At 48.3% G+C, this 72089-nt stretch overlaps 2 protein-coding genes across 4 annotated transcripts in view; one reads left to right on the forward strand and one right to left on the reverse strand.

The window, feature by feature from the left end:
- Window positions 1-342: 342 nt before the first annotated feature.
- LOC144151485 (FMN-dependent NADPH-azoreductase-like) lies at window positions 343-49132 on the reverse strand. 3 transcript variants are annotated; one of them, XM_077682546.1, is made up of 4 exons: window positions 49112-49132; window positions 16783-17006; window positions 1757-1996; window positions 343-998 (listed from the first exon to the last, which is right to left on the reverse strand). In XM_077682546.1, exons 2-4 carry the CDS (start codon window positions 16904-16906, stop codon window positions 769-771), a joined length of 594 nt encoding a protein of 197 aa, XP_077538672.1. In that variant the 5' UTR covers window positions 16907-17006; window positions 49112-49132; the 3' UTR covers window positions 343-768. The 3 variants fall into 3 exon arrangements, with proteins under 3 accessions (XP_077538672.1, XP_077538671.1, XP_077538673.1); XM_077682545.1 differs by lacking the exon at window positions 49112-49132 and adding an exon at window positions 48845-49086; XM_077682547.1 differs by lacking the exon at window positions 49112-49132 and adding an exon at window positions 25999-26202.
- Window positions 49133-71797: 22665 nt separating this feature from the next.
- The window catches only part of Fwd (phosphatidylinositol 4-kinase beta fwd), a 29033-nt gene continuing 28741 nt past the window's right edge, over window positions 71798-72089 (forward strand). Inside the window, exon 1 of the mRNA XM_077683399.1 lies at window positions 71798-71978. The gene's annotated coding sequence lies outside the window, so the exon portion shown is untranslated. The remainder of the gene's footprint in view (window positions 71979-72089) is intronic.

Here is a 72089-nt window from a genome sequence, read left to right on the forward strand (position 1 = left end):
GATGATGAAGAACGAGTACAATAGTATACCTGGATCTCATAAACCACGTATCCGTATACTTTTAGATCGTAGATGCGTTTACTTGGTGCGCGAAAAATCGTCGCTTGGGTTCGTTCTTCGTTTGCGATTTGGATCATTTAAGGTTTGACGATCGATTGGACGCACTTTTAGCGAAGGTTTTGACGCACTTTGGACGTCAGAAAGCTTCCACACTTCATTCAACTTTCTGTAGGGAAGAGATGGTAAAGTTTTTTTTTAATTAACCTACAAGTATACTTGCTGCTTTGCTGTGACAAAAGGAGTGAAGTACTTAATTAAAGAGATCGAGTGGGCGAGGAGACGTTTTGTGGTAAAACAATTTATTTCTGCAATTTCGGAAGCAGTGAAGCGCTACATCGCTCCTTAATAACAACGCAACACTGACTGTTTAGTGGCAGGTGCAGATTCTCGTTGCTCGCACGAAGTCGTCGATCTTTACACTTTTTTTTTTTTTCTGAATCATCTTAAATGGTGCAAGGTGGGAATCAAAGGCGGTGGACGCGCCTTGGACGGACTTTCGTTCTCTGTCTACGAGAGCGACGAGTAAGTTTTGGAGAGGGGGGAGGGGAAACGGGTGCAAAAACGCGTCGCTCTCCGCACTTGTGTTGGCGACGATTCCACAGTGCATCCCTCTGTGCACCTTGCAAAGAATGATATCGGTGCTCTGAGGGGAAGCCGAACACAAGTGCCTCGATCCTTCCGGCCGGCGCGCGCCTAATTAAAGCGCGCCTAAGGCGTGCCGCAGGCTTCCTTGTGGTTTCTTATGGCCGCCCCGTACCACTCCAGCTCTCCGAAGAGCTTGGCCATGCGCTCGGAGAACTGGTCGTCGGTGGCGGTGCCGTCTTCCGACAGCAGCGTGTGCACCTTGGCGTTGAGGCTGATGAACGGCACTGTGACCATGCCGAGCTCGCCGAGGAAGCTTCGAAGTTGCATGGCCGCCGCCAAGCCTCCTCCGACCCCTGCAGAAGGATTTTGGCGCTGAAGCCTCAGGCTCTGTTGCATTTTTTGTTACACTTTTGTACTGGAAAAACAATTTAAACAGTCTGTTCGGAACAATATTGTGTTTGTTTGCAGCGGCAGACGACCTTTGAGCTAGTTCTTGAGCCAAGTCAAGTAAAAATGGAACGCTTCTCAGCCGACAAAACGGCACATTCGCTAAAGCGAGGTTTATATATATTTATAATCACAGTGGCGCTGGCTACTACCCTGGCCGACTCACGTTTGTTTTTTGATCGTTAGTCAACCATTTTCCGAAATATTTATATATATATATATATAAAAGACCGGCCCCCGGTCGAAACGTTAGAATAAATATTGTTATGTTTGTCAATGTGACTTCTCTATCATACAGTTAACCTTATAGCCAGGAAACCTTTTCTCTTAACTATATATATATATATATATGGGTGTGTGTGTGTGTGTGTGTGTGTGTGTGTGTGTGTGTGTGTACATACATACATACATACTTACATGATATATTTTACTACAGAACTGCATGCCCCAACACTGCCGAGCATGCCGGGAGCTTGCGTAATCACATGCCAGGGTGCCCAATCCATATCCGTACACCATCCCATCTACGCCCCCCCCCCCCCCCCCCCCCCCCCAGGGCAAAGGCCTCTCCCTTCAATCTCCAATTATCCCGTATCCTTATCCATACCAGCGTGGGTATATTTAACACGCTAGCGAGGGGAAATGCGAAGAGTGCCCGTAGTACCGATAGTGTAGGCGACGATGGCGCACGGCTTGTGGCGGTACGAGACCGGCGGGAAGTGGTCCATGGCGCTGCCGAGCGCGGGCGCGATGCAGCGGTTGTACTCGGGGCACAGCACCACGTACCCCTGGGCGGCCAGCACGTGCTCGTGCAGTCTGCTCAGCCACTCCGGCGGCGTCTCGCCCGGCCCGTGGAAGTGCAGCGGCTTGCGCACCGTCAGAAGCTCGGGCTGGTCCTCGGGGTCTGCGTTTAAAAGGCGGGAAATTTGGAAACGCAACTCCGTCAATGTTGGCGCGAAAGTATGCTGCATCGAGTTATACGAGTGCAGGAATTTGTATGGCTGGAACATGTAGCTGTTTAACGTAGTTGGTATTTTTTTCGGTGGCGGAAATTTGAGTACTCCCGCCTTGGAATGGGCAACTAAATACGATTGGCACGGGGATAAGATCGGGCACTGGCAAGAGAAACAGGTATGGCAACACGGGAGGCTATTCCCGTCGCAAATACATATATCATCCCCGTAGTAAAAACACGTCAGTGCAGATCCGGCAGGGTATCTCGATGTAATCGATGCACGGCACAAGTATTGCAGTACAGATACACAAACACATCATGGCAGGTGTATCTCGATGCGCAGCCCTGGGGAGCCGTAATCAGTAACGCGATACGCAGCGATAATTGCACCAGGACGTGTCGATATACCGATGGGGCGAACGCAGGTGCATGACCTGCATCCGTACACCGCGTCTATCAGTGCAACGGAAACGGTGCACAATGCGCACATCCACCGTTGTATAGATAACAGGTAAAACGTACACAGAATACGGTTGAAGCGCATTCCTAAATAACATACGCAAGCATCTTTATCTCTCAGGGCTATTTTCTTAGGTCACTTCAAGTTGCGTTCGAACACAAGTTCATTACCACTCAGGTGAGCTTTGTAATCGCCGTATGATTGTCGTTCATCAAGAGAAAACAAGTGCATATTGTTGCACTCTGGTGGGGCACTGCGCAAATGCAGCAGCGCAGAGCTGCCTCCATGCATGGTTGACTGTGCGCCGTATACAGTTGTGCGCCGATGCGGACTGCTTTTTTGTTTGGTTTTCGCTGCGTCTCGCGCGGCGACTGTGTTCGTTTATGCGCACCCGCGACTGCTGCGGTGCGGCCGAAACGTGCGAAAGATCCGGGCAGCCAGGATACCTTGAAGTACGCAAAGCGCATCTACGTGGGGGCGACCTATGGAAAATGCACCGACGGTAAGTACTTTTTTACTTCAAAATTCCTCGAAGCAAGCTAGAAAAAGGTGCAGGAAGGCTTTGCTTGTACAGGTCTATCAGTCCCAAGTCTCAAAGGTGTTATGAACATTATCGTACCCTCACTAACACTCTACGACAGTCCCGTGGTTCAAGTGACAAATCTGTGCCGCGAATGAATCAAATTATCCATATTAACAGCGCTACCGACCGTTTTAGAATCAAATTAACCGAATGGCAGCAACCTGTATACTACTATCGATAGATAGATAGATCGATAGAAACTTTATTGTTCATGGGATGGTGGGGCGAATCAGCCGCCTCGGTCCAGGCAGCCGCTGAGGGCCCTGATGATGTAAACCGCCAGTTCCCGTTGCTGTTGGAGACTCGCCGCAACAGCCAGCCACTCTCCGGTAGATGCAGGCCTTTCCTCCATGCAAGATGAATGCAAGCGAACATAGAGATGCAAGTGAGCAACGGCGGCCATTTTGGTGTTTATCAGTGTTGCCAGATTGCCGCTTCTGCGGCCTCACCGCTAACCATGGAGGAAAGAAAAAGTATTCTTTCCTCCATGCCGCTAACTTTGACGACGTCATTTGTAAACACTGCCGTCGAAGGCGCAGCAACACGGCATCTTCAGACCAACGCCGCCTCTATAAACATTGCCTAACGCGTCGCCCACTTTCCATTGGGGGCGGTAGGGACGCTTAGTTCAGGCACTCATCCGCTATGTGTCGCGCGCCGGCGGACGTCCCGCCTTACGTCACTGCTCGCGAGTCCCGAACACTGCACCCACTTCTACAGCGTGTGTCTGTCAGCTTGCCTCGAAGGCGTCGGAGCGCCGCCCGGGGAACGCTACAGAAACTGTCAACTATTTTGCATAGTTTCCGAGAAGCGGCACTGGCTGGCGGACATAAAAGCACGTACGAAAGCTACGGAGAGGAAAAGGGTAGGATAGAGCTACAGGAGAGTGGCTGTTTGGCCATTTTTTGCTCACGCGTTAGGCAAGGATTATACAGGCGGCGTTGTTCAGACACACTTGTGCGGTTGAGATGCTGCGAAGCGCGTTATTTCTGATTGGCCTTCGGAACGACGCCAGTCGTGCGCAGCCGCAGAGCAGGAGGACAGCCTAAGGCTACCTCAGTTGGCCGACAGAAAACGCATAAACAACAAAATGGCGGTGCCCGTGGACCGTCACAGTGTAAACAAATGTCACGTGAAGCGAACTGACCAATGATCACGGCGGCGGCAAGGAACAATAGGAGAAAATAATGCCGATACTCTGTAACCTTGTCTAGTGAAACCACTGCATACCATTCGAGTTAAAAATGTGATCTGCGCTGCGCCACTGCGCAGCCACAGTACGTCACTCTTGCATAGTGTGATGCCACAACGCAGACAAAGCTTTTCAGTCAATGCGAATTTGACATCGTTCCTCACCGAAATATAATTACTGGTTGCATGGATGGGTCAATAAAGTTCATTGTGGTGAACCTGAACCACAGGGTAGTCTTGTAATCCACGTGCATGACCGTTTTCACATGCTACCGCCATCAAATAAAACGCCACCGCGGACATCAAATGAGACGCGCGTAGCTTCTGAAAACCCGAAGGGGTCATTTATATTCCCTTGTAACAGCGGCAGCCTGTAATTAGTCGAGGCGCCGCGTACTCCGACAGTCAACAAGCCTCGCGACCTGTATACGACGAGCGACCTCCGCATCCGAGGATGCGCCGGCTGTCTGGCACGCGCGCGGTCGTGCAATGAGAGATGATTTGCGGCAATTGATTGCGCCAACCCCACGGCCTTTCGTCGGCCGGCGTATACTTGGGTAAGCCCCGCGGCGGGCGCCGAGAAGTAAAGATCCCGCCGAGCGGCCCGTTTCCTCCCTGTCAAAATCATCTGGGCTCCGAGGGCGTCCTTCATCACCGGAGTCACGTGGGGCGCTCGTCGCGCTGGCGCAGCCGGATGTCCGGGGTCTCGGATCACTCGGGGCGTTTAGACGCCGAAGATCCCGCGAGTAGATAGATCTCTGGAAGAAGCTGCTCGAAATCAGCGCTAGTCAAATCAGCATAAACTGTCTTGTGCTTTTCCACTTCCTGGTGCCGTAAAAGATCCCCAAGGGGTCGAAATTCATCCGGAGCCCTCCACTACGGCGTGTCTCATAGCGCAGTTGTTGTTGTTGAACACGTTTATTTCACATTTTGAAGCCAATCAGGTGCATACTTTCGGCACGTTAAACTCCAAGAAAGTTTGGTCAACTTCCTGGTGCATTCATCTGCACTGCTTAATATACTCTCTTCTGCATCGTTCTGTATAATATGTTCTGTACGACACAGAAAATCTCTCGCTTGCTGCGTACCGAACTATACAAAACCTTCCGTTGTAAAATAGATTAAAGTGAAAATCATTTACTGCCAGTCCCAGCGCGAGTGGCCGCCGAGCACTCCATGGAAACTCAGATATTGGCACTCGGTTTACCAGAGACGTACGTGCCGTATTGCGAAAATCGATATTCAATTCTGTTAAGTGCGCTCGAATAAGCGCGCCGTTCTTAAAGACTCCGAATTAATTTAAGGACGCGTGGAAATATTTTGAAGCTGCATTAGATGTAACAATTTTTATGCACCACCAAAATCGTATTGTCGCGCACTCTGTTGCAATTCAAACCGGTGGCGGTCGTCCTGAACAGCAGAAGTCGTCAGTTTGTGAGGCGCCATTGGCAAGTATATATATATATATATATATATATATATATATATATATATATATATATATATATATATATATATATATATATACGCAAGCAGCACGATCCACACTTTTGTCCCGACCTTCGCAGGGCGTCGAATCACTGACCTTCGGGATAAACTCTCGCTACGACGGGAAGTTCCGGTTCAAATCTCTAATGGTTTTTGTCCTTCGTGTAAGGACGCCGATCGTTTCTGGTTCATTATTTCGCGACCCGAATGAGAGACCCTTTGTGTCTCTGGAGTCCAAATGCGATAAGGGCATCCTGTCGAGTATATATGCTGCTGTATATACGGATATCAGCGCACGTGTGTTTGTTCTTTTAATGCGCATCACTATGACAATACCCCCGGGTATTTTGCAAGCGTGCGTGCAGTGTGAACGAAAACCTCGTACGCGTCTTATTGCGCAAAGGGTTTTAAATTATTCCAAAAATACACTGGATCTCCCATATGTTAGAGTCAAGTCTCCGAAATCCCTAGCGGAAGCGAGAGTAGAAACAAAAAAATTCCCTCGCACTTCCCCGAGGGGAGAGTGTGTAAGTGCGAATGCACGGTTGTTGATTGCGCGATTACGGTGGATATCGTGATCTTAATGAGTAGTCGAGAGATTACACACACGCACACAACTACAAAGAAAGATATTTCACTCGTTATTGCTGGTACCGTTGCCCGGTCCGCCATCATCGTTATCGAGATGCAGGACCAGCGACCGCTCTCGACGACGGCGCGCGCTCGACTAATACCCTCCCGCGCCACGCGGCCGCTACACGAGCGCCCTCACGCGTCGGAATGCGGAGCGCCCGCTACGCGAGCGAGAGCTCTCCCGCCCGAAGTGGAGAGGAGGCGCCCAACACCCGCAGTCACTGAGCGGAGAGAGGAGGAGGAGAGTAGCGCGCGCCCATCTCCCCCCGTTGCTAGGGAAGACGAGGAGCGCGCGCACCCGCAGCTGTTGCTATGCGGACGACGGCGGCGGACGATTCAGGCTCGCTTAAGAAGTGCATTCGCACTTAATAAACTCCCACCTCCCCTCGCGGGAACCCCTGTGTAGATGCGACGCATAGGGGGTTCACGTTGCAGCGTTGGACAGCGGAGGAACGGCGCTGGAACGATGGAGCGGAGCAACGCAGGCACCGCGTTTTATAGCGCGCATAACGGTGAGGGGACGCGCCGGCGCCAGTGCGTCTGCCGCGGCTATGACGCAACACAATCCAACACAATCCACTTTAATCCAATCGAATCCAAATCCAATCCAAGCCAATCCAATCGAATCCAATCCAATGCCCCTCGCGAGAGAGTGTTCGCTATCGGAGAGGAGAGGGGGTGAGCGGCGGAGAGCGCAGCTGGCGCGGCGAGGAGAATGGGGGAGGGGCGGACGCCGACGACGCCGGATGCAGGGACAAGGCGGGTGAATGAGATGCCTTCCCATCTAAAAAGCAAAATCAGTGTCTGAGCTGGCCAGGAATTTTTAATGAACGCTGTCGACTACTGTCAAAAGTTTTAACAGTGGAGCTGTCGTACAAGCCGTAAGTTCGGTGCTGCACGAAAAAACACCAAGAAAATGCGAACGCTCGTGAGCGCGTGCCCCGCAGCCTCGAAGAAAGACGTGCCCACGGCGACCGTCGAGCGCCCCCGCCACGCGCAGTGGCTTCAGCAAAAGGAATAACAAAACAAAACTCCAGCACTGTCGTCAAGCGCTACCGCGCATGTAAAAAAAAACAAAAAAACTTCAGCGCTAACGCTGAAGCCGAAAAGGCACCCTGCTTGGGAGAGGTCACCGCGGCCGCTGCATTCTCTAGGCGTCATAATGGATGATTGGAGACATGGCTACGAGTGTGTCAATCCTTCCCTAGAAGATTTGCAGATACCGCCACATCTGCCTCGAGTCGATGACGAAGAGCTGCTAGAAGTTTTCAATTCTGAGGATGACTTTGCATCCACCAGTTTCCGCGAAGAAGACGACGAACTCTTCGATGCATATGACGACGATTACTAGCACCGCAACTGTGCAAAATAAACAATGATACTGAAACTTCACTGTGCGTCCGCCGATACTCACCTACAACAGCTTCGCAATTGAAGTCTCTTTTTTTTGTGTGTTAGAACCCTTTCTTTGGGAACGGGGGAAGGGGGCGGGGAAATCTGCTTTAATTACGGGCCTAGCCTTTTTAAAATTATTTTAGTAAGCAGTCAGTCACTCGGTTAGTCGATCGCGAACTGCATGCAAGCGACTGTTGAAAATATATTCGCCAGTTTTTGTGGGCTACCTTTCACTTTTTTTTCGGAAGGGGGGGGGCTTTGGCTGCGCATTTAGCGCACTGCTATACGCCTCGAGCGCGGCCTGTAGGGGCGCCACTGAAATCCCCCTAGCGGCCCGTTTCGAAAGCAGGCGCGGGAGTCCCCGGCCCGCTCCCGTCTGTCGCCGTTGCTTTTGGGGCTCGTTCAAGACAGCGATTTACCGTTTGTCCGCGTTCGAAATACCGACTAACGTGGAGCAGACACTCTGTTTGCAAGCGTGGTATGTTCACGAGAGTATAAATGTTTATGACGCGATCTTAGTGAGATCTATATGTGCGCCGGGCGTGCATCCCAGGCCGGCGTCCTGAAGCCAGCATTTGCATGCAGCTGATTATAATTCCGCTGCCCTGTAATTTAGTGACAGTCTCCGTAAGCAGTGTTTCCTCCGATGGTAATGTTGCGGCCATACACACTATGATGTAAATCGACTTTGTGCACTTACAAAATCCAGCGGAGCACTCATGCCTGACAGCACGCAAGTTACGCCTGCCAATGTCGCATATCAGATATTGATCAGTACCATGACAAGCCAATGCGGCATAAATTTCACAAACATCGTGCCAAAGAAGTACGATGGATGATGCAAAATTGCACTCCGGAGTCAGCACGCGACGACAAATTTAATGCTGGGTCGTCTTGTCCCGAGATGAGCGCTCGCAAAGATTCACGTGTTACATTTATCCTCCACGAGAAGCGCCAAGATGGGCTTATAGAGTAATCCACGTCCGTGACCAAACTCTTCTTCGAAACATCGTCATATGAGTCATGACACAGGGAGACTGCAGAATCTAGCATAAACCGAAATCAGAGACCCTTATCAGATACGACACTCATCCAACGAGCCCGTGTGTACGAGATTTCGGCGCACGTTTAAGATCTCCAGGTGGTCAAAATTAATCCGGAGCCCTCCACTACGGCGTGCCTCATCGTCTCCGTTGCGTCGGCGCGTTAAACCCTGCAATCAATCAATCAACTCTTCCAACGACACCTCGTATCGCTTGTGAACTGCCTAGCCTGTATTCTTCAAAAAATGAGTCCGCCGAGTGATCAGCCGTTTTTCAAGGCGAAAAACAAAAGAAAAGTGAACACGCAGCTTGTGTGTGTGATTACTAAAACGTTCATTCGTTGATTTCGCTCCGCATTAGTAAACAACGATAGTTGAGCGTCCTCCTCCTCACCCCCCCCCCCCACCCATATCTTGCGAAATACCAGTGCCTTTCGCATCTAGTTGGTCTGGTGAATAGTGTACCTTGCTCAAACAAACGTCTTTAGCATTTCAGAAGCTGCACTCGGTTTTTTTTTTTTCATTCCCGTACGACTATTCTATTTATTCCTTACTTGCCGACCATTCATTTTCCCGTGGTTTCATTAACATATACCTTGGTTCTTATTATAAGGCATGAGTGGGCACATATCTGACAATGCACAGCCTTTGAGTGTACTTAACATTTTCGCGTGGCTTATATTCCCATAAAAGGCAAAATGTTTTGTCAGCTATTGGGTTATCACGTCCCCGAAACATATTTTTCTACGACGTACATATTCGAAGCAAAGCCGCATTTGTTGTCTGCGCTGCAAAACGAACAAACCCCTTACAGTGAGAATATCAGGTCTAAACGAGGCGACAATAAATAGAATTCACTTGTGCTGACGGGTTCGAAGGTGACAGCGGTGATATGCTGCTGCCATCGCCGACGCCCGCAAGAGCGACCAAGAAGCGCGCAGAAACGCCTCCCCGGGTAGCTCTTGTTGGCGCTGGAGCGCTCTTCCAAGACGCAGCTGTTTTTTTTTTTTTAAGTGCCCTAAACGTTCAGTTAGCTTACAGACGTCACAAAAACAAGTCGTTTAGAGCGCAGAAAGGCAAAGGGAATCGAAAGAAACCAAAACACTGCATGACCACCTATCAGCCACGCAGCGCTAATCCCGCAAACGCCGCGGAGAAGCGGCGGCAGGCGGCGCAGCGATCGCGAATCTCGAGGCGTTATCGTTTCACTCGGTTCCACCCGACACGGAACAAAAATGCGTGCGTTTACAGCGCAGCGTCGAGGCAGAATACCCCCCCCCCCCCCCCCAGGTTGCACTTCCGTGCACGTGTTGCGTTTTTCCTTCAACCTTAGTACTTCCGGAATTCTTCGGATGACACCGCTTATGTTGGAGACTTCCCCAACATTGCATATTCGTCAGATACCTTCCAAGTCCAGGCTTGAAGAAAACTGTCGGTTTGTTGTTGTCGCTTTTTTTTCTTTTCTAGCCACGTTGCACATAATTAATCAATGCAGATATGTTGCTTTCTACGCAGCTTGTTTACTCGCATTTCTGGAATTCCTCACACAGAAGCCTGCTCTCTTCCTTTTTTTACGTCTCCTTTCATATGCCGCGTGGTGAAATCACAAAGCAAAAAAAAAAATGACTGCTACAGCGAACGTGAAGCAAGACTGGGCTCTGGGAATATGTTTCGCACATCTCGAGGCTTCACGTACAAAGACAGGCTGAGGTATGTGCGTTTTGCTAGTAGAGATGACAGGCGCGAACACTCCAACATCTTGATGCGTGCAGTCCTTGCGACATATACCATACAGTCTTCCCTGCCAAACGTGCCAGGGCGTAAAATATCAAGTGAAGACTCGGGCGCACCTATTTATGCAGTCCACTGCATGCGCCACACTCCTTACCGGAAATCTCGTACACACGGGCGTTTTTGCTTTTCGCCTCCATCAGAAAAGCGGCCTCCGCGGCCGGGAATCGAACCCGCTACCTCGTGCTCAGCAGCGCAACGCCTTAGCCACTGAGCCACCGCGGCGGGTAAAAGAGCAGGTGAGCCTCAAGCCTGCTAGAATAACCTTTCTTGTACCTGTATATCAGGCTCGATCTGCGCAACAAGAAATACGAACGTTTCGATTTGAGTATCCAACTCGCAAAGGAGATCATGGTTCGTTTAGGGAAGAAACGCGGAAGCAGATTAGAAAGGAAGAACATCACAGCTTGTCCCATGTAGCCACATTCGAAGTTTTGCACCCTTTTATAGGTTCTTTTTTAATAAATTGGTGTCTGGATTTTCTTTAGTGGAGACACGAAATTTTTATGAAAACTGGAAACTGCCGAATATTATTTTCTCGTTGTGTTCCTTCTTTTTTTCTTTTTTCGCGGTGAATGCGATAATAACAGATAGCAAAAAAAAAAAAACATTTAGTATTATACGCATTTTCTGGTCGCATGGAAGTACGCCGCACGCATGCGCGAAAGCCCAACCTTCAAATCTCCCCGAGAAGGCTTTCTCAGGCGGCGCGGCCACGCCACCGTTTTCCTTCTTTTCGTTTTTCTTTTTTTTTTATCATGCCGATATCTTTTCGAGGCAGTTTCTTTCTCCATCTTTCTCACGCGTGTTCGCTTTATCACACATAGTATACGCTCCACATCTGCGTATTCCGCTGTAACTCCCGCATAGTACCGTAGCGTTACGTGCGATGTATTTCCATAAACTCTCGGCGCAGCTTAGTTTTCTTTTGCGCGCGGTGCTACTTTACGTGCCGGCCGTGTTGCAAGAAGGCAGACGCACGCAGCGTTGCGGAGAGGCCTCGAACGAGCGCACGAAGAGGAAAACGGGAGCAGCGAGATCTTGCGCAGCGCTGCCGCGATACGCGCTGTTTCTGCATCTAACAGCGGTCTGGCGGCGGCAGCAGGTACACACGCGTATCTCGGCAGGCCGGGTGCGTGTAGAGAAAGCGAGTGTTGGTTAGAAAAGGCTGCGGGAGTGCCCGGCCAACACCCTCCCGACACAACGAGGCCATACGGCGGTCGTGATCGCCGAATTAAGGCCGACAGTCGGGCTAGTTGGCACTCATTTTAATTCATAGCTCGTTGATTGGTTGTGAGATTTAACGCGCCGACGCTGCACAGCCGATGAGGCGCGCCGTAGTGGAGGGCTCCGGATTAATTTTGACCGCCTGGGGTTCTTTAACGTGCCCCGAAATATCGAACACACGGGCGTGTTCGCTTTTCGCCTCCATCAGAAAAGCTGCCACCGCGGCCGAGAATCCAACCCGCGTCCTTGGGTAATTCACAGCTTACACGCGGAGGCTGGAAAAAGCACACAGGACATCGGCTGGCCACTGTCTTTTGTCTCTCTCAGACTTTCATTGTACCTAAATTCGAGTGATAAGCTCCGGATTTGCCGTGAAGAAAATTGGAAGACGGCACAACGTACCATAAATGCAACTAGGGGCCCTAGTACTGGGTCATGCGTCGAATGTCGTCACAAGTCGTACTTTTGAGTCTGATGCCCTGATACGTCAGAGCATGCGGGAAGGCTAACATGGCTCTGGGCGGGACCAGTAAAGCAGGAAAGAAATTTAAGCACTCCCCAGGCCTTCTTTCGTGTATGAGGTGTTCACCCGGCTTTTCGTGTTTAAGCTGTTCACCAAGGCCTTCTCTTTTAGCGAGCGTGACTTCGGTTGGCACGCAACGGTAGCACGTCGTGTTTTTCATGCTTGGGATTTGTTCCTGGTCGCGTTGCTTATATTTGACTGTACGTGGGACAGCTTCGTATAAATCGGGAGCTTCACATAAGACGGGAGGTGGGACTGTTTTCTGTTAAGCTAATCGCACTTCAAATCACGCGGGGAAATTTTGGTCTATTTTTCTACTGGCCCTGCGTTCGCCCAAAAGAGAAAAGTTTATAACTTGGGTACAATTAAAAAAAAAAAAAAGAAGATGCACGGACGAGAAAACCAACGTTTTTGCGTAACCGCGCTCAAATTATGGATTACCAGCATGCCTAGAAGCTCCCCTTTAAAAAGACGTCTCAAGAGAAAATGCACAAATGAATGTTTGGAAACCAAACCAAACCAGCGTGTTGAGCGCGGTTTGCAGGTGCACCGGCACCTCCGTTACAGAAGGTACATATGTGCTTATAGGGCGTTCAGGGAATATTCAGGGACGCAACTTAACGGAATGAAGCGAGGAGAGGCTATGTGCAGATGACGTACCAGGGAGTCTCTAAAGAAACCCGACAACCTCTAAGGTCGGGAGACTGTACAAAATACAGCAAAAGCTCGTTAATTCGAACTCGGTTAATTCAAACTTCCAGTAAATTCGAACTCGCGCGCCCTTGTCCCGGCACAGCCGTGTATATTTGAATGGGGGAAAACTCCCGATAATTCGAACGCGTCGGCATCCAGAACGGTTAATTCGAACTATGATCCCCTCCTCCTCGCGGAAGAAGTCGGCCCACCGGGATTACAATGTGTTGCAAATCCAAATCAAACCAAATTTACTAGAGATGCAAAACAACGAAACAGAGAAACAACAGCGTGGCGCGCGCTCTACGCTCCTCCAACAGCTCGTTTCGCTTCTACAAACAGAGCTCCGCACCACCGGCGCCAGTGCTCCGGCGCATGCCAGTATTATTTACGAAACATTGAAATCACTCGCGTTTTTACGAGGTGGCTTCTTTACGTTCTGCCCGCGCAGTGTGGTGCGTTTTCTATTCGTTATAGCGCCCGCCGGCTAATTCCAACTCGGCTTAATTCGAACAATTTTATGGCCCCCTTCGAGTTCGAATTAACGAGCTTTTACTGTATAAGCAATTTTATATCGCCTTTGAATGCAGTTCGCAGTTCAACGAGCAAATACGCTGTAAAATTTATTTCGGGTCTGATCAGCGTTCTTGAGCACCTTAGAGCCATCCATGAGCCATCTCGCACGAAGCAGAGTAACAATTTTGCGCTCCGTCCTGAAGTCTCCCTCTCTTCCCGCAACGCTACCTCTCTCTCACCGCCGGGCGAAGTTGGCCAGGGCTAGCGTGATCGTGTCTTTGTTCGCCGGTCACGACCCCTATAACACCACTTATCTTCCGGCGCATCGACACCAGCGACGCCGCGAGAGAAGCCGCGCTGAAGAACAAAACACAATTGCCGTGCTTGCGTAACAGTTACGCCACCCCGGACGCGAAGTCGGCTTGTCGATATACTCTCGGCGAACTCACTTGTTAGCGCCTGCTTGTCGTACCTCCATTCCAGAGTGAGGCATGCTGAGTGACTTGTGACGCCAACAACTCAGCGACGGAGCCAGGAATTTAATTCAGTGTGCAAAGGGGCTGCCGGTAACGTGACCTGGGAATTCTACAGAACACTCTTACCAAAAAAGCTCGTAAAAGGGTAGTAATGGCTGTTTTTACTAATTCCTTACGAACTTTAGTACCCCCCAGAACTGTACATAGGTCCTGCCACTAAGTGTGGAACCGTTACTGGTCTAGACCGTGCACTTAGTAACTGCTGCTTGTTAGACTGATAGTACAAAATTCTATAAATTATTAAACATAGTAACTACAGGTTTTCCCACTCGAAATCACGATTAAAACGTTTTTGCAAATCCACATGCTGACTTGTGTATGCTCACATTAAAATGCATAATTCTAAAGTTATCGCTAAAATATTTCATTTTTGCAAGTTCGCCGACTCTATCAGAGGACTTTCCGCTGCTGGTTATAAAAGCAAGAAGAGCAGATGTCTGTCCAAGTTAACTAAGTTGTACTCGCTCTCCTCGTGCATCTGGTTGGTTTTCTTGCTCTGTTTATTTTTCGGTTGTCTACGCGTGATATGTGCGTGTTGAATGTGTCTATGTCGTGCTGCGCGCCCAGCATATCCACATTGTCACGCGTAGCTTTTTAATGGGTTATGCATGACCAGTTAGTAAACAGCACTAAGTACCTATTGTATAATGGGACAAGTAACTGGTTAGTGTTCTCTTAGCAAGTGCCATGACCTTTTTTTTACGAGTGAAAGGAATATAATTTATAATAGGGAGAACATACACCACGCGCAACCGGAGAGAATTTATGTTCGTCGCACACTTCAAACAACGAAGCGGACATCGTGTCAATGCATCCCGAAAACATTTACGTGTGTGTATTCTATAGATCTTAGCTCTTTCAAGGCAAACACGGGAGTGAATGTCATCGAGTACTTAGCAGAACAGCCTAGTGACGCCCTGGGTTACATCGGCGCATGTACAATGCAAACAATGCGATAACGTTCGTGTAGCATTCTTTGGCGAGTTACCAGGGAGGCTCGGGAGAAATTTTCATCTGCGATTTACGTACTGCGTAATTATTATTTATTTATTTTACAGAATACTATTTATTTATTTTATTAGTGGTCTGAAAAACCGCTAGTGTTGTCTACACGCACTTTATACTAGCGAACTTGAAGACATAGACAGCCAATACCTTTCAAAAGCACTACCACTGCTGGCGCGGTTCTTGCGTGTTAACATTGCTTTGTACACAGGTATAGCCTTGGGCAGATTTTAGAGAAGCAAGCACGTAAGCAAAAATTACAGCTTCCTCGTAGTTCAAAATTTACGCCGGGTTGGGTTTTGTAAAAATGAAAACGAATATGCGGTTAAATAACAGCGTCAAAAAAATGGGGACGAGATATAGGCACAACAAAAACAAAAATATAAATGAAAGGCTTCAACAAGCGCGTTAAGCTAGCTGGTTTAAAACAGCACAGATCCGGTCATGCCCGCGGTCACGTGAAAACAAAAGCGCGAACATCTGCTTCAACAATGGATGCTACGTACCATACATGGCAATACCGCAATAGGGACTTCTGGACTACATTTTTAGATGGCAACTGAGTGATAACCGTGTCGAGCATTAACGACAGATGCGTAGAGACGCCGGTACAGGGTGTTTCAGGGAAGATTCTAAGTGATTTTATAAAATAGCCTATCGGAGGCAAAATTGTTTTTCTTGCACCAAGTGATCAGGGGCCGTGGCGGGCACTATAAAACGGGTTCCAAGTGCAATTTAAGGGAACAATTAACTAGAACTTAATGAACATTTTTAAATTATTATTGTTAGGTGCCTGTTTGTAATGAGGAAATCTTAGATGATCTTCAGTCGAACCGATAACTATCATTAGGTTTGCGAAATTGCAATTGCGTGCAGAGATACAGTGCTCAGAACTACAGCCCTCCAGATGCGCGCAACGGGCTCCGTGCGGAAGCATAGCGCCGCAAAGCCACGCGCTCATGTCACTCGGAGCTGTACACGTCATATGCACGCCGCGCTTTATCTTCAGCCCGAACAGAGGCCAGCAGCGTCGTGTTTATAATCCGCTGTAACCTCCTCGCGCGCCAAAATGTGAGTTGTCATCACGATTGCCGAGTGGGGCCGCGACCTGCTGCCGTTTACGTGCGATGCGACGATGCATGCACAAATAACGTAAAAGAAAGTAAAAGCAAAAGAAACTGAGAACATCGTAATCTTGAAATCAGGCTATCAGATGCCTTTCGCTTGTTCAAACACCGGTTTGCTCTGTTCGGGAGGCTGCCAGCAGTAATTTCTAAATAAATGAATAAATAGAAATCCGCACTTCGCGAAATCATCGCACTCGGACATGGAACTTTCTCTCCACACAACGCAGAGCTGTGGAAGCCCCGCTGCTTCACATTTTAAAATTGTGAATTCTGTGACACAATCTGAAAAATAGTCCGACAAGCACGTCAAGCCACGCCAGTGTTTTTTTTTTTGTTTTTTTTTTCTGCCCACCTCTTTCTAGGGCCTGTTTTTCCTACATCCCCGACCCCCAGCAGAGAAGCATGTAGGCGATTGCAAACGCCGGCAAGACTCTCTGCTTTTTTCAATAAAGAGCCTTCTCCCTCTCTCTCTCTCTCTCCCATCATGCGGGTGATGTGGCCAAAGCATTGGTCAGTGGGACTCACCGATGACGGTCACCTGGTGCCCCCTCTTGTCCAGCTGTCCGACCACGTATCGCTTGAGGCGTTCGGCCATGCGTCCCGTGCGGCAGCTGCCGACGAACACGACCAGCTTGAGGGGCGACGACATGGCCACGTCCACGCGATTACGGCGGCAGCAGGGGAGCAGCGGAGCCACGCTGCCCGGACTGGGTGCGCTGGAGGACGAGGCAGCAGCTGCAGGTGCACTCCTGCAGCGGTGGCGGTGTGACAGCGCACGCGTCAGCTGCTGCCAAGCTAATCCACGCGTAGCATACACGTTTATATGTATGTCTTTATTCCTTACACTGTGGTTCTCAGCCATGACTACAACCCTCTTGCGCTTGCAAAGGTGATGGGGAAACTTGAAAGTGAACATTTAGACAGACTTCTGTCTGGTTGGGAAGTTACTGAACTGAGATTTAATTAGGCTCCAACCAATACAATGCAAAAAAGCAAAAAACCCGACGTTTCGGGAACCCACGATGAAATGTGGTGAACGGTTCTATACTGTCAATTAAACAATTTGCACCTGCAGCTTACGCAACTCTCACACTTATCCAATGCCCGCCTTTTGTGGTCGACCTTTATAACGATGCGCGTCATAACGTTAAACAATGTGCTCTTAAACCTAAACGTTTTCCGAACACCTGTATGATGGCTTTTCTGTGTCTGATTTTTTTTCTCAAAGCTGGCGCGTTGTGCAAAAGCAGATGTTAGAATATGTGCTACGCGGAGAAACTAGACGTACATGTCATGCGGCGAAGCCACCTTTTTGCATTGTCAACAAACTGTGGCCAAGTGAAGGAAAGGACGGCCCGGTGGGGGGGAGGAGGAGTTTGGGAGGAGACTTCGCGGACCCCCTAAATGCTCTCGCGGACCCCCATTTGAGAACCACTGCCTTACAGCATGTAGTCCGAAAAAGGGGACTGCGTAAGTGCACCATCGATAACCTTATCTAAAAAAGAAGTAGACTTCTTGTAAGAACTGAGCACGTGCCCCATGTCACCCGTGCGTCGTGCTTGTCACACATGTTTCAAGAGATTTTTGTTTTTGCGTTCTTTCTTTTGTTGTTGTTTTTGCTTCAAGCAAGCAGCGTATGTATATGTTCAATGTGTCTATATAAAACGATTGTTATTTACGCTTCGTCATGTTTCGTTGTCTTCTTGGTCCCTGTTGTTATACTGTCCCAAGTTTAAGCGCTTCACACCCCAGCTACGTTTATTCCGACGGGAACGTGGTCATCTCCCTCGACCCAGCGGAAAGTGCTAGCCGCATTATTTGACTACCTCCACGTCATCGGGGTTGCTGACGCAATATAGGACTCCATGTCATCACTATGTGAAACCATCTAGATTTTTCTCGTGACACATCCCAAAGTCTCAAGCACACAGGCCAGCTCCTTTTAACAGCGGAGCTGTTTAATCTTGAGCTTGGTCCGGCGGCGTTAGCAAAAAATATACCAAGAAGAAAGCTCCTCAGGCGTGAGGCGCCCGGCACGCGACCTTCGCGCAGCTGCGTCGGCAGAGCCATGCCTTGTCTAGCTATGACGTCACTGCGTCGACGCGGCGACGCAAACACAGACGCTGCTCGGCGCAGTCGTCGGTCTAGGCTCCAACGTGCAGCGAACTTGGACACAGACAGCGGCTGCTTGTACCACTTCCAGATGGCCCTAGACCCCTCTCTGCACACCTCCGCTTGAAAAGAAGACCAGACACACAGCGTCTTGTGACTCCGCGCTGAGCACATCGTTTATACTCTGGAGAAACATGGGTTGGCCGAAGAAATACGCAACTGCCGAGGAAGCAGCGCAGCGCGAAAGCCGTCGTGTCACTGCTCCAGAACTTATGAAGCGGCTACGATCCAACACCGAGTACCGCGCCGAAGCATATAGCAAAACTTAGCAAAATTGGAAGATGCTAGGTCGAACCCCTGCTCCTCCGCTGCTTCTCCAGCCTTTCACCAGTAGTGCAAGATGTGCCGGGTTTTTTTTTTTTGTTTTTTTTTTAATGCGGAGCTTTCTATTCCATACTGGTGCCGTCCATCGTTAGTCCAAAACGCACTGCAGGAAAGCCAATTTACACAATGAACGTCCCAAGAAAAAAAGAACCCTTCCCGGGGTCGGAATCTAACCCGGGTCCCTCACGTTATGAGGCCGACGTCTATCCAACTGCGCCATTCCGACACGGTAGAGGCAGTTTGGATTTTGGACTTCGACTTTGACTCGGGTTGCATGAGAAAAAGCTTCGCGTTTTATCCACCTTTCCCTTAAGAAAGGAGCTTTGATTTCTCACTTTTTTCTTTTCTTTTAAATCCTCATTTCTTTTCTCTCTTCAACCTTGAATGGGAGGCTTACTGTGGCAGACAAGACAGGCGCCTGTAGCAACTGTATCGCCTGTAGCGCCTGTCTCATCTGCCACCGTCCTCGTCTTTTTTGCGCTAAGCCTCCCATTCAGTATGTACCAACTAGCCCAACAGCACGTTTTATTGAAGTGCTCTTCCACGTTACTTACTATAGTGTTTTTATTCCCCCCTTTCCATCCACGCAGAGTATAGCATGTAGGCGACATGCCGACAGACCTCTCTGCTTTCCTATAATAAAGAGCCCTCTCCCTCTCTCTTTCTACCGCTACGCTGAAATGTGGTAGTGGGAGTGAACGGTCACGACTAATTGTTTCTTTCTTTCTTTTCTTTGCTGTTGCCATTGTTTGTGTTTCATTCTTTGTTGTTTCGGTTCAACTCGCCTTCTTCCTTTTAGCTTCTCTCCAGCTAGCTGCCCCTCCTGATCACGCGTTAATTAAGCGCAGACATGCTGTTTGCGGTACGCCCATGCTAATTCGCGAATATTTCTTCAATCACTCCGACAAAAAAAAAAATCACGCCATATCCACGGAATGAATAATGATAAGTGGGGCGAAGCTCGAGAGGGGGAGATCATCGGTAACCGTAACTCTCCCGTGAAAGTTCGCCCATTACATAATTAAGAAAGACGTAAGACTGTGTGCGTACATTGTACAAATCAACTTTTAGTTTGTTCTTTTATTTTGTTCTTGTTCGTTTGTTGTTGTTGTTGTAGGGTTCGTGAGGCTGCAAGCAAGCGCTCGTATCGGCAGGCAAACCCCGATGCAGTGAGAGCTCGCGAGGCGGCTGCAAAACGCATCAAGCAAGCTCAGCCCGAAGCTGCCGACGCGCGGTTTAAGCGCGACTTTCTAGACGAGATGCTTCGGCCTCTCTTTCGCGCACGGCGGGATCCTGTCGGCGAGCGCGCGCTGCCGCCGCCCTGCGCGCCCTCCGCTCCGCAGCCTTGTCAACAACCACCTCCTCCATCCGGTGACTCGTTGCGAAAGAGGAAGTGCGTCAACAGCGATTGCCTTTTATAGTGTCAGTCACGTGCGAGTGACGTCATCATGACGTCACTCACACCAGCGCCACCTGCGAGTGAGTCATCGAACTAGGCGGTCACGTACCACGAGACACAAGGGATGGACAGACCCACGGCTTTAGGAGCTTCGCCCCTAAAACGAATGTCATGAAGAAACTGACGCCGCTTGTGGTCGAGTCGATAGTGCACCCGGCTGCGTGTGAGAGCGCGGGTCCGGTTACCACAGGTGACCGTCTGTTTTCTGGCGGTATATTTCCTTTAATTTGGGGCGATTCAAGGGACAGGCAGATGAGCCGTAGTTGTCAGAGTTAATTACACAAGGCAGACTCATTCTTTTGTGGAGTATAGTAGCGGTAGCCGTCTGCGGTTCATGTTAGCTTCGATTCCTGCATTGGAATATGATCGAAATACGACAACGCAGTTGCCATCGTGATTTCATTATGGTAATTATTGAGCTACTTTAACTAGCCATGCTCGTATTTCTATACGTTTTTAATAGACGTTTCGTCGGAAGTTGAAGAGAGTTCCGCAGGACTTGAGCTACAATGCCGTTGAGTTTGATCCCAGCTTTTGCGGTCACATCTCCTATTAGTGGGGCACCTTAATTACGCAACTTGTTGTTTTCTTTTTTTTTTTAGCATGGGAGTCACAATGCATTACCTGAAGAAATTTCGAAGTACGAAACGCATTGCAAATCTACTTCCGCATGGCCCTTGCCCTTGGGGCACGCGTCATACTAGAGTGTACTAGAACTTTTAGTTATACGTAAGGCAACGATCACAGTTGCCAGTCTACCTTCAGCAATACAAGCCCGCCACGTACGATATGGGCACCAACACTCTCATATTTGCGCAGTACGTCTATATAAATGGCGGGTCCATTAGTGGACCTTTAAGGTAGGCAGTGGTTCATTTATTTAAAGGAAGGTGGAGAGGAAATGGGTGCGTAAGCATTTCGTCCCTCTCCTTTGGGAACTTGAGGCTCGGCCCGACGAGCACGCCTTGGTGCAGCCTCCTTCCTGTTTTGGCATCCTGCAAAGGCTGCACACTCCGCTCTAGAGCGCGTGCAAGCGGTGGTGGTGGCACGGGACCCGTAGAGACGGCACAGAGGCAGTGGCGCACCGCGCTTCGACTTGACGTCACCCTAGCAAGGACAGCACTGTTGTGAAGGCAGCTCTCTCTCCCTCTATCCCCCTTTCTCTTTATCTATCTGTCTCTCTCCCTTTCTCTCTCCCTCTCCTCTCTTTCTCTTTTTTTCTCTTTCTTCCTCTCTCCCACTTTCTCTCTCTCCACCTCTCTTTTTCTCTCCCTCCGTCTCTCTCTCTTTCTCTCTCCCATTTCTTTCCCTCCCTCTCCCCCTCTATATTTCTCTATTTCTTTCTATCTTTCTATTCCCCTCTCCCCTCCTCTCTTCTATCCCTTCTCTCTCTCTCTCTCTCTCTCTCTCTCTCTCTCTCTCTCTCTCTCTCTCTCTCTCTCTCTCTCTCTCTCTCCCCCAGTCTGTCGTTCTACGCTCTTTTATCGCTCGCTATGTTGACAGGACGACGAGGCTTTGCGGAGCGACGCGAAAAATGTACGGACATGCCTCGCCTATTTCTCACGCAATAAAAGCGAATGCATGCCCGCATAAGCGCTCGCTCAAGGGGCGAGACAAATCACTGAGGCGAAAAAGTCATCAAGCAGCGTTCACGAGACAGCCCAGCTGCGTTCATTGTGTAGGCAACTCACGCGCGCTCCAAACGCAGGATTTATTAATAAAGGTCATTTTCTCTCTCTCTCTCTATGCGTGTTTTACGCCGTAAATGATTACGCATGGAAGTGGGAGGTGACGTGCGGTGGCAGTGCGGCAGTGGGAGCAAGAGACGGTTGTTCTATTCACGATCGAGCACTCGGCACTTCGCTGTGTGTGCTCATTTTCCGCGCTCGCAGAGCTCGTATTTCGGAGAGTCACCGTATACGTACAGGCGCTTTTGAAATCGCTTTTTAGAGGTAAATTCACGGGCTTTGATTTTTTTTTATTCGCCTTGTATTGCGATATTTATGACGATTAGAATGCGGCAGTAGGTGCATCTTCCCGGCTCATCTCAGTTCTTTAAGGAGTGATTGCTCTGGAGTTATTCGATATAGTGCAAAGTGTTTTCGCGCGTCTGATATTGAAGGCTAAAGATTAAAAGAAAGGCTTGAGCTATACTATTCTGGGAAGGTGAACGACTGGCGAAGCTGGGGTAACACAGAGTTTTGAACAAAGGTACGAACTCTTGACGGAAGTTCTGCTGCTACTAGTCGTTCCCCTACGTTATTCAATCTCGGTTGATGGTTTGGAATCGTGGGGTGGACTTATCCGTTCGTGGCGGAAAATCGGGGTACAGCATCTTTAAGCGGACGGTCTTTACACGTACGGCACACTTTGAAACTTTCGACGTCCCCCGGAGTCCAAAAGTACGGATATACGCGGCCTCCCAATTACGACGACAGAAGAGAAGTGAGATTCAACATGGACAACGGCAAGTGATGAGTCAAATAAAGGCAGCAAACACGCGAACAAAACAAACAAGCTCTCTCTCTCTAAGGAGCACCGCATCCTATTGCATAAAATTCGGGAGCTGAGTTTTTTGCCGCGCCGCATTTATAAACGGACACGAAAAACCAACAAAACCCTGGCCACTAACAGCTTCGCTGTAAAACTGTTTAGAATTCTGAAAAATTATATACTTTCACAGTATGCGTATACAAGTCGACTCCTTGCGCTTTGCGAAATGGAACGTTTCTTCAATGGTTTCATTAAGGTCCTGAGACCAGCCTTTTACGCAAAAAAATGTGGGACGCTCATCTGGCGTAAAATTTTAGACAAATCTTCGAATAGACGTAATTTCCTGTTCCGTCATTTATAAGGTATTCTGAAGGAGAGTGTGATTTTATAGGAAGGAAAAAAAACAGAGAGGTCGACCTGCTTATATAGGTTCTGACCCGCTACTGTTGGTCAGTCGATTGTGTGTGGGAAAGGGAAGGGGTTAAGAGTGTGAATAGAGGATGAGAAAGATGAAGAGGAAGAGAGATGAAACATGAATGCCTGTACTATATTCAGTGCATTTACGACCGTTCCCCAAAACGGGGCTTGAACTACAATCTACCTGCCAAGCAGCTACAGTCAAATCTCGATATAATGAATCGCGCGGGACCGCCGAAAATATTTCGTTGTTTTGAAATATCGTTGTAATGAAAAACTGGCGGTTATAAGCTAGTGCTCAAACTAGGAGTGAAAATGACGTGCGCTGGCAGTAGAAGCGTTTGCAGACAGGCAAACTCTCAAATAAAAATGTTGCACTCACTACAAAGATACTTTATTTGAAGAAATAAGTTTTTATCTTCTGCTCATTCGCGCAGCCTGCACGACCGACTAGGAACGCCTATACATACTCCACCTTGCACAATACCTCATCGTGTACGTTATTGCACCGAGCAATGAAAGGGCGGAATTTGTTGATGTGCACTAAAACATCAATGTTCTACACGACCTCATCTTATTCTGTGATCGGTGAGCCACACCCGTCTTCCTTCGCGTCGTCATCTTCAATAAAGATGATGACTGCTCTCGCTTCTTCTTTGCTTTGTCACTAGCTGTATTTATATTTAGATCTCACACAAACGTCGTAGCAAAAATCACCCACAACAAATAATTTCCTGCCCGCACACGTGATTAGCGTGATGAACGATCGACCGGCCACCGACACCCAAAACAACGAGAGAGAAAATCGGCAAACGCGGATATGCCTGCTAGGCTGCTACTTACATTACACCCCAGCTTTGTGTTGCGCAAGCTGTTGGCACTCGACATGGTGATGATAATAGCTACGGTACTCGGGGAATACACGGAAAAACGGCGGTTTCTGTTTCACGCAAGAGTTACGGCGCTATTACTTTTAGCCGAATTTGCAATACTGATGTTCCTCGATGCTGGGGAAAATAAATTACGCCCGTTATTCTGAAATATCTCCCGTATTGAATTTCGTAGCTCCGAAATATTTTTACATTGAAATTGTGGGCACTCCTAGAATGTTCCTAAATTTGAGAAATTCGCTAATGTGGGGTTCGTAGTATAACTAGGTTAGACTGTGGTTGCTTCGCATAACCGTCATCACTGCCGTGACTGCCTTGTGTGCACGCGACGGGTCGCTCCAGGGACACAGCAGGACGTACTCGAACGTAACCCGATCGATTTCGACGAACCAATGATGCGGCTATAACGTGTCTAGATACTATAACGTTTCTACGTACTAGTAATATTAGTGCTTGTAGCGAGGGGTAAAAGCTAAGTCGAGCACACGACGGGACAACGACGGGACACTACGACGATACAACGCGGGTGACATCGTGAGTTACTGAAATGCTCTGCATTTAAAAGCAGATGTTAAAATGTATGTGCTACGCGAAGAAACTAGACGGACATGACACGGCGAAGACACCTTTTCACCTGGCCAGCAACTTCTGGCAAAATGTAGGAAAGAATGGCGGGGGTAACGTTTTGCACGAAGCTTCGCGGACCCCTGAAATGCTCTCTCAGACCCCCTGGGGTCCGCGGACCCCCATTTGAGAACCAATGATCTACAGTAACATGTCCCTATAAATGCTGGGGAGTGTGCAGTACTGTAATGTCTTGTGTATCGAGAAACCGTCCGCTTTTTACACACACTGTGCTACCGGCTGTTAAAAAACAAAAAAATACTGGGGGCGGCAAGGGATGTCGGCATATAGATTTAGGGATCCCAATCCGTTCTTTTCATACCGACACGAGGGAAGACCTTCGATACAAGTAGTTTCTCCCTCTCCCTCTCCCGCCGACAGAGCACGAGAAACTTTGGGGCGGTCTTTTCTCTCTCTCTCTCTCTCTCTCTCTCTCTCTCTCTATATATATATATATATATATATATATATATATATATATATATATATATATATATATATATATATCCATCACTAATCACTAATAAATACATTTCGTGCCTTGGATTTACTCTTGCAAAAGAGGGAGACCTGCCTTTCACCGTTGTTTACAGGTGTAATTTCGGCGAGTATATACGCACTTTCGATGCCAACTGTTTGGACATGGGCATTGTGCATGCTCGCAGATCGAGAAAAAAGTCGAAATGGTTACACAAATAATCCGCGCGTAATCGCAACAGTCCAGAAGGCATTCGACTGGGTTCTTCTTATCAGTAGTGCAAGGGTGTATATAACATGCTGTTGGTACCTCCGTGCCGATTCGTACACAGGCGCAGTCTTTAAATCTGCATCCCGCTGGGCACGTGGGTCAGAAGTCCGATCTGTCGTGTTGGAGCCACGTGCGTTTCGACGAGAACGGAATGGAAAGTCGCCTGTCACGCGAATCTGTACAATTCTCTGTCACCTTTCTGATATTTAAGCAGCGTAAGTTTGAACGAGACGAGAAGCAGACAGTTATTAACTCGATGGAGGGATGAAATCAAAACTCGCAGGCAAAGAATGAACTTTTGGGGACCATGGGAGAGGCCTTCGTCCTGCAGTGAGCCCAGTTTGATTATGATGATGATGGTGATGCAGATGATGATGACTATGATTATGATTATGATTCAACACCTACGTTCGCGCATGAATTGCGTGATTAGGAAATTTCTATCGCGCACACAAAACAAAACTGTATATGTGCAGTGACCTTCTATGACTTCTTTCATGACTGACCGCGCGTCGGCCTTGATCTAAAATGCGCGTGCAGTATTGATCTAAATACGTATACGCGAAGAGATGTGACGGCCATCGGTGGCGTTAAAATATTTTCGGGATATTTACCTTGGGTTTGCAGCGGTGCCGTCGGTGTGTGTCTGACGTGCGCTCTCGTGTCTTAGGTAGAGCGCAGCAGAATGCACTGCTGCAGGGAAAAGCGTCGACCGCCTCTGCACGACCGAGCGTGCGCGCACGTACCACGACCAGCGACTGCCCCGGGTCTGCACTCGGTCGTTATACCGCGTCGCGCTTGTCCGCGTCTCGTTCACTGTTGCCGCCCACTAGCACCGGCGTGCGACGTTGTTTCCGCGGACTGTATCGAACGAGCCGCCGCCACGTGCTCCACGCAATCGATTTCTGCAACAGCGACTCTACCCGCATTGTATACGCGAACGAACAGATCTCGCTCCGAGGACGCCGGCTATTGGAACTTCACTTGTCGCTTCGCCATCGTCTTTTTCAGTGAAAACGGTTAAAATAACTTACTCTTATGTAGACATGTAGATATGCTTAAAGGTTTCAGCTCAAAGCTAAAATTGATATTTGTAGCCAGATCTGCTGAGGCTACACTCTTAAAAAAAAGGTCGGAGCATTCACTAATGGAATACTAACAAGTTACTTGTCCCAGTATACAATAGGTACTTAGTAACTGGAGGTAGTAAATGTAGCACTTGTCAAAATTACTAACCGAAGCAGGCAGTAAGCACCACTACCCCCACTAGTAAAGTCCCAGCGATAGCACTGTTCTGAGCTACATGCGTTTACTAACTGGCCATGTACAACCTAGTCATAAGCACGACCTTAATCTAGTGCTACCACTTCCTACACTCAGTTAATTTACTAACCATGCAGTTGTTAGTGGCAGAGCCTACGTACAAAACCGCGGGGTAGTAAGGTTCGTAAGGAGTTAGTAAATACGGCCGTTACTACCTTTTCACGACCTTTTTTATTAAGAGTGTACTTAAAAAGAGCGCTGCAGTAGCGGGATCTGGGTTAACTTCAGTATGCTCATTAAGCATTGACCAAAATTAACATGAATAAAATTATCACCTTTTGGCAGCCGTGGAGTTTTCCTATTACGAAAGCAATTTTTTCTTCTGTCGTTTTCTTTTTTTTTTTTTTTGGGGGGGGGGGGGGGGCGGTAGGTTTAAAATTAAAATGTGGCTTCTCCTTGCGTATAATGTTCATGCGCACCATAAGGAGAGACCTTATGGCGCTGCATTGGATTAACACCGCGTTACACCCACGTACATTGCTGCAGGAACCAACTTTCCGCCCGCAAAAACTATAACCCGACTAGCCGGACGTACTTTATAGACCGCCACGCTACAATACGCAATAAACTTTTTACCCATTAGGCGTACGCCACTGATACTATCTCCAGAGGACATCGTTTCACGGTACGTGTACACTTTTCAGGCAAACCCGACGCGACGCCATACCGCACAAAAGACAACAGTACACAGATTGAGCACGTACATGTTTCTCTGTGGGCCAGCGGGCACGTATCGACATGGGTTAATGGAGCAATGGGTCATTACGTTCTGCAGGCGCTTGATAAAAACGAAAAAAGAAAAAAAAAGAAAAACGAGGCTTGTTTCGGCACCGGTATACATAGCACTAACAGCGTCGGCACCGCGAGTCGGAAATAATTAGGAGGAGAAGCCGTCGTCACGCTATCTTTGTGTGTTTAGCACAACCCGTACGACTTTGGTGAAGAAAGTGAAGAATGAATAAAAAACAACAACGCTCCGTTTGGCTACACGTGTCTCAAATATACAGTTTCCCTTGAACCTGAGTAACTTAAGATATTAATCCTATAAACTCTGCCTCATCGGCTGCTTTAAGCGTGTGCCTAGGTGAAAACAATGGGTGCACGCTCGAATGCAATGGCGCACATGTACATGACAAGGCCTCATGATGACCGCTCCCGTATCTTCCGTGCCATTCGCCGTGCCCCTTCTGAAATTACACTGCGCTGCATGGCAGCCACTCCTTTCTTTTTTGCGACGTACATTATTTGAGGTGTGCACCGCGATGTACATACCAGCTGCGACTCGGCAATGGTATAAATAGTGTTGCATCATGGCGGCTATGGGAGCAGTCTTGATTTTACCCAACTGGCCAAACAGCTTCTGTTCACTGACTATAGCCATAGTCACTGTTAATTATAGTGACTCTGGCTAGTCAGTGAGCTGGAGCGGTTTGGCCGGTTGGGTAAAATGAACACAAAGTGATCATTTGCATATGCGGAACGACACCAGCGATGATTGCCGCACTGGGTGGGAGCAGTCTGTCTTGATTTTTACCCAGCCGGCCAAACCGCTTCCGCTCATTGACTAACCAGAGTCACTATTAGAATTAACAGTGACTCTTGCTAGTCAGTGAGCGGAAGCGGTTTGGCCGGTTGGGTAAAATCAACATTGACTGCTCCCATCGCCGCCATCATGCAACACTATTTAGACCATGGCCCTGCGACTCACCCTCATCGTTAAGGGGACGGACCACCGATTTTTTTTCCGGGTACATGTTCTCTAGCCCATATTAAAGCCAGCGTTTTATATAGTCGGGTAACCACAAGCACTTTATAAACAAATTGGCGGAAATAATTTTAATTTGCCACTAAACTTTCCGAAATCTGAAGGGAGGCGCTTCGCTAAAAAACTTGACACTACACGCGTGTCCCGGTCACGTGACCTGCAAACCTTGCAGTTGCTGAAACTTCTGAAATGTTTATTCACTTATTGAAAATCTTTTAACACAAGTATTTGTATAAGTTTAAATTGTATATGTATTTGTAAACACCTTTTGAAAATTTTGAAGACACGCCGCCCGCCGCTGCTGGGTTGCACTCAGTGTGCCTAACTGTACCTCCATACCCAGAATCAACGGCAGCGTTCAGAAAGACCCAGTGAAGGAGCTTTGGCGATTGTGCCTGGGTCAGGGGTGTTTCTTCTATAGAAATATTCACTTTCAGTTTCCTAAAACGCCAACGACAGCTTTAAAAAAAAAAAGAGAGAGCGGACGTGCCCGGGGAGAATCGAACTGCCGACTTCCCCAACATGAAGCCAGCATCCTCCTTATCGTCCATTCCAAAAGACGGTGCCTTCGTGCAAAATAGACTAATGATGAAAAAAGCACATAAATGAGTAAGAAATCCGGCAATTCACTTTTTTTTTTTTAGCCGGGGGCAAGTTTTTAAATACCGATTTTCATCTCGCATACAGACAAATGTACGTTCACGCGCAACTGTGTGTCATGGTTGCCAGCGTTATTTTAGGGAGGACATATAAAAATTTCGATTTAAAAATTCCAGGGCATTATCAGAAAAACTGTTTCGCGTTGAGGTGTATTAAGGGATGCCCTTTTATTTGGGATAGAGAACATATACTCGACAAAAATCGGCTCTCTGTTTTCTTAAAGGGGCTATGAAGACCAAATACAGGTTTGGTTCATTAAAAGGATTGCTTTGTCCCAAAACGATGATATCAATTTTGTCGCAAACTTCAAACAAATACTCTAGACACTAAAGGGACCCTGCAACACTTTCGATAAGCGCTTTCACTCTTTTCTTCTCGTCTGGAAGCACTGCGAAAGCTATAGTTAACGCCAGCACAGAGCAGAACTGCGTTATTTGCTCATCGCACCAGATACGCCTTCCATTTCTGCTTTATTTTTGTGGCTTTAATTTTAAAGTTGCTATCGAAAAGCGTTATTGCTGCAACTGAAGAAAAACCGGCCAACAGCCGCCACATGGCCTCAGTGACGTAATTCGAGCCGTAGTGAACGTCAAGACCGGGAAAGAGAGCAAAATCTTTTGAGCGAGTTTACAAGTGATCTGATGGACATAGAGCAGTAATTTCTGGCTGAGGTACTTTGCGACCCCCTAATCTAAGTACTGGGTGTGTTGGGTGACTACGTTCTGCAAGCATTTAAGATGTCAAAAAAAGCTGAAAAAGTGTTGCAGGGTCCTTTTAAAGAAAGCATACGAAGCAGCGGCGACTCCCCAGCCACTTTCTGGCGAAGTCTTAATGACGTTACAGAATTTCGTTGCATTCGATTGGCGGCTGCCGATCGAAGCCACCGTCGAGAAACGTGATTGGGCGATTGTAGCGGGGCCTCTAGTTTCACTTTATCGGATCACTTGAATACTAACATGCAGTCAACACACTGACAACTATGTTTATAGTGATCACCTCTATTTCGTCAGTGCTTGCCGAATTGCGCCACTGTAGCGCGAAATTTAAAAGTTTATAATAATATGCTGGGGATTTCTTTTTATTTTTTTTCTAAGAAAAATGTATTGACTACTAACATGCAGTCAACACACTGACAACTATGTTTATAGTGATCACCTCTATTTCGTCAGTGCTTGCCGAATTACGCCACTGTAGCGCGAAATTTAAAAGTTTATAATAATATGCTGGGGATTTCTTTTTATTTTTTTTCTAAGAAAAATGTATTTTCGCAGTTGTAATGGAGCTGAGCCCATTAAGAAGCTGAGAAAAATGCTTTGGAGCATAAGAAAGCGCGGGGGGGACCGTTGCCGCTCTCCTTGCGCGCTCTATGCACCTTCCATGCTACGCCTCTACCAGCGTTGTTCCAGGTTCGAAATGCTGCCTGGCCTGGCATATAACGCTGCCGGATACCACGGCAGGCTGTACTAGATAAGTTCAACCATGCTAGGTGAGGCTCCCTGTGACACAAACAGCATTTCCTCACCAGACAAGGATTTAGCCACCCTGGTTGAGTACATTTGCTAAAATCCTTCCAACGATTGTACAATCACACTATCGGGCGTCAGGCACTCGATAGGCGTTGCTGCAGGTCCTTGGGAGAGGCCTTGGTCCTGCAGAGGACATAACCAGGCTTAAGATAAGAAGAAGAATGAAGCTGAGCGAGGGTGAGTGAGTGAAATAGATTGTATTTTCTCGTCATGGCCCCTTTAAGGTAGGCTTCTCACAAAACGAAGGGTCACGCCTTTCGTAAACCGCAAAAACCGCCTCGTACAGAGTTGCTGTCTGAGTGCCGAAGTAAGTTCCGCGGAGTGTGTAGAGGGGTGTATTTTTCTCTCTCTTTTTATTCGCGTACAACATAACCCGCAACGTGGAAGGGTGGAAGTGGGACAGGTGGTATTGGCTCTCGACTGTCGGACTTTATTCGGGGCTACCTCGCCGCTATAAATAGCGCAACTCCTGCTTCTGCACTGGGGACAGGTTTAGACGCGTCCTTCCAGCGAGAAGAAGCGGCGCATACTTGAACGGGAGAATATTTATTGAAACAGGGCGAAGGGGTCACCGAAAGCGACAGGGTTTAGCGCTGACCGCGATGGCGACGTTATGCGCGAGGCCCGGAGCTCTCTGGATATGGTGCGCTGTACTCGGTTTTCTTCGTATTCTGCGCCTGCCCTCGTATGCGGTGTACAGTGTATTTCTAAATGTGTCATTGTACCTAAGATCGTTGTGTGGCAGGGAATAAAAGTTTCGATGTAGCCTGATATTCGCAATAGCGGAGAAGAACGTGCGTTTGCAGAGGTGCACCAGACTAGTTGAGCTGCTTTCTCACACTTAGCGACAAGTGTGGTCGCACATCCTGTCCTGCTTAATTTCGTTTCCTCAGGCGGGATGTGCACACGCAAGCATGATTGAAACGGACATTTTTGAAACGACATAACTCAGAATTACGCCCCTGTTCTCAATATAATATAATATAATATAATATAATATAATATAATATAATATAATATAATATAATATAATATAATATAATATAATATAATATAATATAATATAATATAATATAATATAATATAATATAATATAATATAAAGAAGAAAAGGAAAAAGAAAAAGAAGAAGAAGAATAAATTTATTTGCCGAAAACTTATTTACATAACAAAATACGCGGAAGTAGCTCCCAGAGCACGAGGCTGGAGGGGGACCTCCTGCAAGCGGAGGGATGTTTTGCACCTCACGATGTTTCAAAAAATATAAATTGGCATAATTTATGACCGGTGGAGCTGTTTAGGCTTGAGCTAGCTTCGGTGCCGTTAGCAAAAAAAATACCAAGATAAAGCACTGCACCTCTTGTAAAGGGTGCCCCACCGCAGAAAGGGTATTATAACAGTGAAGCCGGTTTTCGAGCCTGTTCGAGGGTGAGCATAAGGGGCGCATGCGTATGCGCACCTCTTACTATACCACTTTAAAGGTACTAGTGTTTTGGGGACACTGAAACGCAAAAAATAAAATTGGCTCCGCTTGCACTAGTGGGGCAAGGCCGGAGAAACAGCGGAGCTGGGGTTCGACCTTGCTTGTTTCCCCCTTGGGTCCGCTGTCAGTGTGGGGGACACACTGGAACATCCTTGTAAAATCCGGCTAAGCTTGGCTGCACCCCTCAGCACTTCGCCTACCCTGGCAATAACATCGCAAAACCTAACAAAACTTAGCAAAGCATAGCAATACCTAGCAAAACTTAGCAGCACCGGAAGGAGCTAGGTTGGCCCCCAGCACCGCTGCGTCTTTTTTTTTTTTTTTGCAACTGAACACCTATTTCACACCCTTTAAACAACCTACAGAAAACCAAGGGTGTTGCAGTCGGTCAACATCCTTTTCACCATGCACATATAGTCTTTTTAACTTTAATATTTCATATTGACATTTCACGTGCCAAAGATAAACTTGGGCCATGAGGCGCACCATATTGCAGGCGAGCTTTTTTTTTTTTTTGCTTTTTTAAACATTACTTTCAATGTTGGAAGGAAGGCATGAGGTGATATCTTGTACTTCGCAGTGCAATTGTAGATGCATGCATGGCCTTAATAAATCAGCAGCTGAACACTTTTTACCAAAAACCAAGGGTGTTAAAGTTGGTCAACGCCCTTTTTCTCACCTCAAAAGGATGTGGAGCTACGAATGTGGGTGTTGAGATTAAAGAAAAACCGGCAACAGCGAGAATGCAAGACCACAACAAATTCCAGTCCTTCGGGGCTGTCGGCTTTGGCAGAAGGCAAACGATTCCCAGTAATCGTATGTATAAGGTAAAACCGTTTTTGCAACCTTACCGAACGCTGTCACATCACTTTACGTTGTCGTGGCATGAAAGTAGGCCGACATGCACTATCGGTCGCAAAAAAATGTAGCTTGAGTTCCAAATAACTTTACTACTTTCTCCCAGGCTTCAAACCGGTATGGAGGCTTATTAAAGGAGTACTGACACGAAATTTCAAAGCTGAGATAACTATGTAAAACGCTTCCTTTTTATCAGGAGATATCTCCCAGCAAGTTTTAACAGCAACCGTTCAGCGAAACATATTTAAAATCCATTTTAATCTTCGCCCGCACGAGAAAGCCCAGAGCGGGCCGACGTGACATCATCTGCTATGTGCCCCAAACTGCCGACGTCGGGGCTCCCGTGACGAAGCCGACGCGCTGGCTGTGGTTGGCGCGCGCTGCTCGGGCGTGTGTACACGTCATGGTTTTGGGACTGACGTCATGCTGCCCGGGCCTGTGGGGACGGCGAAGACCTCGGCCGGTCTGGGCGCGCGCGTGCGCTCGCTCGCGCGCGCTTCCAGAGAGGCAGCGATACGGCAAGAATGGTGACGCCATGTCATACATGCTGTCATGGCGGCCGCTCGGCGTTTTTTTGTCGAAACCGAAACTGGCACGAATAAACGACGCCGTAAATGAATGTTTACGCTGCGCTCGACCGTCTAATCTGTCATTCTATGATTAGTGGGCTGGTAGGCATGCATAGCAGCGAAAAAAACGTAACATAAAAATTTCGTGTCAGTACTCCTTTAAGCAAAAAGAGTCACCTGTATGGTAAAAATACAGTAACACTATGTTTGTTCAGACCTGGATGGATATTTCGGTACATTTCCCACACCCATCTCTTCCTAATGTTCAGATATGCGTTTTAGTAAAATTGCACTTAAGAGGAGGAGGAGGAGGAGGAGGAGGAGGAGGAGAAAACTTTATTTAACAGCAAAGTCGAGCTGGTCACTGGGCGGGTTCCTTAGTCCAGGACAAGAGAGTAAGAGTAATTTTCTTTAATTCATTGAACGTCATCCTGAGTAGGCCAGGATTTGTTCTTCACGCCTGAAGAGCTGCTTGGACATATTCATCGTTTCCTATTGTTGTTATTCTGAAAACCGGCACTGATACTATTTATTGTGTTCCTTAGCCAGTATATCAACCCTTCAACACCGTAATCATGCCATAATTGTTCGAATTGAGATTCAGTTCGTTACGATAGCGGTGACTACGATAAAAATTTGTGGTACAAAAGGCGCCTTCAAGTACTCTGGACAACGTTGTCTGGGCCGTTTCGCTGTGGCGTAGCACAAACCTCATTGCATTTGCGTGTGAATAAACAATGCTAGCTGCGGATATGCACCTCCTTGTGCGCAGCCATAACGACAGCCAATTTCTGAAGAAGCTACTGTATGCCTTACAGCCCAAATAAAATATCCACACGAACATTGTAAGCGTCCCAAATATCCCCAAATCTCCTAATAAGACGTTTGTGACGGTGCAGAAGAAATAATGCATTGGGCACAGTAAAAAACATTCATCTGATACAAGTCGACGACAACGAAACAAATAGAATACAGCCGTTTTATTTCCTGACGTGCGATGTGTGCGTAGGAGTCCGCTGCTTTGCGGGTAGCATTACAAAGTGCGGAGTCTCCATAGGAGCATTTGAATAATACTTTAGGGAAGCCTACGCATTTTGGATACTTATCGAGGAGCTCTGGGCAATGAACCTGGCATATAAGCTAGAAAGGACGAGTTACACACGATCATCTGACCGATGCCCTGAAGTTGCTCTCTCTCTCCTCTTGTGTTGCAACTTTTGCGGGATACGGCTTGAAATTATTCAGAGGTGTCAGAAGCTGGCAAAATAACTGAATTATACTGGAACTACGCTTTTTAACACGCATCAAGAATACCCATAAACATTCTTGCGTGTTTCGCTTTGTTTACAAAGCAAGAAACGCAAATGCTTGCGGAGTTGTTAACTAACTAACTAACTGACTGACTGACTGACTGACTGACTGCAACGGCTTACTTGCACGAATGCTTTGCTCTGTGGACAGTCAATGCACTCGCCATTTGTACAAGTGCGGCACGCACACACACAGCTGGCTGCCGCCGCATCTTAAAAGTGTTACGAGTTGTGCCGCGCCTCCGCCAGATGGCGCCACGGGTCCCGCGACCGAGAGAAGACGCAGTGAAACATCCCCCTCGCGAGGGACACGATCAAATGCAGAGCATTTCCGGGGGCGCACGACGTTAAGTAGTTTGCGTTACGTTAATGTTGTTGCACTTGTGGCAACTGCTGACGAGAGAGCGCTCGTCAGCAGTAATTTGAATGAGTCAACGATATAAGGCGCGTTCGTGGCGTCCCATTCTGTGTCGGCTTTGTGGCGCAGTGGGTAAAGCACCATGTACATTGCGTTCCGCCCGCAGGGTCGAGGGATCGAAACCGGGCGCCGGATAGTATTTTTTTTATATAGTAGGGACGACGACGGTGCGGACTACGGACGTCAACGCGGGTGACATCGTGAGTTACTGAAATGCTCTGCATTTAAAAGGGTATACAGTCGAACACGGATATACCGAACTCCAAGGGGATCGCAAAATAGTTCGATATATGAAAAATTCGATATACAAAATATGGGCTCTGAGACCTCACCTATGGCGGACAATCACTTACCGATCGTCGCATTCAAGAATGACAACTACTTCCGCACTCACGACGCAACAAGACGCTTTATTTTAGTGAAAAAAAATCGCTGATCTTGGCCTGCTTCTTCGTCCTGGAAAGGAAATTAAAGACGCTGGTCTCGATCTTCTCGAGGCTGCACAACTAAAAAATTCCAGCAGTACACTGCGCCTTCGCACACCATGCACAACAAGCAGGCAAAAGAAGAACAGCGCGCACGTACCACAAGAACTTTGAAGGTAACAATTCCAAGGCTCTCTGAACGTACTCCAACAAAGCGCTCGCGATCGTCATCTCCGAGAGAAACAGTGATCTGGGAAAGTTGCGGGACAACTCGCCAAACAGCAGCAATAGCAGCAACAGCAGCAAAATGCAAAAGAAGGAGGAGGCCGCCAGCGCCTTCGTTCCCTCTTCCCTTTCCCGAGACGGCATCGGGGAAGACAGACCCAGAGAGAGAGAGAAAGAAAAACACTTTTTCGGCAAGCGTGGGAACGTACGCAGCCGCAAAAAAAAGGACGTGCGCAGTCGGGGCATCCCTACATCGCATTGTCACATTTTCCGAGCGTTCGGGCTTGTGTGTCTAAAAAGATTTAGTATACCGGGCTCTGTTCGCTAACGCTACGGCGGCCGGTAGCGGGGCCCGACTGGGCAAGCGCAAATTCGTTCCGGTAGGGGGGATTAGTTCCGCGAGCCAGTCTTCGCCATGCCAGCGCATTCCTTCACATCCTCCTCAACCACAATCAGGGGTGCAACGCCCGCCGAAGAGCACCTTCCAGCTCGCGCTGCGTTCGATATACCCAATGTCGGGAAAAATACGGTTCGATATAAACATACGAATTCCTATACTTTTACACAGAATTTTCATGGGGATAATTTATGAGTTCGATATAGACCATAATTCGATATATCCGTGTTCGATATATCCGTGTTCGACTGTAATGGCATCCCAACGCTTTTTTTTTTCTCTTATGTTACACCCGTTTTGGCCAAAAAGGGTGTAAAAAAGTTTCGCGTGCGGCGTCGGCCAGCTCGACCTTGGAGAACACTCTGCCAAGCGTTCGTGGCGTGATCTCCTCGCGTGCTCCCCTACTCGCCAGTTCATGTGCGTTCGCGCCTCGAAACGATCCGGGCCTGCCAGTCATGGAGAACTTTCAGCGGCAAGTTCAGATACCCATGCGAGGTGCAACAGCCGGGTCTCCGACGAAGTGGGAGGGGCCGCCAGCACTGCTGCTTCTCCAGCTGCGCCAATTTTTCCCAGTATTCTTGCATGTGCACCGATATAACTATTCTCGCTCGCGTGAAAATCTACATCTCCGGTGGGTTTCAGTCAGAAAGTATCCAGCAACCTGACCCGTATAGCGCAATTTTTTTTTTTTTCAGTTTATCCAGCCTTCTTAAAAAAGACGGATTCGTGATATTACTAGTAACTGCTTTAGATGGAATTTATTTCCTGAAAATCAGCTGACTGTCATATGTCATCGCGGTATTGTGTGCGTGACTTCAGCAAACGCGACAGCGTTCACACAGAGCCTGCAGCGTCCCACATCCTCAGTGGTCACGTGGGGTGTGTGATCGTGCGGGCAGCTATTTGCGTTACGATTTCCCCGACTTCGAGCAAGGAGATTTCTTTCCCGGAATAGAGCCACTTCCAGGATACGGTTCCTCTAATCAACAGCTCCTCCCGGTATCGTCTTCTTCGCTGCATTATCTTTTTTTCTCATTCTTCTCATGAACTATATCCGACGGCAAGCTTGTATTGCTTCGTTTTTATTTCGTGCGGACTCCAAGCAACCCCGTGCAGATAGGCGTTGCTGCCGTGCTGCGGGGTGCCAAATATTAGCACAGGGCTGATTCTTTTTTTTAAAGGCGGGAACCTCGTATATCCCAGTACGAGAAATTGCAGTGGTGTGTCCGCTGCATTTACGCAGAAAATTTTTGAGGTTACCTAAGCACTCCTTATGATGTGGTGAATGCGAACGCATCAGTGTCCAATTTCCGAACGGATATGCGGGTATTGTGGCAGGCACCGCCATAGCACCAGTCACGGGCACGTTACTGGTAAAAAGTAACAGTGTTACAGTTACAGTTACAGTTACAAAGTTTCCGAAAGTAACTTGTTACAGCTACACTTAGTGTGAAAAAGTAACGTCGTTACTTTTCCGTTACTGTATCAAACTACGTTATAGATAACAAACCAAATGATAACGATAGATTTTACACTCATCGCACGTGGTAAAATCCCAGACGAGAGGAACCTAACAGGAGGCACACTCAATTAAGCTCAACACCAACAATCGTTGTGTACGCCTCATTTTATTGCATCAAATTTTTGGTTGATCCACCTCTGGTGTCATTGTGGGTGCCCCGACCTCGGTGGCATCCTCGGCGGTGGTCTTTCTTTGCAAGAGTAGGCCGGTTTCATCCTGGGCGGAGGTATAACTCACTTTGTTTTTTATTGTTGTTCCCGCTTAACTCAAGACGAAGGAAAAGTCTTAATAAATCACCTCAAAGACCAACCTCTGACCTCGGTCTTCTGCAGGGAAAATAGTCCTCTGAGCGACCTCCCCTCCTAAACAGGGAAGGAATTGCTGGATGTGGAAGCACGAAGTCCAAAAAAGTGGAAAGCGCAAACCGTACATCGGCTTTTAACGAGTGTTACTGTTGGATATTTTTTTTTATACGAGGGATGTAACTGCAACGGTATTTTCTGTTACAGTTTCTGGGCAGAAAAGTAACAGTGCTACAGAGACAAGTTCCTCTAAATGAAAAGTAACTTGTTAAGTTACAAGTTACTGAAAAGAGTAACTAGTTATTGGTAACGCGTTACGAGTAACTAGCTGATGCCCAAGACTGTAACAGCACCCATTCCAGACCTCTGGTGGCGGCTGCGCCGCCGGGTGAGGCGGCGGACTGACCGCGAAGCTCGGCACGTGCTGAAATACCGCTTACTCTGATAATCATTGACATCGTTCCACCTCTGCGCGTATTTCTGCTTCACTCCATTTACTATGACCGATAGCCTTAGCCAGTCCCCCTGTTAGGTAGGCGTAACGTTGAGCCTCAGGACGTCTCAAACAGCGTCAAACTCATTGTACGTAAAGCTTCAGTTACCAGTTGGCGACATTGGAGCCGAAGGCATAACGTTTGTAGGCCTGACGTCAGGCCGCACATACCCGCGTCCGCCTCGCGAGCACGTTTACCTGGGACGCGCTTTGCTAATCGCCTAATTGTTACTTCTACAATCAGTATGATCAAATTACTGATGTACACCTCGCTACATGTCTCTAATGTACGTGTCTAACTCGCAGGCCACAGTGCATTCACTAGGTCGACCTTTGGCCAGCTAGGAAGCTGTCGTGGCGCTGGGTTGCGTGCTCGTCTCGCATTCCGGAAGTGTTCAAGCCAATTACTGTCGACATATTCTGTTAGCATTAGGACGCGCTCGAAGGTATATTTGAAAACTTGAGACAAACTGGAAAACGCATTATCGCAAGTGCTTCCTCCTGCGCTCTTTAAAGCCTTCTGTTTGAGTTCATAAGTGCATCTCCACTGATACTACAAAGATGTGAGGCAGGCATCAAATCATATAAAAGCAACTCACACTGCGGGTGTGCAATGTCGACTCAGAAAAGCGGCTTCGCTGTTGTATTACATGTCTTCCTCTAAGTAAAGTGTTCGTAAGAGAATTTGATAATTTACGCCATGGTTATACGCTAGAAGAGCGTGCTTTTATCTTTTATCCTTTTACCTCATTTTCCCGCGAGTATAAGTATTTTGCAAAGCTGTTGACATTTAGCCGTGATAAACCGGTCGAAGGGAAAACGCAATATTCCTGCTAGCACGCGCTCAGATGGGTGTTTCCTCGAGGCGCGTAGTTATCTTTTTCCGTTGACCATTGTCTATTGACGTCTACGTAGCTGTGTTCCAGCCGAGCAGTTTGATAAAGAGAGCACGTTTCGGTTGTTCGCTATCAATCTTTAGTGCGCTATCTTTTATTTACTACCTGCTCGGGCCACATAGAAGTACGGACTTGCTTGGTACATCGCTGAATTTCCACCCATGAACTTGATTCAACTGGCAGATTTCCTTGCACCTGTTAGCAAACAGCTTTCAGTTGTGAACGCATGTAGCCGACTGCATAAAGCGAAAAAGAAAGAAAAAAGGAACAATCTCTAAACTTAGAGCAACCTGCCTTGACGACGTACACGCGTATTGCGCTCTTAGCCAGGCGTCTTTTTATTCAGCCATACGTAAATGATAAAAAGAAGACAGGCCCTACATTCCTCGGTGTAATTTGGCTAGGCAATGCAGAAAGAATTACGCGGCGTTTTGATGCTGAGGCCCTAACGCCATCCGGTGCAGCCCGGTGAAGCGGTACGTGTAAATGCATATGACGATACACTGACTGCACCAATGTAACAAGTGTAGGTAAAAAATGCCCTACTAGTGTAATGGGTGAAACGAGCATCGGGATAAGGATTCCACTCGTTATGAAGTGCACTGCTTTAACATTTTGCTGTTAACTCTCACGTCCATCCACATTAGGCGTAGCGAGCCAGGCGACTTTGGTCGGCTCACGTCGCCAGTTACAAAGAATCTCTCTCTCTCTCCCTCTCCCTCTCTCTCTCCCTCTCCCTCTCCCTCTCTCTCTCCCCCTCTCTCTCTCCCCCTCCCTCCTTCTCTCTCTCCCTCTCTCTCTCTCTCTCTCCCTCTCCCTCTATCTATCTATCTATCTATCTATCTATCTATCTATCTATCTATCTATCTATCTATCTATCTATCTATCTATCTATCTATCTCTATCTCTCCGGCGTTTAATCCCGCTTTGCACTGCCTATAGGGTGTGTCACGGTGGAGGGGTTGGTTAGGTGGGGCTTTTCTGAATATCTTCAAAAACTGTGATAAGACGCCCCATGATATGTGACGTCACTAATCGTGATGGAGAATGGGTAGCGTTAAAAGAATGGGGCACAATGATCACCGAATAGATGATGGTGCAGCGAGACCTTGCCACCACGGATACGTCCCGAAGCTGCCCGTGCAGCTTTTCGAGTGAAACGCTTGAGGTTGCGGGCCGAATCCAGCATATAGGTGGTGTTCATTGAAAAGTTTAGCTGTCAATTTTTTCGCTTGGCAACACTGGAAACGGCCACGGACATGGCGCGGCTTGTGCCACTGCGCCCGCACGCCGAAGAAAAAAAAAACACCGGCGTGTGTCGTCTGCTCCGTATCAACTCGATTCTCAACGGCGGTGTCAACAGAGATGTTATTAATCTCACTCACATGGGAGGCGAGACATTACTTTGCGTTCGGTGGGGTAGAGTTTGAAACGTCCAACACAAATGATGTGTTTAGCACGGACAAGTACCGCCATCCCGCGGAGCCTGACCAGTGACGGCGCACTCACATGGTTGCCTGCATGCATGCCTCGCCAGTGAATACAAGCTATACGGTGCTCGTTACCTCACATGAAGGCCTGAGACAGTACGCATGCCGCTGGGAACAATCTGAACTCAACAAAAACAATGTCTTCGCGAATCGCACGTTCAGCGCCATACGATGGTTTAAAACCACGCTGCAACCGGCAACTCATTCACGCATACGGCAATGAGCGCTATAGAGTTTGCGGGCGCACTTGTGTCCGGTGTGTGCGCTTAGAACACAGCTCTTGCGATTACTTGGCGCGACACAACTTATTTGCTTTGTTCAGAACAATACAAACGCGTGGACTACTCCCCCAGGAGGTGTTGTAACTTGGGTTTTGTAGCTTTCTTGCAGCTTCTTTCAGCAGTCAGTGCTCGTCAGTGGGCGCGTGCTCATACTTTGTTCCGCGTGGCGCCCAGTCGACGCGCCAGCGTGGAGTGCTCGACCGATAGGGCCTCGTATCCGATGACCCTGTTTACAGAGCATTGTACACTGTCTATCCGGGCGGCCCCAGTTAAGGGCCGGATTCAAGGTCACATCGTATGACAGCGTGCCGCCCTCGGCCTCCCAAGTGGGCCTGTTTCCCTTGTAGACGAAAATACTGTCACGCGATAAATTACTCGATAAGCCATTGTAAACCTAACGATAAACGAACCCCGATAAACCCATAGCAGCCGCTTAGGGAAAACAGTGAGTACGACGAAGTAACCGAGATGTTTGTTAGAGATATGGCAACGGTGGCAACCGGCCTTCGATGAGCGGAACTCAGGGTCTGGAACTCACGCAGAATCGCCCTGGAAGGCATGCGATCGTCGAGATAAGTAGCTTGAATCACCTTTGTCCCGGGAAGTCAGATAAACGGTTCACTATCGTGCCTTTCGTAACGGCGAATTTCTTTGTTTCAAGGACTACGCTATAAGCTCCACTGAGGCAATTTAAATCTTGCCGCAGTGCAGCAAACACGGAATCCACAGATAGGAGCAACGACACCACTACATTCTGCATGCCCCGTCTTTGTTGTGCAGGACTTAATCCGGCTGGCCCAAACTTTCGCTATAATTCGAGCCCATGAAGTGATGGTTTCTGTACAACTGATTTTGTATAGCGTCGGTGCTTACGAGATCGGAGGCAACATTGCTGTACCGCGTCCGAACGGGCTCAGCGAAGACCACAGCATGGCTTTTCAAGGTGGGCCTCGTGCGATCACCTCTGTGTTCGTCATGTGCAGTGATAGGGAATGTATACTCCACTATGTAATGTGTTGCCCAGAGCATGATGTTGAGCGAACTGTAATGCTCTCAGCGATTCGAAAGTTGGCAGCCCTACACAACACTCTGAACCACATCGTCTTCCCAAGGGGACATGAATGCTGCGCAGAGACGTGTCGCGCCTTCTACTATAAGCTTCCTTCAGGAGACGGAACTGGCAAACTCGTGGTGAAAGGACACTACCATTGCCTAATTAGGAGGAGCTTGGACGGAGCAATTGCTGGCATATCCAGTCAGGCTAACCCCACCTGATCCCACACAACAACCACCATCACCACCACCACCTTCTTCAAAGACAAATTAGACTTATGAAAGTGTAGCTTCTGCGGATTAAACGCGAAACTTTATATCGGGTGAGGTCTATCGTCATTATCATCAGCACTATGTCCACTGCGGAAAGGTCTCTCTCATAGGCTCCGGACTGCTCCTATCCTGCGCTGTCTGAATCCATTCTTTGGCACCAAATTACCAAATTTTCGTTCCTCACCACTCACCTCTCAGGGAAAGTGTAGGGGAATAGTTTGAACCTTTTTTTTTAATTGATGATTAGTGAAGTTAACATCTCTAATACGTTAGGAAAGAAAGTGGAGAAAAACACGCGTCCAGAGTTGAGACCTAACCCACGCCTCCGGATTACTTGTTGAATGCCTTGCCACTTCGGCATCCGACACGTAATTGCTGCGGCGGAATGTCACAACACGCAACGTTCGTGCATGTGGAAGACTGCATACAACGGCTACGAATTTACCCACTTCTGGGGAGGGAAAGAAAAGGCACAGGCGGGCTTTATGTGCTGACCGTTTCATGTTGAAAGAGCAACGCAACGCTGCCTCCTTGAAAACCATGTTTAACGCAGCTTAGCGGCCTCGGACATTGAGACTGTGTATTGGAAGTTCGTTGCTAAAGCAAAACCAACTCGGTAGACGGCGCCCGGTTATTTTGGTTATTCCATAGAGCAGTGGTTCTCAACCATGACTGACACGGAAAACACTTTTGGGATTGCGAAAGTGATGGGGGACCCCACGATGGAGCACATGTTGATCGGTGTCGCAGCTTACGTCGCCCACACACTTATCCAATGCCTGCCTTTTCTGCTTGACGTTAATGACGATGCGCGTCATAATGTTAAACAATTTGCTCTTGAATCTAAAAGTGCTCTAAACACCTATATGCTGCCTTTTCTGCATCTGTTAGTTTTTCTTCTCATAGATGACGTGATGTGCAAAAAGAAGATGTCAAAATATGTGCTACGCGGACAAACTAAACGCCCATGTAACGCGGTGAAGCCACCTTTTTTTTTTCGCATTGCAAGCAAGTGCTGGCGAAAATCGAGTAAAGAATGGCAGGGGGGGGGGGGGGGGGGAGCAGTTTTGAGGGATCGAGGCTTCGCGGACCCCTCAAATGCCCTGGGATTTGAGAACCACTGCCATAGAGCCTTCAGCCGTCATTCTTCACAATACGCACAGCGGCGATGAAGCAATACGTTGCCAGCAGACCGCAGTGCCAGCGCCATGAGTGCTTGGACCATGGCCAGGACCTTTATACCCGGTGAATCCACCCATGTTGCATTGTGGTTAGAAAAAGTGTGTATCGATCCACTTGGACGTCTGCCAGGCTTCGAGCGGTGACCGACGGGTTATCGTGCGTGTGGACTACTTGACTCGTTACGGCGAAACGGCTCGTCCCGTTGTAGCAACAGCGGCAGACGTCTTCCTTCCCTTTGCTTTCTTTCGTTCTTTGCTATGGCGTCCCCCGTGTCATCCATCATCAGTGACCGCGGGAGACAGCTATACAGGGTGTCCCAACTATCATGCACCGAGATTTAAAAAAAGAGAAATGGCGTTAACCCAAGAAAACAGTGCGTAATGTTTACAGTACAGTGAAGTAGCCTCCAGTAATTTTTTGGTTGATGAGCTTTTATTAGGTAAATATAATTATTTATCTAACTCGTGCAGAACTGTCCCAGTCATTCAAATGTCGATGAGGCACTTGTAGGTACGCACGAGGGACACCTAACTAGTACGCTATTTTAAGTGACGTACTAATTGCGTGCTACTTATGTTTGACTGATAAAGAAATACGCGCGAAATATGAAAAATACCACGTTACGGCACTGCCGTTCACACCATAAACCAGTGCTCTCAGATAATCTGATTGAAAGTGCCTGTCACGCGCCCGAAGAGACAGGGCATCACCTTGATAACGCAAGAGCAAGTTTCGCAGCTCAGCTACGGTAATTTAAGGACACTAAAGCTTAGCTGCGATTTCTTTTCTTTCTTCTTCCTTTTGTTTCATTCTAAGTAACTTAGAGAGAGCCTGTTTGAGGGCGCTGCTTGATGATGTGGGCGGGAGTGCCATCACGTGGTATTTTTCATATTTCGCAGGGTTTATTTATCAGTCAGAAAAAAATGAGTACCGCAGTTAGATGCCCCTCGTGAGCGCCTCATCGACACTTTAATGATTGGGTAAGTACTCCTGAAGTTAGATAACTCAGTACAATTACCCAATGAAATCTCATCAACTAAAAAAGTTGCTGGCGGCTACTTCACAGTAGTGGAAACATTATTCACTAATTTTTTTCCCGGATTAACCCCAATGCACTCTTTTGAAATAAAGGTGCATGATAGTTGGGACACCCTTTATGGGAAAGAACTACTCCGACTTAGCGGTTCTGGTTACCTACACAGCACAGCGTGCTATCGGCAAACAGATGAACTGACAGGGCGAACAAAACTCACACTGACCAACATGCAATCAATGTATGTCGCGTACAATCACGAGATTCGGGACGCTGTGTTTACATTTGTGACATACGCTTGCTATAACCGCAAGCACATTGGCTATGTCCCATTCTTTTTTTCCTTCTGTAAACGAGTTTGTCCCGCCCCACGTGTCCCTCCCTTTCTTTCCGTCCTTTGTTTGGACTTTCGCGTAACCCGACATCACTGTGAAGGGACCCGCGGCGCTTGGCATAATATTCGGTCTTTCAGCGCGCGTAGCTACCGCGAATACTTTTTTGTGGTTGTTTAGCGTGATGAAAAGAAGCTTGCTTTACATGGAAGAGCAAATGCTCCAACCAAAGGCTTTATTCAAAGCCTTCCCAGCGTTTCAGACTCTCATCGGCTTTTTCTTCAGGGGTTGGTTTTGCCACGAGCAGCAGTTATAAAGAAAGCTTTTTTTTTTTACCTTCGTCCGGACTTGGCCCGTCGGAGGACGTGAGCGCAAGTGAGGGATAGGCACGGACAGACCTGTTCATCCTTCCGCGAGTCTCTTGTATGTGCCATGACTTTAGGAGGGCTGGTGATTGGCACCGAAACAAATTACTTCCAAAGAATTATAACAAAATCCAGGCCTCTATATGCCCTTCCCCCATTTTAAACCACATTCTCCGATGCGTTATGGCAGGACAGACACAAGTAAAAAAAATAAAAGCTTTGCTCGTGGCCATGAAAGAGCCGAATGGCTGCGAAATGTTGGGGAGGCTTTGAATAAAGCTCCTGGTAGGACTACTTGCTTTTCCCCCCAAGTTTGTACCCAACCAGAGTTCTGTCAAAGATGTTCACAGGAAAGCTTTCTTTGTGTGGAGTTTCAAGTTTAGCCCATTGCTCTACCAGGTCCTGAAGGGACTTTACCAGGTCCCATCCGGGAATAATACTCACCCCGTGCCTGGGAGCATGCGATGGGCCACTAATTAGCACCGGATAAGCGAGGCGTTTTGCGCTTCCCGTCCTGTCGCGAAGGCGCCACTTCCAGGAGCTTCCTAGAGTTCCTGTATATGCTCCCTACGGGGGCTCCCGTAGGGAGCATATACAGGAACTCTAGAGCTTCCTTTCTTGCCCTTTTGGTCGGAAAGGGCGAGACTCCCGCTCTCCCGAGTGAATATGCGCGGTTGCGAGGAGTTCCCCCGCGTCTTTCGTTCGAAGGATCTTGACGGGCTCGCCCAACACCACCTCGACTTCCGACTCCCTTCGCCTCGGTCATCGTGCGCGACCAACGCCCTGGACCCGAGCGCGAGCAGCCGACGTGCTGCCTGGGTGAGCTTGACATGCCCGTCTTATCACGCACGCACCTATAAAAGCTCCTTCTTAACTCCGCACGGACGGAAATAACTCCTCCGCGCTGTGACTTCTCGTTGGTATTGTGTATTGTGCACTTGACACCTGTTAGGGGAATGGTAAAAAACTAATTCATGTTGAGGACTCGTGCCTGTATACTCTGGTCCGAACCCACCGTTGGAACTACTCCACGCTGTACGGGTTCTCGGGTAGGTCTATGCCGTGCGGATGTAGGCCGGCGATAGCAAGCTGGCGTATTACGTGGCTTCCCAAAGAGAGGCGAATAAGAGGTTCCGTGGTTACCGTGTTGACCGGTACCCGTCTGGGCACTTGCGCATTCGTTTCGGCGGAGGGGATTAGTTCCGCGGCCGGCCCTCGCCATGCCCGCGCATTTGTTACGATAGGGTGCGCCCTCCTCGCAGTGTCTGCTCGCGCAGGCGCAGTCGGCCCTGAGTCGGGTTCCGGTCAACACGGTAGGAACCGAAGACACGGAGCATACGGAGTGCTGAAACTTGTCCCATAACGCATTACGCAAAAAGTATTCGGATTTCTGCAAAATCTTTTTACAGTGTTTGTATCCAAGTCAACACCTTGCTCGGTGCGAAATATCACTTTCCTGCCATCGTTTTACTGGGTTGCTGAGTGGTCAGAATTCTGAGCGAGTGCATACGTTTAACGCAGAAACTGTTAGCGCAAGATGCCCAGTCTTTTTATCCCTTTTGTTAGAACATGAAAACCTCTTCTTTGGTTTTGCAGGCACGAGATTTTGTCTTCCAACAAAAGGCAGCGCTAAAGGAGGCGAAACAAGCACAAAGGCGGACGTCCGCCTTTCTCGGGCGCGCTCTGTTTGTACAGCGCTTATGGGGTGTACTTTTTTTTTTTTTTTTGACGTTTCGTTTGCTCTAGCACTGCTCTGTTTTCGGAGACGCAAATCTACTGACTATCCCAGCTTTCAATTCTGCTACCTTCTACCCATGTTTCGGAGTGGACATGCTGTGTTCGAAAAATTAGAGACGCCCTACCCAAAAGGTTTCGTCTTCTGCTTGTGTACAGCGCTGATCTGCCCCGATTCCGCATTATGCCGAAAGACGCCATGACAGACGTCGAGTGGAACCGCGGCACACGCACGTACTCATCGTAGATGGCCATCTCAAGATGCGCGCCCGGTGATAAAAAGCCTTACTGCAGTATCTTAGAGCTAAACAAAGCTTATTTTTAGCAATAAATTAGCTTAAGCCCTCCAGCCAGTGACTGTAAACGAATTGATTGATTGTAGGGTTTAACGCGCGGACGCAACGCAGGCGATAGGGCGCACCGTAGTGGAGGGCTCCGGATTAATTTTGACCACCTGGGGATCTTTGACGTGCGCCGAAATCTCGTACACACGGGCGTTTTCGCTTTTCGCTTCCATCATTGTAAACAAATTATTCTGGGTTATAAAACAATGCAATTATTAGGTAGCATTTGTGTCGTTGCCATAAGCTTTTTTTTTTTTTTTTGCCCTTTTAAATCCCCGAACCCGGTCGTCGCGAATCTGGCTCCCACGCGGCCGCAGTTCTGTCAGCAAGCCCTGGATTAAGGTCCGTCGGGCGTCAATGTTTTGCTGCCTGTTTGTTTTTGGTTTGAACAGGTGCGTAAGTTTCAACGGTCGCTGCTGCATGCCCGGTTACCTTCCGAAGTAAGTGACCCTGAAACGCGGCGCGGCAAACGTGACGGCTTCCGGAGGGGACTCAGCAGAGCGCGCCTGTGCCCGCTTTCCTGGTCGGGAGCTAATTGTACATAAAGGCGCTACTGCTGGGCGAAAGCGCACAGGCTTTGGTGCAATGCAGTTACGGCACGCGCGGGAATCTCGGCTCTGGTTCCTTTTTCTTTCTTTCTGTTTTTTCTCCAATTTCATGCCGCATTAAGCCGATATACTTGCGGGTACTATAAAGTATTTCGAAAAAACTATTTTGTCCTTCCTATCTCGTCCTAAACTCCACAACAGCTTTCAAGTAAACTAAAACGCTGCCAACAACGACCTTCAATTTTACGTTATTCACGCCTCTGACAAGGCATTGTTTCTTTCCCCCGCCCCTCCGCAGCGCTCCGCTCTCGTGACTTGTATTTCGTTAAGCGCAAGTTTCGGGCACATATACTTCCAAGCAACGGTACATTGTTCCATGCTCGCTGAACCAGGAGAGTGGGCCCCTAAGTATTTGTGCACGTCATGCAGGATTCGCGTGTAGCAGGTCGTAAAGTTCGGTTCACTGTGTGCGGGTGCGCGTCCAGGCCTTATTCGCTATACATTCAGCTTCGAACGAATATCGTACAGGTCAGTAAAGATATTGTGAGTAGATTAAACGAAGTACTGCGTTAATTAGTGGACTACAAAACTACATAACTTAGAGCGACATCCGGCTTAACGCCGGGCCAGCCCGCTCTCCCTGCTTTCACGTACCTGGGAGACGTGCGTCTTCCGTGAAAAGAGACAGACGGCAGAGCGAAAAAAGAAGACACCGGTCGCCCCCGTTGTCCGCGTGAAGCACCACTACACCGGCACGCGCACGACCGCCTCGTCCCACAACAGCGTGCCTCGAAAGCCTTCCGGGCTCCGCACTGACTGACGAGCGCCAAGTGCGCTCACGACGGCGGAGGGCGCGGAAAAAGAGCGATTAGACGAAGCGCTCGCGGACGCATCTGCCGTGTAACCTGTAAGTATACGTACGAGGAAGCATGGCGTGCTACGTGTGACTCACACGTGGACACGCACGAACGAGCCGGTCCACGTGGAAGACGGCCCCTTCCGCCCCATCCCCCCTCCACTCTCACGCAACCACTGCGCTTGCCTGGTTGCACGGACGAACGCACTTATGAGCCACCCGCTAGCGGCGATTGCGCAAGGCTCGGCGATTGCATCTTCCGCCGTCCGCGCCAGCCGGGGAGAGTCCTTTATATACACGCGCTCAAGGTCGGTGAGCGTTCTCTCCGTTGGGCGAGGCCCGGAGTTGGCTCGGGACCGGCCGCAGTGTATCAAAGGGGGGGCGACAGTTGACGACTGCTGCTTTCACAAAATGGCTATTGGACCCCGCATTGGTTGAAACTGTCGGATAGAAAGGCTCTGCGGTCGAGACACGGATCGATGAGTCGTTGCTGACATCGTGTACCGGACGTTTTGCTAGCGAGAGAAGTTCTCAACAAACAAACACAAAAAGGTTGGAAAATCACACACAAAAAAAGGGGGGGGGTCTTGAGATCTTTCAGCCGTTTTCCTTTACAATGTGATTCTCCTGATATCATGGTTTCATTATCGAGACAACCAGTATACATTTTAATTACTCCAAAGTTTGGAGTAACCAGCTGCTTTTTAGGTTGGCGCTAATCTCTCCAGTAAATCTCTCTTTTTCTCTCTCTCAGTGTACATGCGGCTGATTTTGGCTTACGCTGGAATTAGCTGTTACACGCCGGAGAAAAGGGCAGGAAAATGATAGCAACTCTGCGCTGAACACCAGAGACGACAGCTACAATTAGCATTTTCATTTAGCTTTTTGGCCAATCTCCTGCGTCGACAGAAGCGACGTCGATCGTGACAGTGATTGTTTCTGCCTACCGATGCACCGACCTTACTGAGGTATACACCGTGATCTCCTGACGGCGCGGTTTAAACAGCTGCGTTGTACAAATGAAATGGCAAGCTTCTAATGATCGCGGGGGTGCAATCATGAAGTGGCAGCCTAAAGCAGCGCTTTCACTTTCATACGCGTGCAGGCTTCGCAACGCGGACATGCGTTTCCTCCACGCCGCATTAACGTATGCATTGCACTTTTTTATGCTGCTATGCAGTGACACCAATATGACTTCCTCGTCAGCCTCTTTGTGGAATGTGGCTCTGGCCATCTCGTGTTACGTTGACGCAACCACTGCTCTTGTTGGGATTTTCTTAGCAATATACAACTTCAACGGGTACGATCCTTTTCCTCACCACCTACCCGACCCCATCTTTCGCATATGATGTCTACATTCGACGCACCCACCCGGATACTCAACAGAACCACGAACGCCAGGGTATACAAACAATACGACAGATAGGAACGATTCGAGGGCTTGCCTTACGTTGGCCTCTTCATCGCCGGTAATGACATTCGGCGTCTTATCGGTGTTTTATTGGTCTTTTGAAACCAAATCGGCAGTGAAGTCTGATAAGGCGCCACAGAAAAGGCGTCTATTGGGAGAACCTCCAGCAAACTTATCTCACTGTGGCTCCTGAAGCCACTAAATGCCTCACTTTTTTTTTTCTCTCTGAAGTCTGTCGTGTCGAACGCCGTGAATTGACGTGGTGAGCAAGAAGCGCATCAAACTTGGGCTCCCGCTGCATGAGGGGCTCCCCGAGAGAAAAGCCTTGGATAAGAAGAGTGGGCTCATGAGCTTATCAGTGCAACTGCTTGTTAGAAGGGAGCCCACAAACAGAGGCCGTCTTTGTATTGCGGGTGGCACGCAAGCCCGTACCTGGAAGCTTGTTTGGCGTTCATGCCTCGGTTGACACGAAAGCGTCCTTTTGAATTTGTCGGCGCTCGGCATGAATAGCAAACAACTGACGGGAAGCAGATGGCTCACGATCTTAAACAAAGGAACTTCCCTTAAGGAAGGCTAGGGGGGAGGGGGGAGAGGGGAGGGTGTTTATGTGAAAACGAGGCATGCCTTTGGTTTTAGTCCTGCCTTTACGATACGACGTACGGTCTTTTCGCGTATATAGCCTTCATTAAAATTACTCTATCTCCCTCTCTCAGCCTCTCTCCCGTGAAATGAAGTGTCTGAAATCTCCAAACTTGCCCCCGCTGCTACCTATTCTAATTGATAATTTCTCCGTGTCATGTCTGCCATATGCCTCCTGTAACGCTCTCAGCTTTGATGCCAATCGACGTTTTACACACCACGCGGCAAGTGGTGTGATTGCTTATCGTCCATACGTATCAATGCTTGTGTCAAGTCTTTCGTACAGACATAGATAGTTGCTTATATGGTGCGCATTATATTTTCACCGACGAACACGCGCTTCACACTGGCATATGGCTTGCTTTGTTCTCACAAGTTGCGCGCACGCGTGATTTTTTTGGCGGTGCGCTAGCAAGATCACGAACGTGCTGTTTTCAAACAAACCATGGTTGGCGATACCCGCTCTTGCTAATTTTCTAAAGGGACCCTGCAACACTTGATTGATTGATTGAACGGATGATTGATTGATTGATTGATTGATTGATTGATTGATTGATTGATTGATTGATTGATTGATTGATTGATGTTGTTGTTGTTGTTGTTGTTGTTGTTGTTGTATCCGTTTATTTTAGACAATTCAAAACTGCCTTGGATGGCATGGCAAAAGGCAAACAAACCTGCCCCCTGCCACCCGTAACAATCAGAGGAGCAGCGGGATCACAGAGGAGCAGCGGGATTGTAGGGTTTAACGCGCCGACGCAACGCAGGCGATGAGGCACGCCGGATTAATTTTGACCACCTGGGGATCTTTAACGTGAGCCGAAATCTCGTACACACGGGCGTTTTTGCTTTTCGCCTCCATCAGAAAAGTGGCCGCCGTGGACGGGGATCGCACCCGCGACCTCGTGCTCGGCAGCGAACACTTTCTTCCAACTTTTTTTGAAATGTTAAATGCTTGCAGAACGTAGTCACCCAACACACCCAGTACTTAGATTTGTGGGGCACAAAGTACTTCAGCCAACATTTACTACTCTATGCCCATCAGATAACTTGTAAGCTCGCCCAAAATATTTTTATCTCTTTCCCGGTTTTGACGTTCTTCGACGGCCCGAATTACGTCACTGAGGCCATGTAGCGGCTGTTGGCCGGTTTCCTTCAGTTGCAGCAATGAACGCTTTTCGATAGCAACTTTAAAAACAAATCCACAAAAACAAAGCAGAAATTGAAGGCGTATCTAGGGGGGGCGAGTAAATCACACCGTGCCGCTCCGTGCTGGCGATAACTGTAGCTTTCGCAGTGCTTCCAGACGCGAAGGAAAGAGTGAAAGCGTTTATCGAAAGTGTTGCAGGGTCAGTTAAAGGTATAACCTTGCTGAAAAAGTATAACAAGGATACCGCAACGCTGCGCACTTCGCAGCGGGCTGTTCTGCATGTTGCTCTTGGGTTTGAGGAGGGTGGCTCAGTGGACATGCGCGCTGTGGCGCGGACAAAATGCCGCCTTGAAATGTGGAAGAGGGCGACCCTTGGCACACAGTAGTATGGGTCTTAGTGTGGCGTGGCACTAGGACGGTGGGTTCGGGTTCTTCGGCCACTGGGCCTTCACGGGTCCTGAGCTCTTGTATATAGAGTGCGTGCGTAGTGTTAAACTTTTTTTTTTTTGGTTAGGGTCGAGACCTCTCACCCGCCCGCTGCAAAGGGTACAACCGCAATATCATCATCATCATCATCATCATCATCATCATTTATTGCCGCCAATATTAGCGCGAGCGAAGAACAGAAGTGTGAAATGAAGGGATGTGTCGTCAGCCGGCCAAAAGCAGGCGCTGGTAAGACCCAATGAGTCGTGGAGAGCAGCCCCCCCCCCCCCCCCCCATTTGAGCTTTGTGGCAAGTGAAGACATATTAACACACTGCGGCTTCTACGAACCGAGTAAACACATGGTGAAGTACATGAGACGGGATAATAAGTTTCGTTCTTATTTTGGTCGCCAAAGAAATTGGTTCTTCTTTGGTTCTTCTTTGGTCGCCAAAGAAATTACACCACGAGAGCTGAAAATATGCGTGTGTAGTAAGCCCTGTAGTACGGAATGTCTATATACTGTAATACTCGCATAACTGGATATTATCCGATAACCCATTCCAGTGCATATTTATTTCGCTCGATATTTTTGTTTTTACCCCTAGGTCCAGATGACTTCGTTATATTGAAGATTTACTGTATTTATGTTATACAGGGTGATCAAAATTAAGTCAACAGGTTTTTTTTTTTTAATTAGGCGCTTAGATTTACGTGAAGACCAGCTCTACAGTGAGGTTTTGCGCCCAGGGGGACACAGAATGAGGTGGCAATTAATTATGCCGGTGGCTTACATAATAAAAATTGAATAGCTCAGTGGCTAAGGCGTTGCGCTGCCGAGCACGAGGTCGCGGGTTCGATTCCCGGCTGCGGCGGCCGCTTTTCTGATGGAGGCGAAAAGCAAAAACGCCCGTGTGTACGAGATTTCGGCGCACGTTAAAGATCCCCAGGTGGTCAAAATTAATCCGGAGCCCTCCACTACGGCGCGCCTCATCGCCTGCGTTGCGTCGGTGCGTTAAACCCTACAATCAATCAATAAAAATGGAATAATTTACTTTTTAGTGGCTCCAGTGAGCAGGCATGCTTGTACTGAAAAAGTTAGACGCAATCGGGTTTCGACGCAGTTTCATTTGGCAGAATTTTTCTAGCATATCCGTACTCCCAGATATCAAACTGCGAAGTTTAATTTCCGTTCGCAAGATTACGCATTCTAGATACTGAAGACCAGCGCAAAGCTCCTACCTTTTGTTCTGTGTTTCGATACCGGATCTGAGTACTGCAGATTGCGATAACGTTAGCCAAGACCGAAAGGGTGCCAGTTATCACTTTTCCCGATGCCTTCACCCCGTTGTCAGACTAAACACAGAAGGCACGTCACAAAAGGGTAGCGCTTTACGTCAGTCTTCACTGTCTTGCGTGCGTAAATCGTGCGTAAACTTCGCAGTTCGATATCTTGGAGTACGGATGCGCTAGAAGGATTCTGCGGAATGAAACTGCGTGGAAACACGATAGCGTCCAGCTTTGCAATACCATCATACCTGCTGACTGCAGCCACTAAAAAGTTAATTATTCAATTTTAGTTAATTAAGCCACCTACATCAATAACTACCACCTCATTATGTGTCCCCCTGGGCGCATGAGCTCAATGTAGAGGGGGTCTTCACGTAAATCTAAGCGCCTTATTTTAAAAGTACCTGTTTACTTATACGTATACTTAGTATGGAAGCTTAGACAGTCGAGTAATTCGACATTTTTCAGGCACACCTGAAACAGGCACAGAAGAGAGAAAGGCGTGCGCGCTAACTTTCCTGCGGGGAGCTCCCGCGAAAATCCCCTCTGAATTTTCGCAATGCTGTCGTCATACTGGCCGACTGCTTTCTCTTGCATTCTTGCTTATCCCGTTCCCTTCCCGCAGCTGACAGCGACCTCCTGGTGCTGCAATTCGTGCCTTTGAAAATGGAGCATAAGTTATTTGTAACTGGCACCGTGTTCTTTCCTTTTCTTTTCTTTTCTATATACTTTTCACGTAATATTCTCGGATGAAAAAAAAAACGAAAAAGAAAAGAGAAGCGGCTGCCTTAGACGGCATAGTTGAGTGTGTACGTAATGTGGCGGCGGAGAGAGACGGGGGACGACCAATTAACAACGTCAGCGGCCGCGAGACTCAGCGGAAGCTGTTTGTTGGCCAATGCCAGCCCGCGGCAAAGCCGGGGGTTTATGAGCACTACTCATAAGTCGCTGCATGACCGGCCTTGCCTCGTGCGCCGTCAGTTTCGGCTTGCTCTCCTTCCCACACCGCGCTGATGGCGGCGGCCGCTACGCAACAAGAGCGGCCGCAGGCAGCTGTGACGCGTGCGACACATTCCCCCTCGAATCTTCGCTCCGATTAAAGGCCTGGAGGGGGTTTTCCTTTCTTTGTTTTTTCGCGCGCCTGTTCTGCAATTCAAAGCTGCGCGAAGAATGCGCTCCTCTTGCGCATATAGCTACGCCGTTACTGCTGCTATCTGCAGCGCCGAAAGTCGTTTCCGGGAGGAGAACGATATATCTGTCGAACAAGCCGGCAAACCGGGAGGCCGCGCCCAGACCGGTGATCTCCGGCCGCTGTGTCCACACAGCACGCACTTCTCGAATGGCCCGCTCTTTGAAGCGTAGCTTATACAGCTGGGGTTTTAAGTGCCGAGCGCTTAAAACACATGGAACACACTACGGCGCCTTGTCGTCGTAGCTCGCTCGCTGGACCGAAGTGGAGCCACAATGCGTTCCGTCGTCGAGGCGTAACCCAGAGGCTTCAAAGCCAAGCGGTTTTTCGAAACTCGTGAACCGCTGGCGCTTGTCCTACGACTGCCCGTTGTTTAGCGCAAAGAAAACTATAGGTACATTTGAGGCAAGATATACGTAATTAACCGGCAGCGCCCGCGTTCATTTACTTAGGAACGCTCGTTGGGTTGGTTTTTACGATAGTGAGCGAAAAAGTGTGGTTGATTCCTCTGTCATAGGAATCGGTAAAACACGAAAGTAAAATGTGCAGCGAAATCTGCAGTTGAGCATGATTTGCGGGACGGCGGCCGTCTTGTGGGTGTGCTTGGCGAGCGACGTCCTGCTGGCGGGTTGCTTCGGCAAAGGTGTACTGGCGTTATTTCGGTGACGGATATGACGTCAGTGAAATCTCGGTGTATCCCGGCATAAAACACTTGCGTGTTAAAATATAAAACCCGAAAACGAACAACCCTAAGTATAACGTACTCTTTAGTACTAAAGATTGCTTCCCCGCAAGAAGACCCTATGTGCAGGGGTGCACCCTTTACAGGCCACCTGCTTCGTTGTACTGGCGTCACTTCCGTGACGGATATGACGTCGCTCAAATGTTTGTGTACCCCTGAATAAAACACTTTCATGTTAAAAAGTGGCAGCGCAACGTCGGCACGTGCGGGGGGAAAAGCAAGCACAAAAAGGACAGAACTTCCGCTGGCGCAGTTTCAGGCAGGGGGCGCGCGAGCCCTGCGAAGGCGGGAAATTTGAATTGCATTGGGGGGTAGCAGTAAGCGGGTAACGGCGCCACAGCCCATTAAGGCGAAGCACTGCTCTGCACTTCCAACAGCTTTCACATTGAGCGGAACGGCTTTAATTTTTCTTTTTCATGTACGAGAACAAAGATTACAGGGGCTCCACGCGTCTTTGAAGCACCAGGCGTTCTAAAGCGCGATGAGTTGGACAACGAAGTACGCAGTCACCATCAAAGTCGTCACACGCAGTTCAACACATTGATTTAGGCCTCTAGCCTATACGTCTTTTTACTTGGATATGCACCTCGAGTACATCAGTTATCAACAGACACCATTGTCAAGATCAAAAGGTGACAGACCTCCCGTCTCATAACTTGGATATGCACCTTGAGTACATTAGTTATCATTTTTTTTAAGATTAGTATAGTCGTAAAGGTGTGTGCTGTAGCGATTTCAGTCCCACCGCTGCGACCAGTTGTGGCATCCGGGTTCGGGAATCCATCTTGGTAGCGTGACTGGTGTCCGGAGACGTTGGCCAGGATACCAATGTGTGCTGACGAAGAAAAACTTTATACAAGTTATGAGTACAAGTTTGGATGCTGTGCCTCGAACGAATCGCACAGTCAGCAACACTCGGCGGCTCGCAACACCGCCTTTTTGTTCAAGCAGAAGTCCCTAGAGTTCTCCTGGGGAATTCAACTCCCAAAAGTCTGGTCCAATCACGGACCCACAAATTGACGCACACAGGCTCCGGCCACCGCTCGAAGCAGTCGTGGTTGCTTTCCGACGTGACCATGAGGTAGAGAATGGTGGACGCCGCTGAGACGGCGAGGCCTTTTGTCCCAGCGCGGCGCACACCTAAGCGCTTGGCTCACGACGCTCGCCGATTGCCGATTTCATGGCCCGCGCTGCCGAAGTCGTCTCCTTTGTGACGCTGTTGCCTTCATTAAATCGGAGTTGAAGGTGTGCGGATGATGCAGGGTTGATAAACCGCTGTATGCAATGAGGATTCGCACGTGGCACGAGCCGATACCGACGAAGCCAAGGGCGATGATGGGACTGGCGACGAAAACGCGCGCTAATTTGCGCCGACACCCGAGCTTGGGTGTGCCGGGTCCGCAACCCGGTCATAACAGTGCGTATATGTATGTGTCTTTCTCAGGGATGACTGCCGTCGACGCCCAAGAGAAATAAAATTTGTTCGTAACTTTCCCATATAAACTGTGTGTCACTTCTTTGCCGTGAGCTAAAACGCTTCGCTAGTCATCCACCTTCACGAACTGGAATTACTTTTTTTTTTTTTCATTTGGGCTGTCCGCCGATTTTTTTTCGTACTCTAGGAATCTGAAAATAGTGACGTCTTTAGGTGGACGTGTTCCAAGAGATGCAATGCGGTAACGTTCCATGCCATGTCAGAAAATAACGCGTGAATTTTCGTATGAATTCGGTCACGTGACGCGTCTCGTGCGGCGGAGCAGCCTGTTTTCGAAACTGCGGCAAACTGCCGAATGTTTCGCACGGACGAACTTTTCTGCGATTTTTCGCAGGTGCGACGAGGGCGAAAGGTTTTGAAACAGCGCGTTTCGAAAATGCGAAAATCGCACTGTTCGAATTTCGAGACGGCGCATGACCGCAGCAACGAACTCGCAAAGGGAGCCCGCGCAGCGTAATCGTAATAGGCAGGAAAGGAATATAGCCGGTATACCGCCAGCGAGCACTCACATAGCGCTTTATACTTTTACTTCTGAAAGAGCTCTTGTCGAGATCTCCCGCTCTAAATTTCCGAGTTGGTGGGGAAGCCAGAGTGCCTCTGTCTTGTACTCGCTCTTGGCTGGTGCACGGCTGTAGCCTCGGGTCTTCAGATAAAAAAATAAATAGTTATTGCTTCAGCGCAAGACCTGAAGATATGAAAAATTATTTCCCGCTACAGGACAGAGAGAAGACTATTTGATTCCGGAGATGGGTTTTGACAGATGTCTATCTTTCAAAACCATTTGCAGACACGAAATAAAATCATCTCTCTCGCTCTTAAAACTGCAAATAATTTTTTTTTCGTGTCTTCAGGCCTTGCACTGAAGCAATTTGTTTATTTGGGATCGCCCACCAACAGCACTAGGCTTTGGGTGATGCACTACAAGTACAGTGCAGCACACAGACGAAACAAACAATGAAGTATGGATTCTGGATGCGAAGCGCAGGGAATGACGAAGTACAGTGTAGCACCAAATACCCGCATACACGCACGCACGCACACGCACACGACACACACACTGTCACAAACTCGATCGTACGACGCCTAAGCGTACCGTATAATTTTTTAAATTGTATTGCACAGCGCCTAATTCTTGTTACAGTCGTCCGATTCATTCCAAGTAAGGAAACGGTGACGCACACACGCTCACACACACGCACAGACAAACGCACAAATTACATGTGTAAGATATGAATATCACTGGCGGTAGCGTGCAACAAGACAGGATGCGTGATAAGAAGCAGGCGCCTGCGAACACTCGTGTTCTATTCAGTCAAATTGTCGTGACATACTTGAGAATACAGACGTCGCGAGATACACGTAAAGCACGTTGATAGGTATGCGCAACGCATACGCGCGCATGAACACACGCATACAAAAAAGGACGTGAACTCGGGGTCCTTTATATATACTCTAATGAGGGGGGCATGAATAGCTTCAAATACCTGTATTTTTAAGAGCACGCCTGAAAGACTTAAAATTGCCAGAAAAGACATCCAAGGATACACAAAAATCATCGTTATAACTTATACACGCGTTGCACACGGCATGCAGGAGCCAGCATCTCTGTCGTCGTTACATCAAAGCACACGTGGGGACGTAGTGCTCGCATTGGCGCCCTTAGCCGAACAGAGCTCACTGGTTCCGGGCTGTCAAATTTGGAGTGGACACACTTGAACAGAAAAAAATAAATCGCGGTTTGTGCGTCTGAATTGTAATTATTCCAGGTTAAGCCGCTTGAGGATTTCGTTGTAAACGTATTTTTCATGCGGGGTATAGCGGCGAGAAAAGATGCGAGTGAACCTCTTTTGCACCTTCTCTAAGCGCAGAGGTGACGACGCACTCATACAGTTCCAGACTGCCGATGCAAACTCCAACTTGGGAATAACAAAGGTCATATACAGGGCTAGAAAACACGACCCACTTGAGAAGTCTTTTGTTGCACGAGAGATCGCACCCAGAGTTCGAAAAGATGTGCGTGCTAGGTAGTCGACACGAGGTGAGAACCGCGGTTTAGAATCCACCAAGACACCCAAATCGCGTGTTACGCTCGCTTTTCTTATCGTCTGAGAGTCGAGATGGTGCGAAAAGGTTAAAGGAATAACCTTGATTGTGTTTTTTCTACCTCTCCCCTTTCTATTGAAATGTGTTGATGCGTTTTTTCTTGGCATGGTTGGAAAATTCCAGGGAAGCAGTCTGGGGTCCCCAGGTTCCCATCACTTCCGTTCTTTATTTTCCGCAGCTATTTCTAACCCCTCTAATGTTCAAAACTCAAAACGAGAAACGGAGAGGAATCCAGGAATACACCGGCCTGAGTCAACAAACACGAAGCAGCTGCAGCGGCTGTACGACGCTGACAGTAGGAACGCACGCACAGGTAGACGTATACCTGCGGCAACGAGGAAATAGAAAGCGGCCGAAGCGCATTTCGACACGCCTGCTCCGATCGACAATGTCCTGCGCTTTCACCTACCAGTCGTACAACCGTATTTGTATTTTTTTCCCGAACCAAGCCAACGCTTGATGCCGCCTCATCTCTGTCAGTATGTCCTCTTTCACGGCCGCTCGACGGAAACAAGCTTCCGTCTAGCGGCCGTGTCTCCTCTATCCTCTTCTCCCCGTTCATGCTCCCTCCCCCCCGCACTGCGTTTTATGATTGATTGTGTGGTTTAACACGCCGAAGGTACACGCCTGGGCTATGGAGGCGCGCCGTAGTGGAGGGCTCCGGATTGATTCACACCCCTGTGGTTGGCGTTTTCGCTTTTCGCGTCTATCTGAAAGCAGCTGCCGCGGCCGGGAATCGAACCCGCGTCCTTGCGCTCAGCAGCAAAACGCCATATATAGCGACTGAGTCAACGCGGCGGGTACTGCGCTGTACGCAGGTGTACCTCGTGTCGGGTTGCACCCGCCTCTTCTCGTTTCCTTTTGAATCAATAAACAACAACAACTCTGTCAGTAGAGAGTTTTAGCAGTCCGTCCGTTCCGTTCGTCACGTTGTTACCGGGTTTACCGGGACCGCTCTGCGCCTGCGCGCGCGTAAGGGCGAGGAGGCGCGGACATGGCGAAGGCAGGCCCGTGGAACTAATCCCCCTACCGTGACGAATGCCCAAGTGCCCAGACGGGTCCCCGTCAACATGCTATACTCGGTGACAACTTAAGAACGGCACCGGAAGTTGCCGCTGTGCCTTATCACCGTAGCCGGATGTTTCTCCGCGCGGCGCAAGTAGGGCGTTACTGGGAATATTTTGAACATGGTGTAGGCTGTTCCCGTGATTTTTTAGACTTAATATGCTTATAAACGACTCCAGTGACGACAAACAAACTGCATGAGACAAGGCAGACGATATCACGCATTCATAGCAAACCCCTTTCAAAACGCGCGCGCACTGACGTCACGGGTCCGGCGCTTTGGTGGAGTGATACACTACATGAGGTGGTGCCGTTCTTGAGTTGTAACCGAGCATAGCTACGTACGCGACGAAACGGACGGTCTGCTAAAACTCTCTATTTGTCACCTCCGCGACCTCCGAAGCTCGGCCATCCGGGCCAGAGGATATCTTCCAACGCGAGAGGAGCTTCTTTTCGTACACACGCCGCCCAAGACATTCTGGAATGCGAGTAGGGATGTTCGCTTCTGTCCTTGACGGGCCGCTTGCTAATGACGTCCGTCCGTCAGCGCAGTTTCCTTGTGTAGTAGACAAGTAATAACAAAAAAAAAAAGGTATGTTTTGGCGGCCCAGCCTTGTGCACCTCATCGAGGAAAAGCTGCTCTTCTAGGGCGACCGATTTTCATTAGATCGTACGAAGGGTTGTCATGCCAATGTAAACAGGCAGGGAGTAAGGTTACTGCACGGTGGAATGAAGGGGTAGAGGAAACTTTAATACTATGCGGGCATTAGTTTTCAGACATTTTCCTTGCGTTTTGTATAACGATGCTTCTCTCTCCCTCTTCCCCTGTGGATCAGAATACAACCCCCTCCCCTCACTTTTCCCTGTCTTTAAGTTTCCTTTTTTTTATCCGTGGCAGAGCATAAAAATAGAATTTAGTACATATGATAAACCACCAGCTGTCTCCGGTCGGTTTCTTTAGACACGTATGTCGACGTCAGCGGTAGAAGGACCAAATACTATGACGTTGAGTGATGGCGCTCCAATGCAGGCCGGTTGATAATATTAACAAAGCGAGACGAGTAATGGTAAGATCACACAGCTACCTGAAATGATTGTTGCAGACATCTGCAATTTTTTTAGATTATATTCCGAGGGTAATGGCATCCTGTAGCATGAGCTTTGTAAGAAAGCTACACAAAATTATTGGACAGAACCAATCCGACCCATTTTTTTTCATTAGAATGTGGTTGTACTCAGCCAAGCTTATATAAAGAAAATTTCCTCCTTCTTAAAGTCTCAGGATTTAAGGGTACTACGTGCAGAGAAAGCTGGTGAAACTGTTCACGTGAACTGGAAAACCGAGGTAGTTGCAACAAGATTAACATAATGAGGGAAGAGAATGACGGAGAAGGACAGGTGAAAGATTCCACAACTTATGGCGAACAAGGCTGGTTTCTACTGACTAAATGCGCGTGATCCGATCTTGATCGTAACTAATAATAATCAATCGTTTACTGACTCACACAGGAAAAGCCAAAGGGCTTTTATGCTGGCACATGGAACAAAACAAGACATAAAAGAAAGTAAACAGGCAAGGCATGATGTGCACATTTGACAAAGGAACGAAGTAAAGGAATATAATTGGTTACGCTGGACGAAAATAACACACGTTGGCTTACACACACACACGCATACAAGCACCCGCACACACAGGTACAACTAGTGCGCAGTAATATTAATAATCACAGGACCAGAAGCGAAGCGGCACAAAAGCAAAGTATCCCCCCCCCCCCCGCCCCCCCTTTCCCGTCCCACCTTCATTCGGTCAGTCGAAGAAGCATTCGTCCTTGCCTGTGCCACGTACCTAGCAGTTAGCACAAGCCCCCGATAATTTCACGGAACCAACCCGCCCTCAAACACATCCGTTGTCTGAATCGGGGTCCGTGCAGCCTGGTGATAGGATTAATCTTGCTGCTTCGCTGTGTTTTCGTATAGGCGCACTGCCACCGACTCGTTTCTGCTTCACAGCAGTGTATTGCACGCACTGTCACCTCAGCACGCAATAATCGGTACTTTTCGTGGCCCCGTGCCAGCAAGAAGGCTCCTCAGAACTTTATTTTTGTCGCGCCTACCTCCTCGGCGTATGCGCTCTCTCCCACCTCTTTTTCGTTGCCACAGCATTGCCACTGTATCCGTCAACGCTCGCGGTATCGGCTGGCCGAGCTCTCCCCCGGGTTCGGAACGATTGTCTATTCTCTTCGCCCCTGTCTCTCGATTATCGTATTCGATGCACGCAGCGCACTCAAGCAAATCGCGAGAATCGAAGTGTCTGCTACTTCTTTGCCAAGTGTTGTATTTTTTCTTCAGTGCGAAGCAGCTTCTTCGGGCTTTGTATATTCCTAACTCGTTTCCAACTTGAAGATCGTAGTTCCCCCTACAAACGCGCCGGTTCTTGGGCTCTGCGAACGGATTTGTCTGGTATTGAATAAAAAAGAACGCTTTTTATTACCTTTTGTTTGTCGATTGGCGGCCGATTTCCCAAAAGTCCTTCACGAATGTTTATTTTAGTTTTCTTGATGTTTTTCTTTCGAAGAATGGAGGAGGCAGAACGTGACGGTGGGGGGCCTTCAGAAACTTCTTAGAACACCTCTTTTTTCTTCTAATGTTTTATACAGTACCACCCTTTTGTGAAGACTTCTTGATGCTTTCTACCCGCGTTGATATGAAGGCGGGACGTTTGTTTCATATCTTCCGTGAAAAAAATAAGAACCTAATCGTGAAACTGTCATTGTGAACTTTAATGCTTTAGTTTCTTCCCAACCTTGAAACACTACAGACCATAGCAAATATATTTCAATAAGTTTCGCGAATTACCCACGCTCAGAAGCACTGTCATATACATACCACAAATATTGTGAACCTTCATTCATTGTAGAATGTTCCAGGACTTGTAAAGGGTTTTAATATAAGTAAGGTCATTTAGAGCGCCAAGTGTCATGTACGGCCCATTCACCAGCTCCGGCCGAGAACAGATGCCTCATTTTCGTGTTTCGTGCTTTACTACACCTCTATTAATCAAAATCTTCGGTAGGGGTGCCTCTTGCGACACTGACGCGCTTAACTGCATGACGCAAATATGGCGTGCACATCGGGTGCCTGTTCTCTTTCCCACTGTCTCCCCTTTGGCCTCGTTCTCCTCTCGATTCTTGTGACGTCACGTTGTGCGTGGGCGGCTGGAGCAGCCCTTGAATGAATCCCCTAGCATCTGCCGGATACGTGAGTACGTTATACTTGTCTTAACTTCTCTTCCGCAGTCGACAAAAAAGCAGGGCGGCCGGCGTTCGGCTCATAACGAATTCATGTGCCAAGGCGCGAGGCGCTACGCGGCCGCGACCTTGGAGCACATATTTTTGGGTCTCGAAGACGGAGCCAATTACCCGTGGGTGCTGGGTGTGTCCGAGCGAGGGACTCACGGACACACGCGACCAACAGAAGTACTGAACAGGACGACAACTCTGCCTACTCGGGAGCTCTCCTTCAATGAACGGGTTTTCGGAGCAATCTGTTCTTGGAATCGCCGTTCGGGTTGAAAAGACGGGAGCGCAGCGCGCTTGGTAGCAGCTCGCAGTTCGTGCGTCACCTTCGGCTTGGAAGCATTAACGAAGAAAGAAGGCCGATACGTCGACGTCTAGACGGAAGGCGCGAAGTGTTTTTACAGGTTGATCTGCACCGGCAGAACTAGTGACGCTAGGCAGGATCTCGCGCGGCTGCGTTATGCTTACCGCCACCTGAAGCTCAGTTTCCTGACACAAACAAATGAACGAACGACCGAACGACCGAACATACCAACGAACGAACAAACGAACGAGCCGAGCGGACGAACGAATGAACGAAAACTCAACCTGATGCAAGAAGAGAGTCGAGTGGCAGCTCTTCTCACGTGATGAGCCACGCGGGGGACGTCGAAAGGTTAAAAATAATTCCGCCAAGAACGGATGTATCTAGACACACAAGACGATGGGTATTGGCCAGAAAACCCCCTCAGCTGATTCTCCGCGCTCACAGAGTGGTTCCTAAATAATAATTTCTATCGGTAAATTTAACTTGGGAACGTTTTTTAAATTTGCCGCTATTCGTTATAAGACCAAAAGAAAAAAAAAGGCACGGAAAATTGGAGATTGGCAGAGCGAACTATACCAAAGCTTACTGCGGACAGAGGACAAAGCCCAGCTTACGATTATTTGCTTTCTTGACCCCCAGATTTTCTCACGCCCTCCAGGTTTTTTTTTTTTTATGTTGTAGAGGTGGCTTACAAAAATACAGCTTCGAACTCTTCATCAGACGCTAGATTGGGTAGCATAACCATCTGCTGACCTATGTTTCAACTTAAAAACATCACAAAAAGCGTTTGAGGATATGATAAACCCGAAACGCTGAGTTTATCCTTGGCAATATTTTGATCAAGCGCGTCACCTGTCCCTGACCCCGAACAATATGGAAACGAACTGCGGCGCGATGATAAGACTGATATAAAAGCACGTGTATCTGACATACGTGTATAGCAACCCCGGCGTTTATTATTTCGTGCGCAGGAAAGGGCATACAGTAACAGATAAATTCTAGTAGCCAATGAAGTACAACACTTCCTGCTTGAGCACGCGTTAGGCAATTACTGGCCAATAAATTTCGGCCTTATGACCGCGTTCTATTTTTAAAAAGAAGTCACTTCCAGCTAACATTTTTAATACTGACTTGCTAAAAATTTTACTATCATTGTTGTCGGCGGGGAATCGAATGCGATTCAAAATTTTCGAAATGAGTATTCGAACAAGGGCGAACGTTAATTGCTGACCGTGCCAGTTCTAATCCTGACCAAAACTTCACGGTCATCTTTAATCGCCATTGGCCTATCCCCCTGGGTTGGTATGGACGAATTGAGGGGTAATAATTCGTCGCGAACTGCGACTGGCAGTGGTAGTCGCCATTGGCCGATTGCCCTGAGTCCGTATTGAGAGCAAATGTGCGTAATGAGAGAGAGAGAGAGAGAGAGAGAGAGAGAGAGAGAGAGAGAGAGAGAGAGAGAGAGAGAGAGAGAGAGAGAGAGAGAGAGAGAGAGAGAGAGAGAGAGAGAGAGAGAGAGAGAGAGAGAGAGAGTGAGTGGGAGGGAGGGAGGGAGGGAGGGAGGGAGGGAGGGAGGGAGGGAGGGATGGGCTAGCCGCCCGTTTCGCTACACCAGATGGGGTGAAAAGACAAGATATGCACAGATATTAAAAGAACACTCACATACATATGACTGCTCAACACACAGACACACCAAAAAGTTAAAGGAACGGGTGAATCGCCATGGACCCTGTTAAAGCCGCAATATCTCATGACCATCCGCACCTTCTCCCGTTAGTAACTTCGGTTGTAAGCTCATTGGCCATTCCTTCGAGGTAGGCATGCGGAAATTTTGGAAGTTGGAGGAGCAATAACCTTTTAACGCGAAAGTGTTTTATTCTGGGATACACCATGATTTCACTGACGTCATATCCGTCACGGAAAGGACTCCAGTACAACGAAGCAAGCGGCCTGTAAAGGGTGCACCCCTGCACACAGGGTCTTTTGCGGGGAAGCAACCTTTAGTACTAAAAAATACGTTATAGTTAGGGTTGTTTGTTCTCGGGTTTTATATTTTAACACGAAATTTTTTTCTATGCCGGGATACACCAAGATTTCACTGACGTCATATCCGTCACGGAAATGACACCAGTACACCTTTGCCGAAGCGACCCGCCAGCAGGACGTCGCTCGTCAAACACACCCACAAGACAGCCGCCGATCCGCAAATCATGCTCAGCTGCAAATTCCGCTGCAGATTTCACTTTCGTGTTTTACCGATTGCTATGACAGAAGAATCAACCACAGTTTTTTTTTTTTTTTTGGGGGGGGGGGGATGACGAACGCTTGGTTTGCGAAAGATCCCTGCAAAAATGACAGAATTAACAACGCCGCTGTAAAATCGCTACCTTCCTTCTAGGCACCGAAAAAATGGATAACAAAACTCCTGCTGTCTCTGGTAATCCGGGAAGTTTCCAGCCTCACAATTACTGTGTGGGCACGTTTTCCGGCTGATATGAGATGCGCGCATACACAAGCAATTACACTGCTCCCCGGTCAACATTCTAGTTTATAAGGACAAAGATGCGCGCGAAAGCGGGGGTGCTCTGTCGAGGGCAACGCTGCCACGGCTAAGGACGACCTTGTGGGACGGAAGGACACCTTGGTGGTATCGTCCGGCGTCAATTTCCATTCACTTCCGATATCGCACACGTTTCCCTGCCCTTTCGTCTATTCCACTGCATCGCATCCTAACAGGCGAACCTTGAAGCAACGCACATATACTGCCATCGCGGTTGTTATTATTATCGCTTGATATTTCTTATATAACCACATCGCTGCTTCAAAATATGCCACATTCCTACATTTTACCGCGTAATGTCGTGACTGTTCTGGATGGGTAGATGTTTTCCGCGACGAAACACTCCATGGAAAAGGTTTCCAAACTAATTACTGACCAGAGACGACATACTGTAAGGCTATCAGCCCATGGGTTTCCATAGGTCTCAGCGCAAGTCTGCATGCGCAACGGGCCACACAAGGCAACGCAAAAATGCAGCGTAAATGGAAGCTGCCGCAGTGCTTCAATTACCACAACAGGAGGCCGTAACTCTGCGCGGATTATTAAGACGGTGTAGAGACCGTGCGTTGCCCCACTTCTCTTCGGAGCAATAAATTCCAGCGTGAGTAGGCATGCACCTATATGACAAAAAAAATTCTTATGACAGTCGAGAACTTGGCCAGTCAGTATAGTACGTTCATTGCGATGAAACAGCGCAATATAAAGGAACGAGAGAAGAACACGCCATGACCGCTTACTAATGAATCTTCGGTTGTTAGTAATGGATCGTTTTGTCTTAAAGGGACTCTGCAACACTGCTGATAAATGCTTTCCCTCTTTCCTTCGCGTCTGAAAGCACTGCGCATTGTGCAGTTATCTCCACCCCGGAGCGACACTGCGTGATTTGCTCGTCGCAGAAGATGCGCCTTCTGTTACTCCTTTGCTTTTGTGGATTTTTAAGGGGGTTTCGTATGCGTTCATTGCTGCAACTGAAGTAAATCGGGCCAATAGCCACTGCACCGCTGTAATGACGTAATTCGAGCGCTCGAAGAACGCCAAGACCGGAAAACAGAAAAAAATTTTAGCAAGTTTTTAAGTTATCTTATGAGCATAGAGCAGTAATTTTTGGGTGAGGCACTTTGTGACGTTTTATTCTGAAAGCATTTAAGATATCAAAAAAGTAAAAAAGTGGTAAGTTTGCACTGTTTCATCACAATAAGAAAATCCTTGTCGCGTCAGGCGTTACAGAGCGCCGAATTGTACACCCCCATATTGTTATGTTTTATTGAGAAACACACATAACGGATAAGAGTAGAGACCGCCGAAAGGGTGAGGACGGGCGAGCTGCCGGATGCGTCGTCTGCTACACGAGATCGCAGACAACAACAAATCGCGTCCCTTCCCACGCAGCCGCTGCGCGGCCGGATGTTGGCGCTGAGTGGGGCTGCATTGTTGCGTGCATTCGCGGCCGCTCAGCCTTCCCCTCTTGCGACCCCCCTATAGTTTCAAGCCTGTGCCGCAAGTTGTGCTTCAAGGGCGCCCCGCAGGAAGGCGAACGGCATGGAGAGTTGTTTGTTGCCTTTTGTTCTTAACCGCGCCTCCGTGGTTGGCCTTGATGCGGGCAAGTATCTCCTGCGGCGTTCCTTGATCACAGAACTGAAGCTTTGTTCCACTGCACTCACAAGTCTTCTCCTTTTCTGCTCTAATCAAAATCATCCTCCGAGCTAGGTTGTGAGCAGGCTCTCACTTTTTTTTTTTTGAAGATTGGTTGACCGTGTAGGAAGGCGGTATTCATTGCACGCTAATTTCTGATTAATCGGGAAAATTTTCAAAATTAATTGGCATTTAGATTTGCGCGCCGAAATAAATACACTTTATAAGCACAGCATCAGGGTGCTGAGCATTGGTTTAGAGCGACCGCTTGACCCGAATAATCTGCCTAACGAATGGCGGGCCACGAAAAGTTCAACTTTGAGGGGTGTTATAATTACCCGCAGCTTCAGGCAATGCTGCGAAAATAAGCCTTCATCACCAGAGCGAGAAAAACTGCTCATCTAGTTTCCGCCTGTTAGCTAGCTCTCCTGAAATGTTTGGTTACGGATCGCTGGTGTTAGCCAGGCGCTGTGTGATAGGAGGCGTGGGCATACGTTAGCATTACGAACGGAAAGCTCTAGGCGTTCCAAATAAATCCAGGGTCGTCCATCACGGCGTCATTCATGTAGCAGGGTTTTGTCACCGCGTCGACTGTTCTTTCCCTCTGAACACAAAGAGCAGAGATGGCAAAATTACTTCTAAAAAGTAATTAAATTACATTACTCATTACTTCCTTCGAATTTTCTAATATGTAATTAAATTACATTAGAAATTACAGGTGCCCGAAAGTAATGACGTTGCATTACTATTACTTTTCAAAAGTAATGAAAAAACTTTGAAATTACTTGAAAGACAAACGGTTCGCGGGCTCCCGTGCTTATCCCCGCCGGATGAAAAAACGCGCCCTCCTAGCTGCGGGCTTACACCATTAACCAGTGTAACGATGCCTTAAACACAATCTGCACGTTTTTGTTTAACCCGACTGACTGTCGCCACGGCATTCTCGGAACGCATGAAAAGGGAACGAAGAGGTACGAGAAAGCAGGCAGAGCTCTTATCAAAGCGTTTTTTTTCTTTCGCGTTCGTAGAGTTCCAATGCCCAGACTCTCTCTGGGCACTGAAACTCTAATTGGTCAACTTTTCTTGGTCAAGTTTTTATGCCGTAAGAGAAACGGACAGGCTATATCGTAGTCAAAGGTAATTGGGAAAGTAATGAGCAATTTCCATGAAATTACTGCCCTGAAGTAATTTTTTACATTACTAAATTACCAACACTCAAAGGTACTGCCAATTACTGCCAAGTCTGACAAAGAGCAGTTTCGTCTGCGTGCGGAGCGTTTAGTAAACGCTGGCAACGACAAGGCGTTCAAATCCTGTACCGCGGAGTTCGTCCCTTTGGTATACCTCGTGCAGTGTGTTCTCAGGGGACAAAAGGAACACTCGAGCCCCGACAGGTTACGAGCCTTTAGGCACGAAAGACGCGGCATTGTCTTCAGGTCTCCGATAAGGATCAGCTCGATTACGCCTGGCTTTGCAATCACGGCCAAACGCGGAAAAGGACCGGATTCAACGGAATTGTTCCGTCTGCGGCTGGAGGAGTGGGAGTAAATGTCTCTATGGAGCTGTGAGTCCTGGGGAAGTCCCTATTTCAGGACCTCTTGAGACCGTCCGACTTCGTGGGTGCTCTTCACCATGCAAAACAGGCCGTCAGGGTCCGAACTAGAGCCCACATTCTGGCCCCACCCCAGGGCCATAAGCGCCAGCACCATCGGTTCATTGGGAGGTGCGATTTTCCCCGTTGACCTGCTGTTGAATGAATGCGCAGATTGTCGATGAAATGCGATCTCTCATGACTGTGACGTCACAGGCCCGGGCGCTGGGGGTTTAAATCTCGTTTTTTTTATTTTAATTCTCAAAATTTTCGAACTCCTTGTTATTTTGGTCGTTTCTTGTCTTCGTTCGTTTTATTCTTTTTTATTTGTAATACGTGACAACCTTGTCCTGGTAAGTCTGTTATTTTACGTTCTTTGTATTATTTATGTCTAATTTTCTAATTGCTGTATTTCTGGTTCTATAGATTTTATTCTTATTTTTCTTTACTTTTATTCCAGCGCATGCTTCGTGCGATATATCGGTCACGAACTGGTCAAGCGTCACCAAAATGCGACAAGTTCGCTCATAGACGCTCCGCATTCGCTGATTCCAGTGCAGTTGTTTCATTTTCAGACGCATGTTTCGTATCCTGCGGCAGCGTGGAATGCGACGCCGCGAGTAGAATGTCAGAAAACAACAATAAGAGGGGAATGTTGGAGTAGCAGGTGCGCATTTTTGCGAGCTGATATAGCCCTGGCGCCTTGCCGTCGCCGCTTACCCTTCGCTACTCGGAATGTTTGGATGAAATCTCTCTCTCTGTCTCTCTCTCTCTCTCTCTCTCTCTCTCTCTCTCTCTCTCTCTCTCTCTCTCTCTCTCTCTCTCTCTCTCTCTCTCTACAGAAAACGACCTTCTTCCCTGCCCAGAAATTCTATAGTAGCGATATCTTTCTTCTCAACTCGCCAGCACGTGATCCTCAACGTTATCAGCGATAGGAACGCAAGAAGCTGTCTTTTGATTGTCTTTTGCAGCTGCTATAGCATCAAAATTGGTCATTTTATACGCCATGCTACTGACGATACAAAATAAATTATATTACTCTGATTCTGACCAGTTGGAATCACGGGCAATTCGTGCTGTCATATAGTTTTCCGGTCTAAACTCAACCAATGGATCTTTTATGCAGCCTGCGATTTACAATACCAAAGAACTTCGGCTACTCTAGAAAATTAATTCTAACCAGTTGGGATCACGGGTAATTCGTGCTGTCAGACACTGAAAAATGATTTACATTCTCAAGGGGAATTTTCACTGTCTATAACGAACACGACCTTCCTTACACCCTAGCACACAAAACACAAAAGAACATTATTTTTTTTTGTGACTGATAATGAGGTTTCACAGGTGATGGGGCGCGCCGTAGTGGATGGCTCCGGATTCATATTGACCCCGTGGGGATCCACCCTTGTTTTATTGTGTTTTTGCTCGGGCGCAAGGACGCGAAAATTCGCGTTATGGGTGCGAATCATTCCACAGTGTCCAGTTCTCTGACTAAGCGAAAAACCAAGCTCAGTATTCTAACTCATTCCTCTGTTAGATGTACCTGAAACACGAGGTTTTACTGACGAATGTGGAATCGCTAAGGGTGCGTATGTAACGCCCGAAAATTCGGCGCTGAAACCTGCACATCCGGTAACGTTAGCCATGTTCTTTTGGAGCTTCCTTTCTGACTCGTTTCCCTCCTGGAGTCAGCGTTGTTCGCGAAAGGAAGCGAACGGAGCTCCTCGGCAGCGTGTACGCTTTCGTGCCAGTGACACTCGTCAGTGAGTCGCGCAATGCGCACGATACTCCCCGGCTGTGAATCACCGCCTGCGTCGTCCGCGTCACGTCCGCAGGCGTTTGGCACGTCGCTATCGCAGCCTGGCATCGCCTCTGTTTAGCCGCTGGCTCTCCCACTTTGGCCTGTGTGTTGGGGCAAAACAAATCGTGTGGCGTGGAGAATGGTTTATGGAAATACTGGCGCCGTCTGCTCTGCGGCGTTTGGCTCAGGGCTTCGAATCTACACTTGCCGAGGGCGTGAGTTGGCACTTCGACGCCGGTAAGCTCCAAAATTAATCCGGATCCACGTTGGCAATAACCATCGTCTTGACGCGTATATTTTGACGCGTAAAGTTTTGAAACACGATCGAGCGCATGATTATATCTTCGT

This window comes from Haemaphysalis longicornis, unplaced genomic scaffold (genome assembly GCF_048455015.1).
Source record: "Haemaphysalis longicornis isolate Haplotype H1 unplaced genomic scaffold, Haemaphysalis longicornis Haplotype H1 scaffold_9, whole genome shotgun sequence".
Lineage (NCBI taxonomy): Eukaryota > Metazoa > Arthropoda > Arachnida > Ixodida > Ixodidae > Haemaphysalis > Haemaphysalis longicornis.

Coding starts and splice junctions, on each gene's coding strand:
- LOC144151485 (XM_077682546.1), bottom strand. CDS start 16,906: ATGTCGTCGCCCCTCAAGCTGGTCGTGTTCGTCGGCAGCTGCCGCACG. Junction 1,997..16,782: donor GCACCAGGTGACCGTCATCG/GTGAGTCCCACT, acceptor TTTTAAACGCAG/ACCCCGAGGACCAGCCCGAG. Junction 999..1,756: donor CATCGTCGCCTACACTATCG/GTACTACGGGCA, acceptor ATCCTTCTGCAG/GGGTCGGAGGAGGCTTGGCG.